General features: G+C 45.4%; 4 protein-coding genes across 4 annotated transcripts; 3 read left to right on the top strand and 1 right to left on the bottom strand.

Moving 5' to 3' along the window:
• The first annotated feature begins 35,960 nt into the window (after positions 1-35,960).
• On the top strand, positions 35,961-38,572 carry LOC123104921 (DEAD-box ATP-dependent RNA helicase 28). Its single transcript, XM_044526860.1, has one exon. It carries the CDS (start codon positions 36,049-36,051, stop codon positions 38,383-38,385), a length of 2,337 nt encoding a protein of 778 aa, XP_044382795.1. The 5' UTR covers positions 35,961-36,048; the 3' UTR covers positions 38,386-38,572.
• A 1,723-nt stretch (positions 38,573-40,295) lies between these two features.
• LOC123104922 (RNA polymerase-associated protein LEO1-like) lies at positions 40,296-43,022 on the top strand. Its single transcript, XM_044526861.1, has 2 exons — positions 40,296-40,430; positions 41,146-43,022. Exon 2 carries the CDS (start codon positions 41,598-41,600, stop codon positions 41,985-41,987), a length of 390 nt encoding a protein of 129 aa, XP_044382796.1. The 5' UTR covers positions 40,296-40,430; positions 41,146-41,597; the 3' UTR covers positions 41,988-43,022.
• A 97-nt stretch (positions 43,023-43,119) lies between these two features.
• On the top strand, positions 43,120-44,659 carry LOC123104920 (uncharacterized). Its single transcript, XM_044526859.1, has 3 exons — positions 43,120-43,801; positions 43,887-43,970; positions 44,055-44,659. The coding sequence occupies exons 1-3, from the start codon at positions 43,673-43,675 to the stop codon at positions 44,526-44,528; spliced, it is 687 nt and encodes a 228-aa protein (XP_044382794.1). The 5' UTR covers positions 43,120-43,672; the 3' UTR covers positions 44,529-44,659.
• Positions 44,660-61,135: 16,476 nt separating this feature from the next.
• LOC123104919 (homeobox-leucine zipper protein HOX32) lies at positions 61,136-66,730 on the bottom strand. The gene is made up of 18 exons (XM_044526858.1): positions 66,177-66,730; positions 65,221-65,380; positions 64,992-65,110; positions 64,818-64,908; positions 64,626-64,721; positions 64,432-64,545; positions 64,242-64,325; positions 63,863-64,018; positions 63,711-63,785; positions 63,494-63,600; positions 63,193-63,385; positions 62,901-63,089; positions 62,729-62,809; positions 62,507-62,641; positions 62,099-62,421; positions 61,862-61,967; positions 61,610-61,759; positions 61,136-61,505 (listed from the first exon to the last, which is right to left on the bottom strand). Exons 1-18 carry the CDS (start codon positions 66,437-66,439, stop codon positions 61,359-61,361), a joined length of 2,589 nt encoding a protein of 862 aa, XP_044382793.1. The 5' UTR covers positions 66,440-66,730; the 3' UTR covers positions 61,136-61,358.
• Between the last annotated feature and the right edge of the window lie 5,359 nt (positions 66,731-72,089).

Raw genomic sequence — 72,089 nt, 5'->3', positions numbered from 1 at the left:
ACCTTTAGTACCGGTTGGAGCCACCAACCGATACTAAAGGCCTGTTTTGGCCAGGCCAAGCGGCGGGAACCGCACCCCTTTAGTACCGGTTGGTGCTACCACCCGGCACTAAAAAGGGTGCGCTGGCACAGGTGCGGTGCGAAATGTTTAGTCCCACCTCGCTAGCCGAGGGGCGTCCGCACTGGTTTATAAGCCCCAGTGCGGTAGCTCCCTCGAGCTCCTCTCCAAAGCAGGACTACTGGGCCTAAATGTTCTGTGCTTCTCTGTGGGCCTACTGGGCCTTTGCGGGCCTGCATCCTGACCCAACAACAGGTTGGGTTTCTAGTTGTATGCAGGCCGCTGTGGCGCAGTAGGTGGGCTTTTTTCTTATTTTTTTGCTTTATTTATTATTGTTTGAGTTGTTTTTTTGCTGTATTTAGAGTTTCTTTGTGAATATATTTGCTTTAGGTACAAAAAATTACAAACTTTCTGTTAGTACCGGTAGTTTACAAATTTGAATAGTTTAAATTTTGATTTATTTGAAATTTGTGTGAATCACTAGTTTGTGAATAACTTAACTTTGAGAATAGATTTTTCAGTGATTCTTTTTTCTTATGTTTAATATTAGTGTGTTTTATCATTATATTCAATTTGGTAATGCTTAGGTTATTTAAAAAAATGAAATGCCTTTTGTAATGGATGAGTTTTCGTCCGAAACCCTGATACTTCGAAAGAGATTGTCCATTTAGTACACGAAGTGCATCCAGTTTTTGCGGTAACCCTCTCTACTTTTTTGCACATGCTATGTGGGTGAAATTATGATACCATGCCAACTTTCAACCTTTTCTGAGTTTATTTGAAATGCTTTTCAATTTCAGGGTCATTTAGCTTAAAAAAATCAGTAAAGGCATGAAAGAATTTGTTTGCACATAAAATTTCTTCGCGTTTCAAATGCCAAAACACATAACTACCCTAACTATTACAGAGATTCCCTCCTGGGTGTGAAACACAGAAGAAAGTGATGATAGTGAAGCCGATCACATCCCAGATCTTTGGGTGTGAAACTTTTTCTTCGCGTGTGTCCCTTTGCGCCGTAACCATGGAAAATCTTCATCATTTAACGGGATGCTCGGGTCAATATTCACTGTGAATGGAGCAATTTCATCAAACTTTTCATAATCTTCTGACATGTCTGTCTTGTCATCCACTCCCACGATGTTTCTCTTCCCAGAAAGAACTATGTGCCGCTTTGGCTCATCGTACGATGCATTCGCTTCCTTATCTTTTCTTTTTCTTGGCTTGGTAGACATGTCCTTCACATAGAAAACATGTGCCACATCATTGGCTAGGACGAATGGTTCGTCTGCATACGCAAGATTGTTGAGATCCACTGTTGTCATTCCGTATTGCGGGTCTTCCGTTACCCCGCCTCGTGTCATATTGACCCATTTGCACCGAAACAAAGGGACCTTCAAACCACGTCGATAGTCAAGTTCCCATATCTCTTGTATATAACCATAATATGTTTCCTTTCCTGTCTTGGTTTCTGCATCAAAGCGGACACCACTGTTTTGGTTGGTGCTCTTCTTATCTTGGGCGATCGTGTAAAATGTATTACCATTTATCTCGTACCCTTTGAAAGTCATTATATTCGAAGATGGTAACTGGAACAACAAGTACAAGTCATCTTCAATAGAGGTGTCATGCATGGTACGTGTCTGCAACCAGCTGGCGAAACTCCTGGGTTGTTCACGTGTAATCCAGTCATCAGACCGCTTCGGGTGTTTGGAGCGTAGCAAATTCTTGTGTTCATCCATATACGGAGCCACCAAGGCGGAATTCTGTAGAACTGTGTAGTGTGCTTCAGTGAGAGAATGTCTGTCCATACATATTATTTGTTCCCCTCCTAGCGTGCCTTTTCCATCTAGTCTGCCCTTATGCCGCGATTCAGGAACACCAATCAGCTTAAGGTCAGGAATAAAGTCAATACAAAACTCAGTGACCTCCTCATTTTCATGGCCCTTGGAGATGCTTCCTTCTGGCCTAGCACGGTTATGAACATATTTCTTTAAGACTCCCATGAACCTCTCAAAGGGCAACATATTGTGTAGAAATATAGGACCCAAAATGTTAATCTCTTCGCATAGGTAAACTAGGACGTGCGTCATGATGTTGAATAAGGATGGTGGAAACACCAACTCAAAACTGATAAGACATTGCACCAAATCATTCTCTAACCTTGGTATGATTTCTGGATCGATTACCTTCTGAGAGATTGCATTGAGAAATGCACATAGCTTCACAATGGCTAATCGAACGTTTTCCGGTAGAAGCCCCCTCAATGCAACCGGAAGCAGTTGCGTCATAATCACGTGGCAGTCATGAGACTTTAGGTTCTGGAACTTTTTCTCTGCCATGTTTATTATTCCCTTTATATTCGACGAGAAGCCAGACGGTACCTTAATACTAAGCAGGCATTCAAAGAAGATTTCCTTCTCTTCTTTGGTAAGAGCGTAGCTTGCATGACCCTGATGTATGTCGTCTTTTCCGTGCATACATTGCTGGTCCTCCCGTGCCTCAGGTGTATCTTTTGTCTTCCCATACACGCCCAAGAAGCCAAGCAGGGTCACACAAAGATTCTTCGTCACGTGCATCACGTCGATTGCGGAGCGGACCTCTAGGTCTTCCCAATAGGGCAGGTCCCAAAATATAGATTTCTTCTTCCACATGGGTGCGCGTCCGTCAGCATCATTCGGAACAGGTTGTCCACTAGGACCCTTTCCAAAGCCACCTTCAAATCCTTGACCATATCATGTACATCAGCACCAGTACGGTGGCGAGGCTTCGTTCGGTGATCCGCCTCACCGGAGCATTGCTTGCCTTTCTTTCTTACGGGATGCCTGCTCGGAAGAAATCGATGATGTCCCAGGTACACATTCTTCTTACAATTAGCCAAATATATACTGTCTGTATCGTCCAAACAGTGCGTGCATGCGCGGTATCCCTTGTTTGTCTGTCCTGAAAGGTTACTAAGAGCAGGCCAATCATTGATGGTCACGAACAGCAACGCCTTTAGGTCAAATTCTTCCCCCATGTGCTCATCCCACGTACGTACACCTATTCCATTCCACAGTTGTAAGAGTTCTTCAACTAATGGCCTTAGGTACACATCAATGTCGTTGCCGGGTTGCTTAGAGCCTTGGATGAGCACTGGCATCATAATGAACTTCCGCTTCATGCACAACCAAGGAGGAAGGTGTAACACCCTCGATGCGACTATATCTCCCACGTGTCGAGGCACGACTTAGAGGCGTAATCGCATTGAAGGCATATGTCGCAAGTTAGGCAATCTTCACAACAACCCATGTAATGTAAATCATAAAGGGGAGATAACATAGTTGGCTTACACTCGCCACGTCAATCAAGTACATAAATAACATTACATCATCCAAACACTCATGGCCCGACTACAACGCCAAAATAAAAGATAACCCAACATGCGACAACGGTCCCGTTCACCCCCAACTGGGCACCACTACTGATCATTGGGAAAGGAAACATAGTAACGTTGAGAGTCTTCATCGAACTCCCACTTGAGCTCAAGCGCGTCTCCTGGAGCGGAATCATCAGGCCCTGCATCTGGTGTAATAGTAATATGTGAGCCACAGGGACTCAGCAATCTCGCACCTTCGCGATCAAGACTATTTAAGCTTATAGGTAAGGCAAGGTAAATATATGTGGAGCTGTAGCAAGCGACTAGCATATATGGTGGCTAACTTATTCGCAAAAGAGAGTGAGAAGAGGAGGCAAAGCGCGAGCGAGAAAACTAGAGAGCAACCTGCGCAAACATAACTCCAACACCGTGTCCACTTCCCGGACTCCGTCGAGAAGAGGCCATCACGGTAACACACTCAGTTGATTCATTTTAATTAATTAAGGTTCAAGTTATCTACAACCGGACATTAACAAATTCCCATCTGCCCATAACCGCGGGCACGGCTTTCGAAAGTTCAATCCCTGCAGGGGAGTCCCAACTTAGCCCATGACAAGCTCTCACGGTCAATGACGGAATAGACCTCCTCCCAAGACGTTCCGATCAGACTCGGTATCTCGGTAATTCAAGACACTTCGACAGGTTAAAACAAGACCAGCAACACCGCCCGAATGTGCCGACAAATCCCGATAGGATCTGCACATATCTCTTTCTCAGGGCACACTCAGATTGTCCAAACTTCCGGTAGGCCAGCCCAGAGTTGCCCCTGGTAGCCACTGGCGGCTGACAGTTTGGACCAACACCCAGAGGAGCACTGGACCGGGGGGGGGGGGTTAAAATAAAGATGACCCTTGAATCTGCAGAACCCAAGGGAAAGAAAAGGCTAGGTGGCAAATGGTAAAACCAATATTGGGCATTGCAGGAAAAGCTTTAATCAAGGCTAACTATCAAGGGGTTCCCATTATAACCCAACCGCGTAAGGAACGCAAAATCCGGGAACATAACACCGATATGACGAAAACTAGGGCGGCAAGAGTGGAACAAAACACTAGGCGAAAGGCCGAGCCTTCCACCCTTTACCAAGTATATAGATGCATTAAGATAACATAGCAATATAATGATATCCCAACAAGTCAATAAATGTTCCAACAAGGAACGGCCTTCAATCTTCACCTGCAACTAGCAACGCTATAAGAGGGGCTAAGCAAAGCGGTAACATAGCCAATCAACGGTTTGCTAGGACATGGTGGGTTAGAGGTTTGACATGGCAATTTGGGAGGCTTGAAAGCAAGTGGTAGGCATTGTAGCAATGGCATAGCAAAAGAGCGAGCAAACTAGCATAGCAAAGATAGTAGTGATTTCGAGGGTATGATCATCTTGCCTGCACAGTTGTCAGAGTTGACTGGATCCTCAAAAGAAAACTCAACGGGCTCCTCGTTAGCGAACTCGTCTCCCGGCTCTACCCAAACAAGACAAACAAGCAACAAGGATACAATCAACCACGTGCAAACTCAAACAACACAATGCAAATATGATATGCTATGCGGGATGCGATACGGGATGCAAAATGCAAGATATGACAAGAAATGCATGAACCTGGCCTCAACTTGGAAAACCAAGTGTGCCACTGGAAAGATGAGATGAAATCGCTTGAAAACAATATAAAGAACGCCGGAATCGGAGTTACGGTTTGGAAATGGCAAGCGAAACAAAAATGACACCGGTCTGCGTTTTACATCAAGTAGGCATCTAAATGCAACGAAATGAACATGCTACAGCACCCAAACATGACAACAAAATACATGGCAGGGACACAAGATGCTTAACAAAAGTATAGCACTGAGCTATGGACAATTCATCTATTAACATGTTCAAACAAGCATGGCAAAAATGCATATGACAAACAGATCTCAGACTTAGTAAAATCAACACTTGTCTGGAATTTCAGATCAGGTAGCCCTCTTCGGAGCAACAAAACTACATGCTACAGGACCTGAACATGTCAAAGTAAAACATGGTATGGAGCTACTCAAAGAGCTTAACAAAAGTTCCTTAGTGACCTTGAGCCAAAAGGGACCAGAAAATACAATTGCAAGCATGTGAACATGGCAAAAACATAATCAGTTTTCATACTTGGAGAAAACTGGCACATGCTGAAATATAACTCAAGTAGGCATGTTTACGAGCTCGATGCACTCACTATGATGCAAGTCATGGCAAGACAAGCATACACCCATCAAGAAGGCACAAAATGCAAGCTAGACACGGCAAGAACAATAACAGAGCATGCACGGATCAACTACAACATCATCGGCAAAATTGCAAACAAGTTGACAACCTGCCCAGATTCACGAAGTAGCAAAAGTAGAGCTCGATTGACTCAAGCTAGGGTGCTCCATAATTGCAAACAAAGACATGAATGGATAGAGCACTACAATATTAACAAAACATCATTACTGATCATCCCAAAAAGAGGCACGGATCACTAGGAAACAACATGAACATATGGCATCATGAGATAAACAGCTCCAGGACTTAGTGAAATTGCTAAGTCCCTGAAAACAGAATTAGCAAGTGCACCACTTTGCAAGCTTGCACAAGTCACCACACACATCACAAAAATACATGGGTTGCACCTCTGGAAAGATGACAAAACCCTTAACAAAACATATGTAGAGCATCAGGGCATATCGTGCACACATTAATCATGGCAAAAATGACAAAACGCTAAACGGAGTAGCAGATCTGACAATTATCTCAAGTAGCCCTCTTCTTACAGCATTTCGGGCATCAAGATGAACTCAAATGAAAATGATGCAATGGAATGAAATGATGTACTCTCTGAGATGCTATATGCATGAATCGGAGCTACGGATGCAAAGTTACGATGCGATGAACAGAGGCACATGGATCTGGGAATTCCGAGGACTTAGACGAATTTATACCTCCGGGAAAGTCAACGGGCGGATGAGGATATCCGGGACGACGAGATCCGGGCGGCACGGGGCTGTGTTTGGATGGAGGGAGTGGTGGATCTCATCCCACTCTCTCCGGATCCGGCCGGAGTAACTCCGGCGAGCTCAAGGACGAACTTCGGCGAGGTGGTTCGGGCTCCGGCGAGCGTGTGGGGGCGGCACCGGCGGACGACGCTGGTGAGGCGGCGGAGCTCCGACGCGGCATGGCGGCAACCGGCGAAGGGCGGCGATCGGCGGGCGGTGGCGCGGGGAATCGGCCGGGCGGCGAGCGGGCACCGGCGAGCGTGTGCGTCGGCGGCAGTTCCGAGGCGGCGGGGCGCTCCTGGCGGCGGCAGAGCACGGGATCCGGCGCGGGCGGCTGGCCGGAGTGGAGCTGCCTTCGCCGGCGACGAGGAACTGCGGGGCAGCACCGGCAGACTTGGGCGGCGGGGAAGGACGGCGCTGCGGGCGGCGCGCGAGTGCGGCCGCGGCGGATCCGGGCCCGGGCGGGCCTGCCTCGGGCCCCGCAGGCTGCGGCGGCGCGCTGAGGAGAGAGAGGGAGGCGGGGCTGAGGTGGCGCGAGGGGAGTGGTCGAGCGGTGCGGTGGAGCTGAGGTGGCGGGCTCCTATTGGTGGGAGTGAGGTGGCCGGCGAGATGGACACGTCCGGCGCGGCGTGGACGCGTCCGGCGGCGCGAGAGTAGGAGTTTTTAGGGTTCATCCGCGAAAATTTCGGGGATGGCCACATATATATAGGTAGAGGGAGTTAGGAGAGTCCAAATGAGGTGCGGTTTTCGGCCACACGATCGTGATCGAACGCTCTAGATGATGGAGAAGACTTAGGTGGGTTTTGGGCCAAAATGGAGGGGTGTTGGGCTGCAACACACACGAGGCCTTTTCGGTCCCTCGGTTAACCGTTGGAGTATCAAACGAAGTCCAAATGATACGCAACTTGACAGGCGGTCTACCGGTAGTAAACCAAGGCTGCTTGGCAAGTCTCGGTCCAATCCGGAAATGTTTAATCCCCACACACGAAAGAAAGCTAGAAATGACCACCGGAGGAGAACGAAGCGCCGGAATGCAAAACGGACAACGGGGAAAATGCTCGGATGCATGAGATGAACATGTATGCAAATGAAATGCACATGATGACATGATATGCAATGCATGACACGCAAGCAATGACAACGCAACAACAGCGAATAACTGGATGACACTTGGCACATCGGTCTCAGGGCGTTACAACACTCCACCACTACGAGAGGATCTCGTCCCGAGATCTAGAATGGCGGCGGAGGAACAACGGAAGAGAAAGAGAAGAGGTAAGACTAAGTTGCTTCTTTGACAAACGAGTGAAACCAAAGAACCTTGAAAAGGTTACACAAATTCAAGAAAAGAATACAACGAAGGTGAACAAGGTCGAAAACACTCTGTTAGAAAAGAGGGACAAAGAACATTGCGAAAACCTTGAGGTTGAAGGGAAGATATATATTGAAAACACGCCGGTTAAGGAAGGGGATCGTGGAAGACCAAATTCGAACAGCACTTCGGTTGAGAAAAGATGCAAGACTTGATAAGGCGAAAAGAACTTGAGGAAAAAGGACACAACACTCCGGTTAAATGGATAAACCAAGAAAAGTACACGATCCTGACAAAACAGAAAGTTGGTTTGAAGAGAGCAACATCACAAAGCCTCCGAAACAAAAGTAAGAATGGAATGGGATGAACGAAGGGAAACAAGATCTCGAGGGAGCACGCTTACAACAAATGCTAGAACGGAGTTGTTGGAAAACCAACAACGAAAAGAATAATCTTGATATGGTCTTATGGAATACATCTCAAAAATTATGAGGTGACAACCTGCCACTCACGGGAAGAAGAATTGGATTGGCATGAACAAAGGGGATAAGAAGCTTATTTCACCGGGAGGGTAGATGAAGAACTTGGATCATATATGAGCACCATTATAGCAACAATCCTTAGGGAAGGCTTTAGGTGAAATATAACCCAAGATAACTCCAATGACTAGATTGATGGATTTAAAATATCTCATTCTTGACAACATGTGAATCATGAAAACATGAACTCAATTATCAAGAATGACATAATACCATATCCAATAATACGGTAGATAGAAATGCACTCCGGATAGCAAGATGAATAAAACTTGAGCTTCTTAGAAAAGAATCTTGATGAACACTTCGAGAAGGAATTAAATCCTTTATGAACCATCATGTAGAACCTCCATGAAGAACTCCGGTAAATGAAAGAATGAACAAACGGAAGGAAAGAGAAGTTGAAAACACAAGGTGAATCCTTGTACCGATTTAAATGAATCTCCGTGGTAAAGTAATTGAAAAAGTTGGAACTCCGGGAAAAGTAGAAGATGAAACAAAGAAACTGAGAATTTATTAATGAACCTTCGGAATAAGGAATTAATCATTTGGATGAACAAGAATAAGAATTATGTTATGCTTATCCTTCACCAATTTAAATTGATGACAATCCACGGATTTGGCATACTACTTATTCTCGTAGCAAGGATGAAGATAGATATAGCTCAACTTGAGAAGGTCTTCAACGATCCACCAGTAGAATTTGGAAAGCACGAATGCATTGATATGATAAACGAAGGAAGAAGAATCTTGGAAGAACCACCGTAAGAATTAAAAAAAGAATGAAGTAAAGATAAAGAAACCCCGGGAAGAATTATGAAATGAACGAAGGTACTTGTGAGGATTTAGATCCATGCAAACGACGAGATCACGAGCCGAATAAAGATCACTTGAAGGAAGCACCGGTATGATTGGAGAATGATAACTGAAAGCTGAGAATTAATAAATCTTCTGAAATGATGGGCTCCGGATGAACAAACTGAAAAGGCTCCTGAATTACTCCGGATGGTTGAAAAGAATTCTCACGATCAAAACAAATATGAGAGGATGGCAACAAGCTAGAATCACGAAACTTGAAGAGAATGGAGCAAGATTAAGAGAAAAACTTCTTTGGTCTTCAAAAGATGAGAATGACAACGAGAAACACCACCAAGAATTATTGAGGCACCGGAATGACGATTTTTAAAGGTTGAACCAACGATGAAAATAAATGAAAGATCTTGGAGAAAGACATTTGACTGATGACAATGCATTCTTACGTCAAATTTCGAAAAGAATTTGATGGTAGCTCTGGGAAAATAGAAGAGTCAGGTAAGATCCTAGAAAAAGACCTGTGGGTTAGGGCCAACTAAAAAGATACACCATAGAACGATTCAAAAGAGAGAGCACCAGTTGAATTAAATGGCTAGAATGAGATAACATCCTCGAAAGAGCTGGAACGAAAGCAGAGTGGAAACACGAATCTCCGAGATATCTTGAGCACTCCAGAACAATTGAATAGCGAGAAATGAATGGTTATGAGGTGCACCGGCACGAGAAAAGCATTGAAATGAGGAAAAGGGTAAGATCAACAAAGCTTGACTTGAAACCACCGGAAAAGGAAAGAATGGAGAATGATGAACTTGAATCTCCGTTAGAATCTTCATGAGAATAGCCGGATAAGAACATTGACGGAAAAGGAATGGAGAGGCTTCACAACAATAAAATGATACTCGAATAAGAAATCTGGTTCCTTGAAGAAAACAAGTGTGGGAGGGCAGGAAAAACAAAGGCAACTTGGATCGTATGAAACGAACACCGTTGAGAAAGCTGAGATTGAATCTTGCAGATGTTGAAATGATCGGATCCACTTGAGGAGAGACACATTGGTGAAAAGAAATTGAAATGACAAACTTGATGATCAAGAAGGATTAGTATTCACATAGGAATATGAGAACACCACTTGGAAAAAGGTATGGAATCAACATTTGACTTCGAAGCAACTCGAATACCACAACTCAAAACAAAACAAGGATTGGCTTGCGGAATAAGCCAGAACAAACATATGATAGAGATTTCGTCCGAAGTTTTCGTGGTGGGGCCTACACGGGCTCGATCGTACAGCACCATCATGTACAAGGCAGTGCACATGACATACGAAGCATCCCCGAGTCGGCATAGCCAAGGACTCTTTAAGACACAACGAGACCACTGTAAAACCGACCGTGAATAGGCGGACCACTAGACGTTGAACCCCAATTTCATATCATACATCTATTGGAAAGATATCCTAAGAGCTACTAGAATTCCCACTTATAAACTTCCGAAACTTTTCCGGTTATGCAATCAGGTGTTGGGGATACAGGGGAAGCATAATATCTCACCCAAACTAACAAATCCTACATCCAGCTATATCCATCCTTCAACACATAACCAAGAAACCTTCAGAAATCATCTACCTCAACCTTCGAAAAGCATCCGTTATACAAGTTATGGCGATACTCCCGAACTCCCGCCCCAGTACTGGGTGGCGTCGAGGTTATCTCACCAACGAACTGCATAAAAGAGATTTTCGATGTCGGCGTACTAAACTCAGGTGTTCCAGAACTGCAACGATAAAATTATGATGATAACACCTCAGAGCTCAACTCCCCGGGACACTTCCACTAAACCCCTGACAGGAGGCACCAAGACAATGTTCTCATCATAAAACCATCGAAACGATTCCAAGATACCCGCGTGATCCTAAATTTTTTTTAGTGAAATTTGAGAAGAGAAGAGTCAAAACTCTACGTTAGGATGCCTTACCAGAGCGATGAGGAGACTGGGAAGTAAAAAGAATTCCTAAACTCTCCTATATATAATTCCTAAATGACTCAAAACATTTTTCTAGACACAACTCGGCCGCTAAAAACGATCAAGCAATGGGGCTCCTAAGGTCGGGGAAGGCTCTGATTACCAACTTGTAACACCCTCGATGCGACTGTATCTCCCACGTGTCGAGGCATGACTTAGAGGCGTAATCGCATTGAAGGCATATGTCGCAAGTTAGGCAATCTTCACAACATCCCATGTAATGTAAATCATAAAGGGGAGATAACATAGTTGGCTTACACTCGCCACGTCAATCAAGTACATAAATAACATTACATCATCCAAACACTCATGGCCCGACTACGGCGCCAAAATAAAAGATAACAACATGCGACAACGGTCCCATTCACCCCCAACTGGGCACCACTACTGATCATCGGGAAAGGAAACATAGTAACGTTGAGAGTCTTCGTCGAACTCCCACTTGAGCTCAAGCGCGTCTCCTGGAGCGGAATCATCAGGCCCTGCATCTGGTGTAATAGTAATATGTGAGCCACAGGGACTCAGCAATCTCGCACCCTCGCGATCAAGACTATTTAAGCTTATAGGTAAGGCAAGGTAAATATATGTGGAGCTGCAGCAAGCGACTAGCATATATGGTGGCTAACTTATTCGCAAAAGAGAGCAAGAAGAGGAGGCAAAGCGCGAGCGAGAAAACTAGAGAGCAACCTGCGCAAACATAACTCCAACACCGTGTCCACTTCCCGGACTCCGCCGAGAAGAGGCCATCATGGTAACACACTCAGTTGATTCATTTTAATTAATTAAGGTTCAAGTTATCTACAACCGGACATTAACAAATTCCCATCTGCCCATAACCGCGGGCACGGCTTTCAAAAGTTCAATCCCTGCAGGGGAGTCCCAACTTAGCCCATGACAAGCTCTCACGGTCAACGAAGGAATAGACCTCCTCCCAAGACGTTCCGATCAGACTCGGTATCTCGGTAATTCAAGACACTTCGACAGGTTAAAACAAGACCAGCAACACCGCCCGAATGTGCCGACAAATCCCGATAGGAGCTGCACATATCTCTTTCTCAGGGCACACTCAGATTGTCCAAACTTCCGGTAGGCCAGCCCAGAGTTGCCCCTGGTAGCCACCGGTGGCTGACAGTTTGGACCAACACTCAAAGGAGCACTGGCCCGGGGGGGTTAAAATAAAGATGACCCTTGAGTCTGCAGAACCCAAGGGAAAGAAAAGGCTAACCAATGTTGGGCATTGCAGGAAAAGCTTTAATCAAGGCGAACTATCAAGGGGTTCCCATTATAACCCAACCGCATAAGGAACGCAAAATCCGGGAACATAACACCGATATGACGGAAACTAGGGCAGCAAGAGTGGAACAAAACACTAGGCGAGAGGTCGAGCCTTCCACCCTTTACCAAGTATATAGATGCATTAAGATAACATAGCAATATAATGATATCCCAACAAGTAAATAAATGTTCCAACAAGGAACGGCCTTCAATCTTCACCTACAACTAGCAACGCTATAAGAGGGGCTGAGCAAAGCGGTAACATAGCCAATCAACGGTTTGCTAGGACATGGTGGGTTAGAGGTTTGACATGGCAATTTGGGAGGCTTGAAAGCAAGTGGTAGGCATTGTAGCAATGGCATAGCAAAAGAGCGAGCAAACTAGCATAGCAAAGATAGTAGTGATTTCGAGGGTATGATCATCTTGCCTGCACAGTTGTCAGAGTTGACTGGATCCTCAAAAGAAAACTCAACGAGCTCCTCGTTAGCGAACTCGTCTCCCGGCTCTACCCAAACAAGACAAACAAGCAACAAGGATACAATCAACCACGTGCAAACTCAAACAACAAAATGCAAATATGATATGCTATGCGGGATGCGATACGGGATGCAAAATGCAAGATATGACAGGAAATGCATGAACCTGGCCTCAACTTGGAAAACCAAGTGTGCCACTGGAAAAATGAGATGAAATCGCTTGAAAATAATATAAAGAACGCCGGAATCGGAGTTACGGTTTGGAAATGGCAAGCGAAACAAAAATGACACCGGTCTGCGATTTACAGCAAGTAGGCATCTAAATGCAACGAAATGAACATGCTACAGCACCCAAACATGACAACAAAATACATGGCAGGGATGCACACAAGATGCTTAACAAAAGTATAGCACTGAGCTACGGACAATTCATCTATTAACATGTTCAAACAAGCATGGCAAAAATGCATATGACAAACACATCTCAGACTTAGTGAAATCAACACTTGTCTGGAATTTCAGATCAGGTAGCCCTCTTCGGAGCAACAAAACTACATGCTACAGGACCTGAACATGTCAAAGTAAAACATGGTATGGAGCTACTCAAAGAGCTTAACAAAAGTTCCTTAGTGACCTTGAGCCAAAAGGGATCAGAAAATACAATTGCAAGCATGTGAACATGGCAAAAACATAATCAGTTTTCATACTTAGAGAAAATTGGCACATGCTGAAATATAACTCAAGCAGGCATGTTTACGAGCTCAATGCACTCACTACGGTGCAAGTCATGGCAAGACAAGCATACACCCATCAAGAAGGCACAAAATGCAAGCTAGACATGGCAAGAACAATAACATAGCATGCACGGATCAACTACAACATCATCGGCAAAATTGCAAACAAGTTGACAACCTGCCCAGATTCACGAAGTAGCAAAAGTAGAGCTTGATTAACTCAAGCTAGGGTTCTCCATAATTGCAAACAAAGACATGGATGGATAGAGCACTACAATATTAACAAAACATCATTACTGATCATCCCCAAAAGAGGCACGGATCACTAGGAAACAACATGAACATATGGCATCATGAGATAAACAGCTCCAGGACTTAGTGAAATTGCTGTCCCTGAAAACAGAATTGGCAAGTGCACCACTTTGCAAGCTTGCACAAGTCACCACACACATCACAAAAATACATGGGTTGCACCTCTGGAAAGATGACAAAACCCTTAACAAAACATATGTAGAGCATCAGGGCATATCGTGCACACATTAATCATGGCAAAAATGACAAAATGCTAAACGGAGTAGCAGATCTGACAATTATCTCAAGTAGCCCTCTTCTAACAGCATTTCGGGCATCAAGATGAACTCAAATGAAAATGATGCAATGGAATGAAATGATGTACTCTCTGAGATGCTATATGCATGAATCGGAGCTACGGATGCAAAGTTACGATGCGATGAACAGAGGCACATGGATCTGGGAATTCCGAGGACTTAGACGAATTTATACCTCCGGGAAAGTCAACGGGCGGATGAGGATATCCGGGACGACGAGATCCGGGCGGCGCGGGGCTGTGTTTGGATGGAGGGAGTGGTGGATCTCATCCCACTCTCTCTGTATCCGGCCGGAGTAACTCCGGTGAGCTCAAGGACGAACTCCGGCGAGGTGGTTCGGGCTCTGACGAGCGTGTGGGGGCGGCACCGGCGGACGACGCTGGCGAGGCGGCGGAGCTCCGGTGCGGCATGGCGGCAACCGGCGAAGGGCGGCGACCGGCGGGCGATGGCGCGGGGAATCGGCCGGGCGGCAAGCGGGCGCCGGCGAGCGTGTGCGGCGGCGGCAGTTTCGAGGCGGCGGGGCGCTCCTGGCGGCGGCGGGGCACGGGATCCGGCGCGGGCGGCTGGCCGGAGTGGAGCTGCCTTCGCCAGCGACGAGGAACTGCGGGGCGGCGCCGGCGGACTTGGGCGGCGGGGAAGGACGGCACTGCGGGCGGCGCGCGAGTGCGGCGGCGGCGGATCCGGGCCCGGGCGGGCCTGCCTCGGGCCCCGCGGGCCGCGGTGGCGCGCTGAGGAGAGAGAGGGAGGAGGGGCTGAGGTGGCGCGAGGGGAGTGGTCGAGCGGTGCGGTGGAGCTGAGGTGGCGGGCTCCTATTGGTGGGAGTGAGGTGGCCGGCGAGATGGACACATCCGGCGCGGCGTGGACGCGTCCGGCGGCGCGAGAGGAGGAGTTTTAGGGTTCATCCGCGAAAATTTCGGGGATGGCCACATATATATATGTAGAGGGAGCTAGGAGAGTCCAAATGAGGTGCGGTTTTCGGCCACGGGATCGCGATCGAACGCTCTAGATGATGGAGAAGACTTAGGTGAGTTTTGGGCCAAAATGGAGGGGTGTTGGGCTGCAACACACACGAGGCCTTTTCGGTCCCTCGGTTAACCGTTGGAGTATCAAACGAAGTCCAAATGATACGCAACTTGATAGGCGGTCTACCGGTAGTAAACCAAGGCCGCTTGGCAAGTCTCGGTCCAATCCGGAAATGTTTAATCCCCACACACGAAAGAAAGCTAGAAATGACCACCGGAGGAGAACGAAGCGCCGGAATGCAAAACGGACAACGGGGAAAATGCTCGGATGCATGAGACGAACATGTATGCAAATGAAATGCACATGATGACATGATATGCAATGCATGACATGCAAGCAATGACAACGCAACAACAGCGAATAACTGGACGACACCTGGCACATCGGTCTCGGGGCGTTACAGAAGGTTATACAAACATAGAGTCATAGGCCAGGTGCTATGGTTGCTGCTCTGCTCCCCAAAAGGATTAATGCCATCTGCGCTTAGACCAAACCATACGTTCCTTGCGTCATCTGCAAACTCCTTCCCGTACTTTCTTTCAATTTTTCTCCACTGTGACCCGTCAGCGGGTACTCTCAACTTTCCTTCTTTCTTACGGTCTTCTCTATGCCATCGCATCACCTTGGCATGCTCTTTGTTTTGGAACAAACGTTTCAATCGTGGTATTATAGGAGCATACCACATCACCTTGGCAGGAATCTTCTTCCTGGGGCGCTCGCCCTCGACATCACCAGGGTCATCGCGGCTGATCTTATAGCGCAATGCACCACATACCGGGCAAGCGTTCAAATCCTCGTACTCACGGCGGTAGAGGATGCAATCATTAGAGCATGCATGTATCTTCTGCACCTCTAACCCTAGAGGGTAGACAGCCTTCTTTGCTTGGTACGTACTCTCGGGCAATTCGTTGTCCTTTGGAAGCATATCCTTTATCATTACCAGCAACTTTCCAAATCCCTTGTCAGATACACCATTCTCTGCCTTCCATTGCAGCAATTCCAGTGTGGTGCCCAGCTTTTTCTTGTCACCTTCGCAATTCGGGTACAACAATTTTTTGTGATCCTCTAACATGCGCTGCAACTTCTTCTTCTCCAAATCACTTGCGCAGTTTCTCTTTGCATCGGCAATGGCCCGACCTAGATCATCAACGGGCTCATCCGATGCCTCTTCTTCAGCTTCTTCCCGCATTGCCGGCTCAGCTTCTTCCCGCATTACCGGCTCAGCTTCTTCCCTCATTGTTGTATCATCGTATTCAGGGAACCCATGGCCAGGATAGTTGTCGTCGTCCTCTTCTTCTTCATTTTCTTCCATCATAACCCCTCTTTCTCCATGCTTGGTCCAAACATTATAGTGGGGCATGAAAACGGACTCAAACAGGTGGACGTGAATGGTTCTTGATGTAGAGTAATTGCGACCATTCTTACAGCCAGCACATGGACAATGCATAAAACCATCCGCTCGCTTGTTTGCCTCAGTCGCAAGCAGAAAAGTACGCATGCCATTAATGAACTCAGGAGACCATCAGTCATCGTACATCCATTGCCGGCTCATCTTCAATACACAGCACCGAAAACATCAAATTAATACAATACATAAAGTTCATACATAAAGTTCATACATAAAGTTCATACATAAAGAGCATACAACACTTCAATGCAACAAACAAATAACTCTCTAGCTAAAGAATTTAAATGCAACAACAAATGCGATCAAGATCGCAACTAAGGTAACAATTGATCCAACAGCATAATGATACCAAGCCTCACTATGAAAGGCATATTTTCTAATCTTTCTAATCTTCAAGCGCATTTTCTCCATCTTAATCTTGTGATCATCGACGACATCGACAACATGCAACTCCAATTCCATCTTCTCCCCCTCAATTCTTTTCAATTTTTCCTTCAAATCCTCATTTTCTCTTTCAACTAAATTTAACCTCTCGACAATAGGGTCGGTTGGAATTTCGGGTTCAACTACCTCCTACATACAAATATCTATGTCAACTTGATGGGCATAATTTGTCATAAACACGAAATGCAATGAATAGTTTTTAAAGAGAATATACCACATCCGAATCATAACCCGGACGAGGGCTGACGGGGACGGATATCAAAACCATGGCACTATGCATAACAAACAACGTATGGGTAAGATAATTATACGAGTAACTATATATCCAAATCACACAAACATCATTTTTTTATATAAAACTTCATGAACAAGAGGCTCACCACAAGGTGGTGCCGGCGACGGGACGTTGCGAGCGATCGACGGTGGTTACGACGGAGATTTAGAAGGTACTAATTAAACCACACCTACATATGCAAAACTAAGTGTTATTTTTGACCTCAAATTGCATATAAATCAAATACTAGCACATATATATAATTCCTCCCAAATTACTAAACTCAAAAATCAATCACTATATAAAGCATTGCACGAGCTAATCTAGCAATGAGAGATGAAAGGAAAGAGTTGCTAACCTTTGTGATCATTTGAATGGATGGGGGCCTTCAAATCTTGGGCAAAATGTGTGATGAGCTTGAGAGGAAGAGGGGAAAGAACAGAGAGGAGAGGGGAAAGGGGAAGAACAGAGCGAGCTCGGGTGGATGAAGGGTCTATGTAGGACGACCTTTAGTACCATTCGTGATACGACCCGGTACTAAAGGTGCTGGAGGGGCCTCGGACTGACAACATCCTGCCACCACTCACTTTAGTACCGGTTCGTGGCATGAACCGGTGCTAAAGGTTCGCCACGAACCGGTACTAATGAGAGCGGCCCGGCTAGCCGTTGGAACCGGCACTAATGTACACATTAGTGCCGGCTCAAATTCAAACCGGCACTAATGTGCTTCACGTTTGACCCTTTTTCTACTAGTGTCTCCTCCTTTCCCTTGGGTTCATAGTCCTCTTCTTCTTCTTCCGTAGTCCAACCGCAATGCTCCACATCCCCATAGACCTTAGGATCTGCAAGGTAATCAGCCACATAGATTTCTCCTTCCGAATCCGGGGACGACATGTTGCTCTATCTGCAGCAGGACATCTCAAAACAAATACAAGAGATTTTTGCATGATACGGGAGTCAAAACCCCCGGGAGATTATATAATGAATTTTTACCGACCAAAATACGTGTCGTGTACGAAAACGGAGTCCGGAGAGAACACGAGGTAGGGGGCGCGCCCAGTAGGGTAGGGCACGCCCTCCACTCTCGTGGAGGCCTCGTGTCCTTCCCAGACTGCTTCTTATTTTCCTATTTTTCTAAATATCCCAAAACAGAGAAATATTGCCTTAAAAACTGTTTTGGAGTCGGCTTACTTACTGTATCACATACCTATTCCTTTTCGGAGTCTGAAATGCTCCGGAAAGTGTCCCTTATGTATTCCTCCGGGGTTACGGTTTCAATAACATTGGTTTCAACATTTATGGGATTACCTGAGATATAGTGTTTGATTCTTTGACCGTTCACCACCTTCGGATTTGTGCCTTCGAAGTTGTTGATTTTTATGGCACCGGAACGGTAGACCTCTTCGATAACATAAGGGCCTTCCCATTTATAGAGAAGTTTTCCTGCAAAAAATCTTAAGCGAGAGTTGTATAGCAATACATAATCACCTACTTAAACTCACGCTTTTGTATCCTTTTGTCATGCCATCTTTTAACTTTTTCTTTAAACAACTTGGCATTTTCGTAGGCTTGGGTTCTCCATTCATCAAGTGAGCTAATATCAAATAACCTCTTCTCACCGGCAAGTTTAAAATCATAATTAAGTTCTTTAATAGCCCAATAAGCCTTGTGTTCTAGTTCGAGAGGTAAGTGACATGCTTTTCCATAGACCATTTTATACGGAGACATACCCATAGGATTTTTATATGCAGTTCTATAGGCCCATAATGCATCATCAAGTTTCTTGGACCAATTCTTTCTAGACCTATTAACAGTCTTTTGCAAAATTAATTTGAGTTCCCTATTACTCAATTCTACTTGACCACTAGACCGAGGATGATAAGGAGATGCAATTCTATGATTAACATCATATTTAGCAAGCATTTTACGGAAGGCACCATGAATAAAATGTGAACCACCATCAGTCATTAAATATCTAGGGACTCCAAATCTTGGGAAAATAACTTCTTTAAGCATTTTAATAGAAGTGTTATGATCAGCACTACTAGTTGGAATAGCTTCTACCCACTTAGTAACGTAATCAACAGCAACTAAAATATGTGTATATCCATTAGAGGAAGGAAAAGGTCCCATATAGTCAAAGCCCCAAACATCAAATGGTTCAATAACAAGTGAATAGTTCGTAGGCATTTCTTGACGTCTACTAATATTACCAATTCTTTGACACTCATCACAAGATAAGACAAACTTACGAGCATCCTTGAAGAGAGTAGGCCAATAAAAACCAGATTGAAGTACCTTATGTGCAGTTCTATCTCCAGCATGGTGTCCTCCATAAGCTTCGGAGTGACACTTGCGTAGGATCTGTTCCTGTTCATGCTCAGGTACACAACGTCTAATAACACCATCCACTCCTTCTTTATAAAGATGTGGGCCATCCCAAAAGTAATGCCTCAAATCATAGAAGAACTTTTTCTTTTGTTGGTATGTGAAACTAGGTGGTATGAACTTAGCAACAATGTAATTAGCATAATCAGCATACCATGGAGCAGTATGAGAAGCATTTATGACATTTAATTGCTCATCAGGAAAGCTATCATCAATAGGTAGTGGGTCATCAAGCACATTTTCTAACCTAGACAAGTTGTCTGCAACGGGGTTCTCAGCTCCTTTTCTATCAACAATATGCAAATCAAATTCTTGTAGCAAGAGAACCCATCTAATAAGTCTAGGTTTAGCATCTTTCTTTTCCATAAGATACTTAATAGCAGCATGATCAGTGTGAATAGTTACTTTAGAATCAACAATATAAGGTCTAAACTTATCACAAGCAAATACAACTGCTAAGAATTCTTTTTCAGTAGTAGCATAATTTCTTTGAGCATTGTCTAAAGTTTTACTAGCATATCGAATAACATTTAGTTTCTTATCAACTCTTTGTCCTAAAACGACACCTACAGCATAATCACTAGCATCACACATAATTTCAAAGGGTAAATTCCAATCAGGTGGCTGGACAATAGGTGCAGGGATCAATGCTTTCTTAAGTATTTCAAATGCTTCTACACAATCATCATAAAAAACAAATGGTATATCTTTTTGTAATAAATTAGTCAGAGGCCGGGAGATTTTTGAGAAGTCCTTAATGAACCTCCAATAAAAACCGGCATGACCAAGGAAACTTCTTATACCTTTGATGTCCTTGGGACATGGCATCTTTTCAATAGCATCAATCTTGGCTTTATCAACTTCAATACCTCTTTCAGAAACTTTATGCCCCAAGACAATACCTTCATTAACCATAAAGTGGCACTTTTCCTAATTCAAGACAATATTAGTTTCTTCACATCTCTGCAAAACTCGATCAAGGTTATTCAAGCAATCATCAAAAGAAGATCCACAGACGGAAAAGTCGCCCATGAAAACCTCACAAATCTTTTCACAAAAGTCAGAGAATATAGCCATCATGCATCTTTGAAAGGTAGCAGGTGCATTACATAAACCAAAAGGCATACGTCTATAAGCAAAGGTACCAAAAGGGCATGTAAAAGTAGTCTTTGATTGATCTTTGGCTGACACAGGTATTTGAGAGAAACCAGAATAACCATCCAGAAAGCAAAAATGTGTGTGTTTAAATAATCTTTCTAGCATTTGATCGATAAAAGGTAAGGGGTAATAATCTTTTTTAGTTGCCTTATTTAATTTGCGGAAATCAATTACCATCCTATAACCTATAATAATTCTTTGAGGAATCAATTCATCTTTATCATTAGGAACAATAGTAATACCTCCCTTCTTAGGGACACAATGGACATGACTTACCCACTGACTATCAGCAACATGATAAATTATACCTGCCCCAAGGAGTTTTAGTATCTCCTTTCTTACCACTTCTTTCATTTTAGGATTCAGCCGGCGTTGATGATCACAAACTGGTTTAGCATCTTCTTCCAAATTAATTTTATGTTGACATAGAGTGGGACTAATGCCCTTAAGATCATCAAGAGTATACCCAATAGCAGCACGGTGCTTCTTCAAAGTTTTCAATAATCTCTCTTCTTCATGTTCTGAAAGGTTAGCACTAATAATAACAGGATATATCTTTTTCTCATCAAGATAAGCATATTTAAGAGTATCAGGTAACTGTTTAAGCTCAAACACGGGATCACCCTTGGGTGGAGGAGGATCCCCTAGGATTTCAACAGGCAAATTGTGTTTCAGAATAGGTTCCTGTTTAAAGAATACTTCATCTATTTCCCTTCTTTCATTCATAAACATATCATTTTCATGGTCTAGCAAATAATGTTCTAAAGGATCACTAGGAGGTACGGCAATAGAAGCAAGACCAATAATTTCATCCTTACTAGGTAATTCTTCTTCACGGTGTTGTCTACTGAATTTAAAAAAATTAAATTCATGAGTAACAACATCTCTTTTGCAATCTATGGTAGCATTAACAGTGTTTAAGAAGGGTCTACCAAATATAATGGGACAAAAGCTATCTTGTGGGGAACCAAGAACAAGAAAATCAGCAGGATATTTAGTTTTCCCACACAAGACTTCAACATCTCTAACAATTCCCATTGGTGAAATAGTATCTCTATTGGCAAGTTTAATTGTGACATCAATATCTTCTATTTCAGCAGGTGAAATATCATGCATAACTTCTTGGTATAAGGAATAAGGTATTGCACTAACACTAGCACCCATATCACATAAGCCATGATAACAATGATCTCCTATTTTAACAGAAATAACAGGCATGCCTACCACAGGTCTAGGTTTATCTTTATCATGGGGTTTAGCAATTCTAGCAGTTTCATTACAGAAATAGATAACATGCCCATCAATATTATCAGACAAGAGATCTTTAACAATAGCAATATTATGTTCAACTTTAACTTGCTCAGGAGGTGTATATGTTTTGATATTGCTTTTACGAACCACAGTTGAAGCTTTAGCATGATCCTTTATCCTAACAGGGAAAGGGGGTTTCTCAACATAAGAAGTAGGAACAATAGGATCATTATAAGTAATAGTCTTTTCTTCAACTTTAATAGGTGCAACTACTTTTACTTCTATGGGAGGATGATATTTATACCACTTCTCCTTGGGGAGATCAATATAAGTAGCAAAAGATTCACAGAAAGAAGCTACTATCTCAGAGTCAAGTCCATATCTAGTGCTAAATTTACGAAAAATATCGGTATCCATAAAAGATTTAACACAATCAAAACTAGGTGTCATACCTGACTCCTTACCATTGTCGAGGTCCCAATCTTCAGAGTTGCGTTTAATTCTTTCCAATAAATTCCATTTGAATTCAATAGTCTTCATCATAAAAGAGCCAACACAAGAAGTATCAAGCATGGTGCGATTGTTACTAGAAAGCCGAGCATAAATTTTTTGAATAATCATTTCTCTTGAGAGCTCAAGATTGGGGCATGAATATAACATTGATTTAAGCCTCCCCCAAGCTTGAGCAATGCTTTCTCCTTCGCGAGGCCAAAAATTATATATATATATAATTGCGATCACGATGAACAAGATGCATAGGATAAAACTTCTGATGAAATTCCAATTTCAATCATTTATAATTCAAGACCTCATATCATCACATAGCCTATACCATGTCAATGCATCTCCCCTCAAAGATAAAGGGGAGACCTTCTTCTTAACAACATCTCCGGGTACACCTGCAAGCTTAAATAATCCACAAACTTGATCCACATATATCAAATGTTCATCAGGATGTTTTATTCCATCTCCTAGAAAAGGATTAGCTAGCAGTTTTTCTATCATACCCGAAGGAACTTCAAAGCAAGCATTTTCATTTTCATATTCATTTTCAGTAGGTTCAGTAGGTTGAGGAGCATCTCTTTGCTCTACTGGTCGGGGTGAAGATACCCCAAACAAGCCCCTCACAGGATTACCTTCCATGGTAATAAGTGACAGTAAATTTCAGCACACTATATAAATTTTTCCTTACCAAATTCCACCTACCAAAGGCGCTACACTCCCCGGCAATGGCACCAGAAAAGAGTCTCGATAACCCACAAGTATAGGGGATCTATCGTAGTCCTTTCGATAAGTAAGAGTGTCGAACCCAACGAGGAGCAGAAGGAAATGATAAGCGGTTTCCAGCAAGGTATTCTCTGCAAGTACTGACATAAGTGGTAACAGATAGTTTTATGATAGGATAATTTGTAAGGAGCAACAAGTAACAAAAGTAAATAAAGTGCAGCAAAGTGGCCCAATCCTTTTGTAGCAAAGGACAAGCCTGTACAAACTCTTATATGATGTAAAATGCTCCCGAGGACACATGGGAATATCGTCAAGCTAGTTTTCATCACGTTCATATGATTCGCATTCGGTACTTTGATAATTTGGTATGTGGGTGGACCGGTGCTTGGGTGCTGCCCTTACTTGGACAAGCATCCCACTTATGATTAACCTATATTGCAAGCATCCGCAAATACAACAAAAGTATTAAGGTAAACCTAACCATAGCATGAAACATATGGATCCAAATCAGCCCCTTACGAAGCAACGCATAAACTAGGGTTTAAGCTTCTGTCACTCTAGCAACCCATCATCTACTTATTACTCCCCAATGCCTTCCTCTAGGCCCAAATAATGGTGAAGTGTCATGTAGTCGACGTTCACATAACACCACTAGAGGAGAGACAACATACATCTCATCAAAATATCGGACGAATACCAAATTCACATGACTACTAATAGCAAGACTTCTCCCATGTCCTCAGGAAAAAAAGTAACTACTCACAAAGCATAAACATGTTCATAATAAGAGGGGTATTAATATGCATATAGGATCTGAACATATGATCTTCCACCAATTAAGCCAACTAGCATCAACTACAAGGAGTAATTAACACTACTAGCAACCTACTAGCACCAATCCTGGACTTGGAGACAAGAATTGATACAAGAGATGAACTAGGGTTTTGAGATGAGATGGTTCTGATGAAGATGTTGATGGAGATTGCCCTCTCTCGATGAGAGGAGCGTTGGTGATGACGATGGCGATGATTTCCCCCTCCGGGAGGGAAGCTTCCCCGGCAGAACAGCTCCGCCAGAGCCCTAGATTGGTTCCGCCAAGGTTCCGCCTCGTGGCGGCGGAGTTTCATCCGAGAAGATGGCTTCTTCATTTTTTTCCATCGAAAGACTCCATATAGCAGAAGATGGCCACCGGAGGGCCACCAGGGGGCCCACGAGGTAGGGGGCGTGCCCAGGAGGATAGGGCGCGCCCCCACCCTCGTGTGAAGGATGTGGCCCCCCTGGTGAGGTTCTTGTGCTTAGTATTTTTTATATATTTGGAAAATATCATCCGTGAAGTTTCAGGACTTTTGGAGCTGTGCAGAATAGGTCTCTAATATTTGCTCCTTTTCCAGCCCAGAATCCTAGCTGCCGATATTCTCCCTCTTTATGTAAACCTTGTAAAATAAGAGAGAATAGGCATAAGTATTGTGACATAATGTGTAATAACAGCCCATAATGCAATAAATATTGATATAAAAGCATGATGCAAAATGGACGTATCACTCATATGCACGAGTAGAACACAAGTGAGTTGTGGGCGATATAAGCCATACTACTTACCAGCATGTCATACTTTGGTTCCGCGATATTGTTGGATGAAGCGGCCCGGACCGACATTACGCGTACGCTTACGCGAGACTGGTTCTACCGACGTGCTTTGCACACAGGTGGCTGGCGGGTGTCAGTTTCTCCAACTTTAGTTTAACCGAGTGTGGCTACGCCCGATCCTTGCGAACATTAAAACAACACCAACTTGACGAACTACCATTGTGGTTTTGATGCATAGGTAAGAACGGTTCTTGCTAAGCCCAGTAGTAGCCACGTAAAACTTGCAACAACAAAGTAGAGGACGTCTAACTTGTTTTTGCAGGGCATGTTGTGATGTGATATGGTCAAGACATGATGCTAAATTTTATTGTATGAGATGATCATGTTTTGTAACCAAGTTATCGGCAACTGGAGGAGCCATATGGTTGTCGCTTTATTGTATGCAATGCAATCGCCCTGTAATGCTTTACTTTATCACTAAGCGGTAGCGATAGTCGTAGAAGCATAAGATTGGCGAGACGACAACGATGCTACGATGGAGATCAAGGTGTCGCGCCGGTGACGATGGTGATCATGACGGTGCTTCGGAGATGGAGATCACAAGCACAAGATGATGATGACCATATCATATCACTTATATTGATTGCATGTGATGTTTATCTTTTATGCATCTTATCTTGCTTTGATTGACGGTAGCATTATAAGATGATCTCTCACTAAATTTCAAGATAAAAGTGTTCTCCCTGAGTATGCACTGTTGCCAAAGTTCGTCGTGCCCAGACACCACGTGATGATCGGGTGTGATAAGCTCTACGTCCATCTACAACGGGTGTAAGCCAGTTTTGCACACGCAGAATACTCAGATTAAACTTGACGAGCCTAGCATATGCAGATATGGCCTCGGAACACTGAGATCGAAAGGTCGAGCGTGAATCATATAGTAGATATGATCAACATTGTGATGTTCACCATTGAAAGCTACTCCATTTCACGTGATGATCGGTTATGGTTTAGTTAATATGGATCACGTGATCACTTAGAGGATTAGAGGGATGTCTATCTAAGTGGGAGTTCTTAAGTAATATGATTAATTGAACTTAAATTTATCATGAACTTAGTACCTGATAGTATCTTGCTTGTCTATGTTAATTGTAGATAGATGGCCTGTGTTGTTGTTCCGTTGAATTTTAATGCGTTCTTTGAGAAAGCAAAGTTGAAAGATGATGGTAGCAATTACACGGACTAGGTCTGTAACTTGAGGATTATCCTCATTGCTGCACAGAAGAATTACGTCCTGGAAGCACCGTGGGTGCCAGGCCTGCTACAGATGCTGCTAACAACGTTAAGAATGTTTGGCAGAGTAAAGCTGATGACTACTCGATAGTTCAGTGTGCCATGCTTTACAGCTTAGAACCGAGACTTCAACGATGTTTTGAACATCATGGAGCATATGAGATGTTCCAGGAGTTGAAGTTAATATTTCAAGCAAATGCCCGGATTGAGAGATAGGAAGTCTCCAATAAGTTCTATAGCTGCAAGATGGAGGAGAATAGTTCTGTCAGTGAATATATACTCAAAATGTCTGGGTATCATAATCACTTGACTCAACTAGGAGTTAATCTTCCTGTTGATAGTGTCATTGACAAAGTTCTTCAATCAATGCCACCAAGCTACAAGAGCTTCGTGATGAACTATATCATGCAAGGGATGGATAAGACGATTCCCGAGCTCTTCGCAATGCTAAAGGCTGCGAAGGTAGAAATCAAGAAGGAGCATCAAGTGTTGATGGTCAATAAGACCACCAGTTTCAAAAAAAGGGTAAAGGGAAGAAAAAGGGGAACTTCAAGAAGAACAGCAAACAAGTTGTTGCTCAAGAGAAGAAACCCAAGTCTGGACCTAAGCCTGAGACTGAGTGCTTCTACTGCAAGCAGACTGGTCACTGGAAGCGGAACTGCCCCAAGTATTTGGCGGATAAGAAGGATGGCAAGGTGAACAAAGGTATATGTGATATACATGTTATTGATGTGTACCTTACCAGAGCTCGCAGTAGCACCTGGGTATTTGATACTGGTTCTGTTGCTAATATTTGCAACTCAAAACAGGGACTACGGATTAAGCGAACACTGGCCAAGGACGAGGTGACGATGCACGTGGGAAACGGTTCCAAAGTCGATGTGATCGCCGTCGGCACGCTACCTCTACATCTACCTTCGGGATTAGTATTAGACCTAAATAATTGTTATTTGGTGCCAACGTTGAGCATGAACATTATATCTGGATCTTGTTTGATGCGAGACGGTTATTCATTTAAATCAGAGAATAATGGTTGTTCTATTTATATGAGTAATATCTTTTATGGTCATGCACCCTTGAAGAGTGGTCTATTTTTGATGAATCTCGATAGTAGTGATACACATGTTCATAATGTTGAAGCCAAAAGATGCAGAGTTGATAATGATAGTGCAACTTATTTGTGGCACTGCCGTTTAGGTTATATCGGTGTAAAGCACATGAAGAAACTACATACTGATGGACTTTTGGAACCACTTGATTATGAATCACTTGGTACTTGCGAACCGTGCCTCATGGGCAAGATGACTAAAATGTCGTTCTCCGGAACTATGGAGAGAGAAACAAATTTGTTGGAAATCATACATACAGATGTATGTGGTCCAATGAATATTGAAGCTCGTGGTGGATATCGTTATTTTCTCACCTTCACAGATGATTTGAGTAGATATGGGTATATCTACTTAATGAAACATAAGTCTGAAACATTTGAAAAGTTCAAAGAATTTCAGAGTGAAGTTGAAAATCATCATAACAAGAAAATAAAGTTTCTACAATCAGATCGTGGAGGAGAATATTTAAGTTACGAGTTTGGTCTACATTTGAAACAATGCGGAATAGTTTCGCAACTCACGCCACCCGGAACACCACAGCGTAATGGTGTGTCCGAATGTTGTAATCGTACTTTACTAGATATCTATGATGTCTCTTACTGATTTACCGCTATTGTTTTGGGGTTTATGCCTTAGAGACGACTGCATTCACGTTAAATAGGCCACCATCGAAATCCATTGAGACGATGCCTTATGAACTGTGGTTTGGCAAGAAACCAAAGTTGTCGTTTCTTAAAGTTTGGGGCTGCGATGCTTATGTGAAAAAGCTTCAACCTGATAAGCTCGAACCCAAATCGGAGAAATGTGTCTTCATAGGATACCCAAAGGAGACTGTTGGGTACACCTTCTATCACAGATCCGAAGGCAAGACATTCGTTGCTAAGAATGGATCCTTTCTAGAGAAGGAGTTTCTCTCGAAAGAAGTGAGTGGGAGGAAAGTAGAACTTGATGAGGTAACTGTACCTGCTCCCTTAATGGAAAGTAGTTCATCACAGAAACTGGTTCCTGTGACGCCTACACCAATTAGTGAGGAAGTTAATGATGATGATCATGAAACTTCAGATCAAGTTATTACTAAACCTCGTAGATCAACCAGAGTAAGGTCCGCATCAGAGTGGTACGGTAATCCTGTTCTGGAAGTCATGTTACTAGACCATGATGAACCTACGAACTATGAAGAAGCGATGGTGAGCCCAGATTCCGCAAAATGGCTTGAAGCCATGAAATCTGAGATGGGATCCATGTATGAGAACAAAGTGTGGACTTTGGTTGACTTGCCCGTTGATCAGCAAGCCATTGAGAATAAATGGATCTTCAAGAAGAAGACTGACGCTGACGGTAATGTTACTGTCTATAAAGCTCGACTTGTTGCGAAAGGTTTTCGACAAGTTCAAGGGATTGACTACGATGAGACCTTCTCACCCGTAGCGATGCTTAAGTCTGTCCGAATCATGTTAACAATTGCCGCATTTTATGATTATGAAATTTGGCAAATGGATGTAAAAACTGCATTCCTAAATGGATTTCTGGAAGAAGAGTTGTATATGATGCAACCAGAAGGTTTTGTCGATCCAAAGGGAGCTAACAAAGTATGCAAGCTCCAGCGATCCATTTATGGATTGGTGCAAGCCTCTCGAAATTGGAATAAACGCTTTGATAGTGTGATCAAAGCATTTGGTTTTATACAGACTTTTGGAGAAGAATGTATTTACAAGAAAGTGAGTGGGAGCTCTGTAGCATTTCTGATATTATATGTGGATGACATATTGTTGATTGGAAATGATATAGAATTTCTGGATAGCATAAAGGGACACTTGAATAAGAGTTTTTCAATGAAAGACCTCTGTGAAGCTGCTTATATATTGGGCATCAAGATCTATAGAGATAGATCAAGACACTTAATTGGACTTTCACAAAGCACATACCTTGACAAAGTTTTGAAGAAGTTCAAAATGGATCAAGCAAAGAAAGGGTTCTTGCCTGTGTTACAAGGTGTGAAGTTGAGTAAGACTCAATGCCCGACCAATGCAGAAGATAGAGAGAAGATGAAAGATGTTCCCTATGCTTCAGCCATAGGCTCTATCACGTATGCAATGTTGTGTACCAGACCAGATGTGTGCCTTGCTATAAGTTTAGCAGGGAGGTACCAAAGTAATCCAGGAGTGGATCACTGGACAGCGATCAAGAACATCCTAAAATACCTGAAAAGGACTAAGGATATGTTTCTCGTTTATGGAGGTGACAAAGAGCTCATCGTAAATGGTTACGTTGATGCAAGCTTTGACACTGATCCGGACGATTCTAAATCGCAAACCGGATACGTGTTTATATTGAACGGTGGAGCTGTCAGTTGGTGCAGTTCTAAACAATGCGTCGTGGCGGGATCTACGTGTGAAGCAGAGTACATAACTGCTTCGGAAGCAGCAAATGAAGGAGTTTGGATGAAGGAGTTCATATCCGATCTAGGTGTCATACCTAGTGCATCGGGTCCAATGAAAATCTTTTGTGACAATACTGGTGCAATTGCCTTGGCGAAGGAATCCAGATTTCACAAAAGAACCAAGCACATCAAGAGACGCTTCAATTCCATCCGGGATCTAGTCCAGGTGGGAGACATGGAAATTTGCAAGATACATACGGATCTGAATGTTGCAGACCCGTTGACTAAGCCTCTTCCATGAGCAAAACATGATCAGCACCAAGGCTCCATGGGTGTTAGAATCATTACTGTGTAATCTAGATTATTAACTCTAGTGCAAGTGGGAGACTGAAGGAAATATGCCCTAGAGGCAATAATAAAGTTATTATTTATTTCCTTATATCATGATAAATGTTTATTATTCATGCTAGAATTGTATTAACCGGAAACATAATACTTGTGTGAATACATAGACAAACAGAGTGTCACTAGTATGCCTCTACTTGACTAGCTCATTGATCAAATATGGTTAAGTTTCCTAACCATAGACATGAGTTGTCATTTGATTAACGGGATCACATCATTAGGAGAATGTTGTGATTGACTTGACCCATTCCGTTAGCTTATCATTTGATCGTTTAGTTTGTTGCTATTGCTTTCTTCATGACTTATACATGTTCCTATGACTATGAGATTATGCAACTCCCGTTTACCGGAGGAACACTTTGTGTGCCACCAAACGTCACAACGTAACTGGGTGATTATAAAGGTGCTCTACGGGTGTCTCTGAAGGTACTTGTTGGGTTGGCGTATTTCGATATTAGGATTTGTCACTTCGATTGTCGGAGAGGTATCTCTGGGCCCACTCGGTAATGCACATCAGTATAAGCCTTGCAAGCATTGCAACTAATGAGTTAGTTGCGGGATGATGTATTACAGAACGAGTAAAGAGACTTGCCGGTAACGAGATTGAACTAGGTATTGAGATACCGACGATTGAATCTTGGGCAAGTAACTTACCGATGACAAAGGGAACAACGTATGTTGTTATGCGGTCTGACCGATAAAGATCTTCATAGAATATGTATGAGCCAATATGGGCACCCAGGTCCCGCTATTGGTTATTGACCAGAGAGGTGTCTCGGTCATGTCTACATAGTTCTCGAACCCGTAGGGTCCATGAAAGATCGTGGATGTCGCCTAGAGGGGGGGGTGAATAGGCGTTTTAAAATAATTACGGTTTAGGCTTGAACAAATGCGGAATAAACCTAGCGGTTAATTTGTCAAGCACAAAACCTAAAACAACTAGGCTCACCTATGTGCACCAACAACTTATGCTAAGCAAGATAAGCAACTATGTGATAGCAAGATATATGACAAGAAACAATATGGCTATCACAAAGTAAAGTGCATAAGTAAAGGGCTCGGGTAAGAGATAACCGAGGCACGCGGAGACGATGATGTATCCCGAAGTTCACACCCTTGTGGATGCTAATCTCCGTTTGGAGCGGTGTGGAGGCACAATGCCCCCCAAGGAGCCACTAGGGCCACCGTAATCTCCTCACGCCCTCGCACAATGCAAGATGTCGTGATTCCACTAAGGGACCCCTGAGGGCGGTCACCGAACCCGTACAAATGACAACCCTTGGGGGCGGTCACCGAACCCGTAAACTTTGGCAACCCTTGGGGGCGGTCACCGGTACCCGTCAAATTTCTCGGGGCGATCTCCACAACCTAATTGGAGACCCCGACGCTTGCCCGGAGCTTTACACCACAATGATTGAGCTCCGAACACCACCAACCGTCTAGGGCGCCCAAGCACCCAAGAGGAACAAGCTCAAGGGTACCAAGCACCCAAGAGTAATAAGCTTCTCAACTTGTAACTTCCACGTATCACCGTGAAGAACTCAAACCGATGCACCAAATGCAATGGCAAGGGCACACGGAGTGCCCAAGTCCTTCTCTCTCAAACCCCACCGAAGCAACTAATGCTAGGGAGGAAAATGAGAGGAAGAACAAGAAAGAGAACACAAAGAACTCCAAGATCTAGATCTAAGGGGTTCCCCTCACATAGAGGAGAAAGTGATTGGTGGAAATGTGGATCTAGATCTCCTCTCTCTTTTCCCTCAAAAACTAGCAAGAATCCATGGAGGGATTGAGAGTTAGCAAGCTCGAAGAAGGCCAACAATGGGGGAAGAACACGAGCTCAAAGGATAAGGTTGAATGGGAAGAAGACCCCCTTTTATAGGAGCTCCCGAATCCAACCGTTATGTGCTCGGTCCGCGCACGAGCGGTACTACCGCTCAGGGGAGCGGTACTACCGCTCAGGGGAGCGGTACTACTGCCTGGGAGGTAGAACACGGAGAGCAGAGTGAAACAGAGTGCGTGGCGGAGTCGTATGAGCGACACTATCGCTGGAGCCAGCGGTACTACCGATGGCCGCAGCGGTACTGCCGCTTGGGACAACGGTACTACCGCTTGTGGCGATAAGCGGTACTGCCGCTCCGGCCCGGCGGTACTACCGCTGGGACCGCGCACAACGCCTACCACGAGCACAGGGAGAAGGAACAGAGAGGAGGGCCATTGAGCGGCACTAGGAGTGGCGGTAGCCGCGGTACTACCGCACATGAGCGGTACTACCGCTCCTACTGCCGCTGAACCCGACACGAGAAAACCACGTCTCGAGTCGAGGCGGTACTAGCGCGGAACCAGAGCCGTACTACCGCTTATGGCCATGGGCGGTACTACCGATATGGGACAGCGGTACTACCGCTTGTGGCGATAAGCGGTACTGCCGCTCCGGCCCAGCGGTACTACCGCTGGTGCCATCCTTATGCCACTTCCACGAAAGCAAGTAAACTCCACGAAAAACCAGAACTGCCATAACTTCTGCATATGAGCTCCAAATTGAGCAAACTCAAGCTTGTTGGAAACAAGACGACGAGTAGCATCAAAACAGCGAAACCTCCAACATCGAAAACATCATAGAAGATGCATGCGAACTCCGTTTTCGATGAACTCAAACTTGTCATCAAGATGACCATAAGCTCTAAGAATCACAAAGAGAACCAAACAAGAACCAAGAAATATGATGCAAGGATGCAATGGTTTGAGCTCTCAACGAACGATACGATCAAACTACTCATCGAGAGCCCTCCTTGATAGTACGGCAATCGATCCTATAACCCGGTGTCCCAACTACCAACATGAGACTGGTAAAATAGAAAACCTATCAAGGGCAAACCTTTGCCTTGCACATGGTCCACTTGAGCTAGATGATGATGATCTTGACTTCCTCAAGTTGGACCACCTTTCTTGATTGTGTTGGCTCGATGAAGACTAGTTGATTGCTCCCCCATACTCCACTATGGGTGAGCCACTCTTCCGCACATCTTCACATGTCCATTGTCACCACAATGGACGGCAAGCTTCAAGCATTTGATCTATTCATGATGCTCCACTTGAACTTGCACACCGCAACCTAACCCCACAAAGAACTCTCACGAAGACCATGGGTTAGTACACAAAGCGAAATTGACAATGCTTACCATACCATGGGATCACTTGATCCCTCTCGGTACATCTTCTGCGCTTTGTGAGTTTATCAACTTGATTCATTCTTTACTTAATCTTGATCAACCTTGAATCTTTCCAATTCTCTTCATTTGGATGATGTCTCGAAGGTAGACATGAATGATCACACAATCTTCTTCTTCAAGACATGCTTGCAATAAGCTCGACACTCACATGACCAATCTTTGGATAATTCCTTGAATGGCACCTTCGTCGACACAAACTCTCCTTGAAACCAACACATGTACTCCAAGAAAAGCCTATGGACAAAACCTTTAAATATAACTCAAGGCAACCATTAGTCCATAGAGATTGTCATCAATTGCCAAAACCAAACATGGGGGCACCGCATGTTCTTTCAGTCCGCACGCTTAACGTTCGTTGACGATATAGTACTATGAGTTATGTATGTTGGTGACCGAATATTGTTCGGGGTTCCAGATAAGATCAGGGACATGACAAGGAACTCCAGAATGGTCCGGAGATAAAGATTGTATTATGGGATAATAGTGTTTGGACTCCGGAAGGGTTCCGGAATTCACCGGAAGGGGTTCCGGATGTTTCCCGAAATGTTTGGGTACGAGAACACTTTATTTGGGCCAAAGGGAAAAGCCCACAAGGTTTTTGGAAAGCGCAAAAGGAAGTTTTGCGGAGTCCAGGGGCCACACGCGGGGAACCCTGGCGTCTGGCCCTAGAGTCCGAGAAGGACTCTTGCCTTTCGGGTGAAACCGACTTTGTGGAGGCTTTTACTCCAAGTTTCGACCCCAAGGCTCAACATATAAATAGAGGGGTAGGACTAGCATCCAAGAAACATCAAGAAACACCAAGCCGTGTGCCGACAACCCCGTCCCCTCTAGTTTATCCTCCGTCATAGTTTTTGTAGTGCTTAGGCGAAGCCCTACGGAGATTGTTCTTCACCAACACCGTCACCACGCCGTCGTGCTGCTGGAACTCATCTACTACTTCGCCCCTCTCGCTGGATCGAGAAGGCGAGGACGTCACCGAGCCGAACGTGTGCAAAACTCGGAGGTGCCGTGCTTTCGGTACTTGGATCGGTCGGATCGTGAAGACGCACGACTACATCAACCACGTTGATATAACGCTTCCGCGAACGGTCTACAAGGGTATGTAGACAACACTCTCCCCTCTCGTTGCTATGCATCACCATGATCTTGCGTGTGCGTAGGATTTTTTTTGAAATTACTATGTTCCCCAACACGAATATAGTCGTCCAATATATTGATCTTTACATCTCGACCATTTCGAGACTCCTCGTCATGTCCCCGATCTCATCCGGGACTCCGAACTACCTTCGGTACATCAAATCACATAAACTCATAATACCGATCGTCACCGAACTTTAAGCGTGTGGATCCTACGGGTTCAAGAACTATGTAGACATGACCGAGACACGTCTCCAGTCAATAACCAATAGCGGAACATGGATGTTCATATTGGCTCCTACATATTCTACGAAGATCTTTATCGGTCAAACCACATAACAACATACGTTGTTCCCTTTGTCATCGGTATGTTATTTGCCCGAGATTCGATCGTCGGTATCTCAATACCTAGTTCAATCTCGTGACCGGCAAGTCTCTTTACTCGTTCAGTAATACATCTACCGCAACTAACTCATTAGTTACAATGCTTGCAAGGCTTATATTGATGTGCATTACCGAGAGGGCCCAGAGATACATCTCCGACAATCGAAGTGACAAATCATAATCTCGATCTATGCCAACTCAACAAATACCATCGGAGACACCTGTAGAGCACCTTTATAATCACCTAGTTACGTTATGACGTTTGGTAGCACACAAAGTGTTCCTCCGGTATTCGGGAGTTGCATAATCTCATAGTCATAGAAACATGTATAAGTCATGAAAAAAGCAATAAAAATATATTAAACGATCAAATGCTAAGCTAACGAAATAGGTCAAGCCAATCACATCATTCTCTAATGATGTGATCCTGTTAATCAAATGACAGCGCATGTCTATGGATAGAAAACTTAACCATCTTTAATTCAACGAGCTAGTCAACTAGAGGCATACTAGTGACACTCTGTTTGTCTATGTATTCACACATATACTAAGTTTCCGGTTAATATAATTATAGCATGAATAATAAACATTTATCATGATATAAAAAAATAAATAATAAATTTATTATTGCCTCTAGGGCATATTTTCTTCAAGAGCGACACTAAGCGTCGTCGTGCCGAATCCACAACGAACAAAGGTTTCAACCGGAAGCCATACACGGAGAGGAGCATCACGACGACATCGCTCATCTCCCTCGTGTCGTGAGCTACAACAGATTTATGAAGGGGTGTCACGTCTGGTGGTGGCAAGGTCACGTGGCTGTAGGATCGGCTTTGACATTGGCGGAGACGGAGACGGGACGATACGCCATCGACGTCGAACTGGGCCGGGTAAACAGGCCTTCAAATTGATAGATCGCGTGGGCTCGTATCTTAGCGATTGGGCCGGCCCAATTGGGGCGTTCTCGGTCCGTTCGTCCGCTTGCCAGAGCGCTCCTGCTGGACTAAAACCCTCGCCCCCTCCCTCAAACCCCAACCCCCCGCCGCCGGAAAACCTAGCACAGCCGCCCGCCTCCCTCCGTCTCCCGTGTCCCTCCCAACATGGACCCCGACTTCCGGTTCGACCCGGACGGCTCCGACGACGAGGCGCCGGCGGGGGCCGCCGTGCGGCGCAAGCCCGCGCAGTCGCCGTGGGAGTTCTCCACGTACGCCGAGTCCGTGGCGGCGGAGCACGCGGCGCGCCGCACCACCTCCATCGACGAGAAGATCTCCCAGGCTCTCCGGGGCCGGCGCAACCCCTCCATGCCCGATGGCTCCGAGGACGAGGAGGAGGAGGATGCTGATGACGACAGCGACGAGGAGGCGGCGGTGAAGGGGGAGAGCGGGGACGATGAGGACGAGATCGAGGAGAGCGGCGACGACGACGAAGAGATCGAGTCGAGCGGCGGGGAGGAGGACGGTGAAGTGGAAGCTGGCGAGCAAGGCGAAGGGGAAGAGGCGGGGGGAGAAGAAGAAGAAGAAGAGGCTGTGCAAGAGGAAGACGATGCGCCCGAGCAGCCGGATCCGTCTCAATTCTTTGCGTCATCGGAAGGAGCTTCTTTTAGTGCAAGGTCGTTTCTTGAGCTCAACTTATCGCGTCCACTCATTCGAGCCTGTGAAGCACTGGGCTACCAGAAGCCAACACCAATTCAGGCCGCATGCATCCCTCTGGCATTAACAGGGAGGGATATATGCGGCAGTGCCATCACAGGATCAGGGAAGACGGCTGCTTTCTCTCTGCCTGTGCTGGAGCGTCTGCTTTTCCGGCCGAAGCGCGTGCCTGCAATCAGGGTGCTTATTCTCACCCCAACCAGAGAGCTTGCTGCGCAGGTCCATAGCATGATTGAGAAATTGGCCCAGTTTACTGATATCAGGTGCTGTCTCATAGTTGGTGGGCTTCCAACCAAGGCACAGGAGGTGGCTTTAAGGTCGAATCCTGACATTGTTGTTGCCACTCCTGGGCGTATAGTGGATCATCTGCGCAACTCCCTTTCTGTCGGGCTTGAAGATCTTGCAGTTCTGATCCTTGATGAAGCTGACCGTTTGCTAGAATTGGGTTTCAGTGTTGAAATTGGTGAGCTCATTCGCATGTGTCCTAAAAGGAGGCAGACCATGCTCTTTTCTGCCACAATGACAGAGCAAATCGACGAGCTTGTGAAACTTTCTCTGAACAAGCCAGTCCGTCTTGAAGCTGATCCTTCGCTGAAACGCCCTGCAACATTGACTGAAGAGGTGGTTAGAATACGGCGATCACGTGAAGCAACTCAAGAAGCTGTTCTGCTTGCTCTCTGTTTGAAGACCTTCAAGGAAAGAGTGATCATTTTTAGTGGGACAAAGCATTCTGCTCACAGATTGAAGATACTGTTTGGTCTGTCTGGGATAAAAGCTGCTGAGCTTCATGGCAACCTTACACAGGCACAGCGGCTTGAGGCTTTAGAACAATTCAAAAAGCAAGAAGCGGACATCCTGATTGCAACTGATATTGCAGCTCGTGGTATTGACATTGTTGGTGTTAGAACTGTCATAAATTTTGCCTGCCCACGTGATGTCAAAACTTACCTTCATCGTGTTGGCCGTACTGCAAGGGCTGGCAGGGAAGGATATGCCGTGACATTTGTTACTGATGATGATAGATCCCTGTTGAAAGCTATTGCAAAGAAGGCTGGTTCTCAGCTGAAAAGCCGCATTGTTGCCGAGAAACCTGTGTCTGACTGTGCAAAATTAATTGAGCAACTGGAGCATCAAATCTCTAACATAATTCTGGAAGAAAGGGAGGAAATGGCATTGAGAAAGGCTGAAATGGAAGCTACAAAGGCAGAAAATATGATAGCTCACAGGGATGAGATATACTCACGCCCCAAGAGAACCTGGTTTGCTACTGAGAAGGAAAAGAAACTGTTGGCAAAGGCTGCTAAAGAATCCTTGGATCAAGTTAAAGGTGGCTCTGTAGTTGTTAGTGCTCAGCAAGCTGAAGATCTTCGTCTGAAGGAGAAAAGAAGAAGAGAGCGTGAGAAAAATCTACCTAGGAAGAAGCGCAGAAAGTTGGAGGCACAGCGGGAAATGCTAGAGGAGGAGAAGGAAGAGGAGGAAGCTCAGGAAAGCAAAGGAGGGAAGAAAGCAAAGAGTAGCCAATCTGTAGTTGATGTCGCTTATCGCAGGGCAAAATCAATGAAGGCGACGGGCAAAATCGGCGTTCGTGCTAGCAAAGGAAAGAATGAGAAAGGGTCAAAACAGCCTGCTGAAAAGGGCCAGACTAGGCAAGAGGAAATGCATGAACTGTTCCAGAATGATATGAGTGAATGGAAGCAGGGCCGTTCCCTGAAGAAAAAGGACAGCTCGTTTGCAAAGAAATCTAAGAATGCCTTCAAGAGCAAATCAAGGTACAAGCGACGTAAGTAGAAGGCCTGTCAACATGTGACGGCTTATCACAACTGGGCGGGCAGTGCATTCCGTTGTGACATTTTTGATAAGTTTGCCCTAAAGAATTGCCAGGGTCCTCATGTTGTTCCCTGTTTAGTGGTTCTAAGAATTTTACCCATACTATGTAATGGCATTGTTCTGAAATTATCTTGTTGTTTCTGGTTCAGTGGTTTATTTTAGTTTCTTTCAGTTTGTTTATTATTATTATTATTATTTTCATTTTTCGCTTTTCCTTCTGATTTTTTTTCTGTCGTTTATTTCAGGTTTTTAAAGTTTCCTTTCAGATTTTTTCTTGTACTCCCTCCTTCCATCTATATAGGGCCTAATGCGTTTTTCAAGGCTAACTTTGACCAAATATTAGAGCTATAATATATGACATGCAACTTACACAAAGCACACCGTTAAATTCGTGTGTGAAAGGAGCTTTCAATGATATAATTTTCACATTGTACATGTCATGTACTATTAATCATGTCAATAGTCAAAGGCGGTCTTAAAAAATGCATTAGGCCCTATATAGATGGAAGGAAGGAGTATCTTTCTTTCATTGTTTCTTTTCTCCTGTTAATTTCATAACACTTCGTTTGGATGTTGCATTCGGGCCTGGTATTGGGTATATTCATCTAGGCTGAATATCCTGAATACCACCGTTTGGTTGATCTTGGCATTCGTCTGTGGCATTTGGGCATGATATCGAGACCCGCCCTGAAGTCAAAAAACTGACTGCCCAATTTGGAGCGTCTGTGCTTGACATCGAGCTTTGTCCCTCCCATCCCCGCTTGATACAGGAGGCCTCGCCTTCGCGTGCCCTAAGGAACGGCGCAGGTAGCCCATCCGGCCTTCCTCCTGTCCAGCGGCCATCTCCTCTTTGCTTGATCTCTCATCTTTCTCCACTGTGCAGAACACGCGGCCGAGATTAAGAAGACCAATTGCGACCTCTACCTCGGGATATTTTTTGCTTGCTGTCGTGATTACTGCAAATGTTGTGGCTGCTGTCAAGTGTGTATTGTGTTCTATCCTGCTAGTGGCAGAGCAATTTTATGCTGATACAACTATATTTCCAAGCTAGGGATCTGTTCTTTGGATTGTTTTCGGCCAACCTGCAGGTTTCGCATTTTTCTTGTGTTCCTAACTCGTGTTTTCTAGTGGCTCAGATGTAAGCTTAGTGTCTTAAGCTGCCCAGCTGTAGAGCTGATGCCTTCTTTTCATTGGTTATTATTACCTGTCAATAGGTACACCTGTTTAAGTGGAACCTGAAACTTTTCTACTTACAGCACCTTATCTGCTGATGGGACTTGCTGGCAATGTTTCGTCACAGTCTTAAATGCAGTATTTGTTAATTGTGTTGTTCTTTGTGCGCTTGTGTGTTAGTGTATACTCCCGCCGTCCGGTGAAGAGTGTGCATATAAAAAATTTAGGACAAATTATGGAGTGGAGTAAAAAATACTGCAAGCCACCCTCTCCTCTTTTTAATTACCCAACCCCCAATGAGCTAAGTACATGTAGAAATTAAGGAGATTATGTGTAGATTGTTATTGGTCTTGATTACCGTGTGATAAGAGAGGAACATTGTTTTCTACTTTAAAGTGCATTGAGAAGATAGAAGTACACTTTTTTATGGACAAATTTTAAAGAGTGAAATGCATGGTTGGTCCATAAACTCAAACTAAAAGCACACTTTAGACCACAAACTCAAAATCTGCACAGATTAGGCCACAAACTAGATTATGAGCACACTTTAGGCCAAAAAAACGTTTCGGAGGTCTGATCCTGCACACGTGGCTGCCACCTCGGCTAAGACTGGACCGCTCTGCGAGTGTTATCTTTCCCAGGGTGTTAATTGTAAAATGGACGAAACTGAAATCCCGCGCCAATCACGGCTGGACCAAGCCCTTCCTTTCTCGTACTCTTCTCTGGACGGTTTCCGTGGAGCAGGACGATCGACGGCGACCTAAGGCGGCTCAACGCCGGCAAGCCGTGGATGGCCCGGCTGCGTGAGAAAACCGATCCTCCACCCTTATATGGTATGATCTTCCTCCTCTCCTCTTCTCTTTGCTTCTGTGTCCTCTTCCATGGAATAGGGCATATGTGATCATCGACAATTGGATCTTTTCTTTGTTGTTAATCATTTTCGATGGATTGATGCCAAATTTCTGTACTGAGGTCTAGTTTGTAAGCATGGCTGCCGTTTTGTTCCTATGTGTGGTGATATAAGGGGGAAAACCTGAACCTTTACACTCAGTTTAAACTGAATATATATGTGCAAAAAAACTGAACCCTTACACTTGTTCCTATGTGTGAAAATCTGCTCCGGACAGGTGGAAGAACAAATCGTATTCAGTGCAAAAACTGAAGCTTTACACTTTGTTGTAACTGAATATATATGTGGGAAAGAACTAAACCTTTACAAATTATTCCTATGTGTGAAATCTACACTGTCTAGATGAAAGAACAGATCATTTTCGGTGCTAAAACTGAACCTTTATACTCTGTTTTAACTGAAAAAATGAACATCTACTCATGTTCAGCGCAAAAACTGAACATATTCTCATATTTAGTGGAGAAACTGAATATATATGTGCCATATTCATTGCATGAACTGAATATAGGTGGTGATCTAAGGGGAAAAAACAAAACCTTGCACTCTGTTTGAACTGAATATATGTGCACAAAAGTAATGTATGTTTTTTGTTGAAGTGCAAAGACTGAACCTTTACTTTCTGTTATTGTGCATTGTAGGTCTCAATGATCCAGTGTTCACTATTGAGGTTCATCATGGTTGATTTTTCTGTGGTTTGGGAAGCAACAAAACATATATTGATGATAAAATTGACTTCTTTGACTTTTGTGTTGTTGAGGAATGGTCAGTACTTTATATTGTGGATTTGTTGGAGAAATTGGGATACCCCGACAGTACCAAGTACAAGGTGTACTGGTTGCTGCCTGGCCACACAATTGCTGATGGTCTTTTCTTTGTGTGCAATGATGATAACCTTCAGAAGCTCATTTCTTCAGTGCCCAGGGACAACAATATAGTTCTTTATTTGGATCAGATGTATTTGATTGACAATAGCATATGGGATGATGTGTTGATAGAAGCAAATGCTTCAGAACAGCCTAGTATCATTGTGAATCAATGCAAGCCTACATAGCAGTTTTCAGGGCAGCCAGAGGGAGATATCACTCGCCAGATGGATGAGAAGCTGGAGAGATTGCAGAAATTTAAGAGCTTGAAGGAAGATGGTAGTGACAGTGACAGGCTTGATTCAGATGCAGACTTTTTTGACAGTGACAATGATCCATTTGATGGAGATGATGATTTGTTTGCCGCCTTTGTGGATCAAGATGTGAAAGATTCAATGATCCCTGACAAAGGTAGACAGCAAGTTCAAGACAATGAGGTGAAGGACAAGGATAAGAAGGATAAAAGGAAGAGGGAAGATTCTGATGGTGAGCTTGAATTACCAGATTCTGAAGATGAGAACTTCAAGTTCAAGTTCAAGTCATTCACATCAGTGGACATGAAGGAACCCGAGTTTAAAGTTGGAATGTTCTTTTCAACTGTTGAGCAGTTGCGATAAGCAATAGATGAATATAGCATAAAAAACAGAGTGCCTGTGAAGAAGATCAGAAATACTAGAACCAGGGTTGAGGTGATATGTGTTGAAGATTGTCCCTGGTGCTTGTATGTAAGTCATGACACCAGGTCCAAGAGTTTGCTTGTCAAAAGATATATCAATGAGCACACCTGCAGCAAAGAGTGGGCTATCAAGGCAATGACGGCTCCATATATTGCCAAAAAATATCTTGAAGATATCAGAGATAATGAGACGATTGATGCACAATCATTGGGGAAAAAAGTGCAGAAGGACTTCAACTTGGCTGCTGGAAGAATGAAACTACAAAGGGGAAAAAAGAAAGCAATGACTGTTATTAGAGGTGATGAGGAGAAGCAATACAATTTGCTTTGGGATTATGCTCAGGAGATAAGGAGATCAAACCCAGGGAGCAGTGTCTTCCTAAACTTGGATGTTCATGGTTTGTTCCAGACTATGTACTTCTCCCTTGATGCTTGTAAGAGGGGGTTCTTAGAGGGCTGTAGGCCTCTACTTTTCTTTGATGGTTGCCACTTGAAAACTAGGCATGGTGGTGTGATGTTGACAGCAATAGGGATTGACCCTAATGATTGTGTTTTTCCAATTGCAATGGCTGTGGTGGATGGGGAGAACAAGAATAGCTGGAAGTGGTTCATGAACACTTTGAAGCGAGACTTGAACATCAGCAACACTGCGGCATATACCATCATGTCAGATAAGCAGAAAGGTTTGATACTTGCAGTAGAACAAGAATTTTCAGATTGTCCACATAGGTTTTGTGTAAGACATCTGTACCAAAACTTCAACACGATTCACAAGGGGGAAGTTCTCAAGGATCAACTTTGGGCTTGCGCTAGATCTAGCAACACAGAACAGTTGGAAAGAAACATGGAGAAACTCAAGTTGTTGAGTCCAGAAGCACATGCATGGCTTGATGGGCACCCATCAGACCAATGGTGTAGAGCCTTCTTTGATTGTTTCTGCAAGAGTGACACACTAATGAATAATCATTGTGAAGTGTTCAACAAGTAAGCTACTAAACATATATGTGTTCATGTTCTTTGTGCCGTTCATGTTCTTTATAGTGATCTTGTTCTTCATTACATGTGCACACAGATACATACTTGATGCTAGAGAGCTTCCTATCCTTAGTATGTGAGAAGATAAGGATGCAGCTTATGCACAGAATGGTTGAGTATGCAAGGATTTGTGAGAACAAATGGACTGGCAACATATGCCCCAAAATCATGGACAAACTGCAGAAGAATGTGAAATATGCAAACAATTGTTTTCCTCACAGATCTGGGCATGGAGTATACGAAGTCAAGAGCAAATCCTTCAGCTATGAGGTCAACATGCTGCAAAACAGTTGTGACTGCCGGAGATGGCAACTAACAGGCATTCCATGTTCTCATGCAGCTGCTTGCATGAGAGAGGAGAGAATAAAGCCCGAAACACGGATAGCAGCTTGTTATACAAGGGACAAGTATATGAAAACTTATGGACACACTATCTGGCCAGTTAGGGACAAAAGTTTTTAGGAAAAGACAAATGGAAGGGAAGTGGGAGCACCATTGTATAAGAAGAAAGCTGGAAGGAAAGCAAATAAAAGGAGAGAGCACCCATCAGAGAAAGAACAAGGTACAAGGCTCAGCAAGCATGGTGTGAAGATGCACTGTAGCCATTGCAGAGACCCTAACCACAAGAGGCCAGGTTGCCCTATCCTACATCCAGAACTGAAACTTCAACCACAAAGAAGAAACAATGAAGAAGATATTGATGATCCTTCTATTTTAGAGGTTAAAAAGAGCAATCGTTTTTATTCCTTAGAGCTAAATGAATTGTTATATTTAATGCAGCTAATCTTTGCTTCATTATTTTCAGCATATTGTTCCTGAAGAGGGCATTCCTGAGTTAATTCCAACACAATGCAGTGAAACTCTAGTTGACGAACTGCTAGTAGAAGAAGTACATATAATCATTTGAACAAATTGTTTAATACTCTGTTTCAGTTACTACTTCCCACTAATCCTTGCTTTATTATTTTTGCAGATCACTGAGTTGGAGAATTTTCACAGTCGAAGGAAAGGTCCACTGCCTAGCAATGCTTTCGTTGAAGAGCACATAAATAATATTCCTGCTCCAAGGGCAACAACAGCAACAAGGGGAGGGATGGCCATAGCAAGGGGAAGAGGAAAGGGGAGAGGAAGGGGAAGAGGAAGAGCAACTAGCTCTGCTACAAGTACTTCTATACTTGATGATGTTGTGCCAACTACCAGAGGGAGAGCAAGAGCGAGAGGCACTACAAGGAGAGCAAGTACAAGCAGGGTCACAGGAAGTATTTCTGTAGTTAATGATGCTATAGGAGCAAGTGGTGCTGCTTCAAACATGGTAGATGATGTCCCAAGAGCAAGCACAAGAAGACCAAGAAGTGGAGGAAGAGGAGATGGTGCAGCCAGAGAGAGAGAGAGAGAAGTATCAAACACGGAAGATTGTACCACTTGCTCTTTGGGTCTCATTAGTTAATTTCCTGGTTTCTGTCATGCTTATGAAAATTGGAGATTTGGTTGTGATACTTTCTGGAACTATGAAGTTGTGATGCGAACTTGGAACCTTTCACTTTTTTAGGGAATGGAATCTTTACTTTTGGAACTACGTAGCAGTGTCATATTTATTTCATCAAGCAAGCTTATGAGCATAATTATGTGCACGGTGATGTTATATTTCACATGAATCTGCATGTTATGTGCACTGCCATGTTTATTTCCTGAAGAATGAGGACTTTTTGAAGATTAGTTGTGATTTTCATCTCCTGAATATTGTATGACAGTGATTTTCATACCCCTAAAGATTGTACAACTGTTATTATCATTTCCTGAAACTAATGTAGTCAAAGTGTACACCAATGCAGAATATAATTCAAATGAAATAGTCACTATTGTCCAACTTTATCCTTCATTAATGTACCAGTTTACAGATACATCACACGGAGGTGCATAGAAATTCGGCAGCTTGTGCGCTCATGGCACCCTTGCGGGCCAGCGACCGGCTCTGCGGAAAGGCAACGGCGAGGGCGCGAGGCTTCCTCTGTCTGAGCAGGCTGCCCACGCGCCCAATCCGTCCATCGCCATGGCTTCCGGAGCCGCGGCCGCCGCCCGCCACGTTCAGCATATGGGCCGCCGGTCCTGCCGCCATCAGCACATGGGACGCCGGTCCCGCCGACTAAAGCACATGCGCCAGTGCCGCCACCCTAATAGCCACTTCTCTTCCTTCTCCGGGGCCGACGCGCTCGACGCGGTGACGGCTGCAGCGTGAAGAATATGTCGGGGAATTGGGGAAAATGAGTTCGTGAGAGATTTTGCAGCTGCGTCCATTTTGCGGAAAGCCCCCTTGGAAATCTGAATCTCGCAGGTGCGTTACAGACTGAGCCGAGGTGGCGGCCACGTGTGCATGACTGGGCCTTGCGAAGCGTTTTTGGCCTAAAGTGTGCTCATAATCCAGTTTATGGCCTAATCTGTGCAAATTGTGAGTTGATGGCCTAAAGTCTGCTTTTAATTTGAGTTTATGGACCAACCATGCATTTCACTCGGCCAGATGTATACTCTTCACCCGAAGGATGGAGTACATGAAAATACACCTGGCCTGAATCTTCTGCTGGTTTTCACCATCATCTTTGTTGCATTATTTTTATCTGATATATTTACATTCAGATGCTAAACTTAAAATCAAAGTCTCGTACAACTCAATTCCTCACTTTATCAATATCAAGTCTGTATTCCAAATACCTAAACATCCAACCAGAAATATTGGCATTCAATCTCAATACCAATATCATGTGATATTGGTATTCGACCCAATGCAATGGCAAGGCTCCCAATGCAAAAAGTCCAAACAGAGAGTAAGTATAATTATGTTAAATATATTTATGTTGAGTGTACACAAAAAAATCATTACACTGTGGACATGTTTTAAACAAATGATACAAATTCTTTTACAATGTTTATCAATTAGAAATTTTTCCATGATTTTTTTTGAAGTCATGTTATTCTCAAAACTCTTCACGCTTTTGAAAAACATCCATGCATTTTTAGAAATGTTCACCCTTTATAAAAAATGTTCATGTCATTCTTTGTTTTTCAGTTTTAAAGTAAATATTATTGTTTTATGATACAAAAAAACACATGAAAACCAGCACAGACCGAAGATAAAAATCACACAAAAACCGGATGAGTGCTTAAGGCGCCGAACTGGACCAGCCCACATAGACGCATAGTGGTTGTGCGTTTTGTCGCGTCAAATAGGACGCAAATGTTATTTCTTTCTTCTTCTTCCGAGTATAGCAGGCGCACCTCATGGCCGATCGGGTTTTTACGTAGGTCTAGTTTTTCTTTGGGGTTTTCCTGGTTTTTACAGTAGGTTTTGTTTTTTATGTTCTTAGGCTACAGGTCTGAGCAATTTTCTCCTTATTTTCTGTTTTAAATATCTCTTTCTTCCTTTTTTTTTCACCTTTTTGTCAAACACATGAACATTTTTTAATACGCAATGGCAATTTTTAATACCATAAACATTTATTTAATACACGGCTAACAATTTTAAATACACAATGGACATTTTTAAAAATACATGATGAACATTTTTCTAATACTTGGAGATTGTTTTTTTGCAAATTTACAAGTATACAATAAACATTTCACTATATATTACAAATTTTCTTGAACAAATATACAAGGAAAAACATTAATGAAATACTATATGCATAATGAGAAATCATAGAAGGAAAGAAAAGGAAATCTTAGAAAACGTACGTACGTAGCCTCTACAAACTAACCCATCGATCGCTACACATATTCGCTGACTAAGGGCTTGCACTTTTTTTTTGAGAAATATCCAAATTAATTAGGCAAGTTCATTAGAAGTACATGATGGAAATATGTCCTAGAAACAATAATAAAATGGTCATTATTATATTTCCTAAATCATGATAAATGTTTATTATTCATGCTAGAATACAGATGAGACCTTCACTGTATGCCAAAAAAGGCTATTTGACTAGTCAACCAGGTCCATGCAGATAGAATATAGAGCTCTACGATGAACCAGTGACCGTATAATCATCACAACTCGTATTTTATGATCTTATTGAGCGTATTCTAAAGTTCAGTGACCGTATCATGCTTCGGCCTCAACTTCAGTGATCACTAGGGTATTTATCTCATTCCTATTTGGCGCCCTCAGCTCCGGTCACAATGTAACCCACAAACCGGCGAACAACCCCCCTCCGCCCTGGGCTCGGCCCGTTTACTTTTTCTTTCTTTCTTTCTTAATAACCTTCCAAAAATTGTTACGTCAGTGGGATTTGAACTATCGTCCTCTCGGTTTACTTCCGCAGACTGTAACCACAGCAAAAGCTCAGTTGTTGAGCCTACCTGTTCTTGTTGCCTTCTTTGTCTGTTTTCTTGTTTAGCATTTTTCTTTAGTATTCTTTTTCATTTTCTTTTCCATTGGATTAAATTCGTGAAATTTCCTAAAACCGTGAACATTTGTTAAATTCATAAATTTGATAAAATTTGTGAACTCTCTTCAAATTCGTGAATTTTTTTTTGCATATCCATGAACCGTTTTTCCAAAACTGGTGAACATTTTGCAGATTCATGAATATTTCTAAAACTGATGAACCTTTTTATGTCTCCATAATTCAAATCTGTGAACCTTGTTTCAAACTCTATGACCATTTTTCTAACTGTTGAACATATTTCTCAAAATTGATGAACCTTTTTGTTAAATCGTTGATTTTTTTTTCAAATTTGTGAACTTTATAAAAAATTTAGAGGTTTCCAAAATTCGCGAGCCTTCTTTCAAAATCAATAGACTATTTTAAAAATTCATGAACTATTTTTCAAAATCAATGAACTTTCAATTTAGAATTATTGAAGTTTTTTCAAATTGATGAAGTTTTTATCAAATCCGCAAACACTTTTCTCTGATTATTGAACTTTTTCAAATTCAGGAACTTTTCTCAAAGTCACAAGATTTTTTTTAAATGAGCATTTGAAAAAAAATCATGCATTTAAAAATATTCATGAAATTAAGAAAATGTTTGTGAATTTGAATTTTTTTTAACGGAATTCGAAAAAGGTCCATCATTCTAAAAAGAAACATCATTTATGTAAAACAAATCATGAATTTGGAAAAATTTCATCAATTTTGAAAAAAAAACACTAAAAATGAAAAAAAGCATCAATTTTGAAAAAGACTTCTTCGACTCCGAGAAAATTCATGGAATTTGATATTTTGTTTTTTTAAGTTCATCAATTTTGAAAACAAATTGGTGCATTCTGAAAAGGAAAACAAAAGGGAAAATCGTACCTAAAGAACAGGAAAATAATATAGAATAAACAAAAAAGGAAAAAAGAAATAGAAACCAACTTGGAAGCTTCCCAAAGCCAGGACTAGCTACTTCCTACAACCCTTAGATGGGCTGGCCCGTCCCAAACGCCAAGTGTTTCGTTCTTTTTCCTTTTCCTTTTGATTTTGCGGCTATCTTTTTTTTTTCTTTATCTTACTTTTCTGTTTGTTATATCCTTTCAAATACATATTATTTTTCTTCAAATAATGATAAAAATGTCAAAAATATTACGTGAACATTTTTTTAAATATCATGAACATATTTTAAACATATATTGAATGTTGTTTATGCACACGGTAAACAAGTTGTAATTACATGACGATTTTTTTAAAGACACGATAAATATTTCTCAAACATATGATGAACATTTCTGGAATACATGATAAACAATTTTTCAAATGAATGTCAAACGTTTTTCTTATAAATTAAGAAAATATAATATGTTTAAAACATTTTCTAGACCATTCCTAAACTTAGAGGAAAAATAAAAACGCAGAAAAAAATCAAAATATAGAGAAAAGAAGCGTGTACATGCTAACCTCCTGTATTACCCCTTTAAAATAAATGACCTCGTGTATTACTCGCAACAACCAAGGAATAGACCCACTCAAAGAGTTGTTAGTATGTTTACCTTGTGTAGTATTTAGTTATTTACCATCCTAGTTCGAACGTATCTTAAGAACAGGTAGCATGTAAAGTATGTTTGGTTGCCATCCACACTTTATGGAAATTTGCCCCAACCGTGACCCCCAGTAACCAATTCCACCATCACAAAAACTGTGGCATGTCACACTCGTGGCACAAAAAGTGTGGTTAAACGTGGATGCCAACCAATCATGCCCGTACTATTGTCTTGATGGTATATCAACACTAGAGAACAAGCCTTCAATCAACATCTAAATTTTAATGTAGGATCTGGACCGAGACAACGAGAGCAAGTAGGGTGGGCCAGCAATGATAAACAATTTGTTAAATGAATGTCAAACGTTTTTCTTATATTAAGAAAATTTATTATGGTTAAAACATTTTGTAGGCCATTCCTAAAATTAGAGGAAAAAACAAAAACGCGAAAAAATCAAGAGAGACAAATGAAGCGTGCATACACTACGGACGTGTTTGGTTGCCCGCATGAGGCACAGCCTGGCCCGGACGGGAAGAATTTGGCCCGTTTGGTTTCCTGCATTCACTGTGCGGCCCGCATCGCACGAAACTTAAAGCACGTCCAGGCCTGGCCCAGGGGCAACACATGAATCAGCAGTAGCTCGCGAGCCTGGCCAGGGCGAGGCAGGGGAGGGCGACGCGCTTCTCCCCTCGTGCGAGCAGGGGAGATGGCGGGAGCTCGCCCGCGTCGCCGAAAAATCGGCGGGAGGATTTCGGCTCACCTCCCGCCGCTCCACCCCATATTTAGCCCCTCCCTCACCGCCCCAACTCCCGCCACCATTCTTCCTCCGTTCGCGATTTCCCACCGACGCGCATCGGCACCGACGAGCAGGTAAGCGGCGCATCTTCATCGGCCGGCTGTCCACGGCGTCGGAGCTCCTTCACGGGCCGGCGTTCATCTTCCACCACCGTCCCCCCTCGTCCTCAAGCTGCAGCCATGGCCTCTGTGAGTTCAATCCCCCTTTCTCTCTGTTCCTTCTAGCTAGATCTGAGCTGTAGCTAGGGTTTGATCCAGATGCATGGTTGATTAGTGGTCTGATCTGTGAGCTGATATGGTTGGTTGCTATGCCGCGGTTACAATTTGTGGTAGGACTAGATGTTCAAGCATGTGGTAGGCTAGATTAGTAGTAGAGTTTGAAGTTGAACCTTGTGCTTGTGTTGAATCATGCTCAGATATGTGATTTGTAGCTATTGGTGGTCATGTGCTTGCTATGATAGTGATGAACCATGTACATGTATGCTTAGTATGATAGTGATGAAGCATGTGCTTGCTATGATAGTGATGAACCATGTACATGTATGCTCCTGCTTTCATGGATTGTCCGGTATGTTGTGTGCTCTGCTCACTGTCAATGCGTGCTACGATTGTAGGACATGACCACGCAGACGCAAGATCTTAGTCAGGCCCTTGTCGTGTCCGACAGCTAGTTTGCTCCATCGTTTGTCGAGGACTCGCAGACTATGGCCCAGATGGCACCTGATTCAGAGGTGTTCGAGTATGATTCCCTCTATGTGCCAGTAGTGCTCGTTGAGCCAACTACTGTTGCTGCTGCTGCTGCCGCCGCTGCACTCAAGCTAGCAGCAGCAAAGCCGAAGAAGGATAGTAGGTCGAACAACATGAAGTGGCAGCCGTTCATGTCCACGTTCGTGCTGAACAAGATGTGTGAGCTCATCTCTAGTGGAGTTAGGACTGACAAGGGCTTTAAGGAGGTGCACTTGAATACCGTTGCGAAGCAGGTGTTTGAGTTCTGTGGGCAAGAGGTGTCTGCCACCCAGGTGTACAACCACCTGAGGAAGTGGAGAAGTCGATGGATCCAAGTGTCCAAGCTGAGAGACCTTAGCGGCGCCTCATGGGATGAGAACACTTGCTCCATAGTTTTGGAGGCAGAGCACTACGCCGGCCATGTCGCGGTTAGCTCACAACCCTCTTCCTTTTCATACTGTCCACCATTGCCTACTCCTAATCGCAACTAAACAACACTTGTGTTTCATTTTTAGGCCCACCCAAGGGACGCTGAGTTCCTCAACACACCCATCCAGAACTACAAGCAGATGCAGCACATCTTCTCCTTCGGGCTGGCAACTAGGAAGCATGCCATGGGCTCAGCCTCTTGGTTCTCCCATGCCTGACTTCCCTGGGACCCCGGACGTCGAGATCCTTGATGGCCCTAACAAGCCCGCTGTGAAGCCCTTTGACAAGCCATTTGACCCCGTTGATAGGAAGAGGAAGAGAGGAGGCCTGATGGAGGAGGAGATTAATGTCTTCTGCAGCATGACTGAGGCAGTGAAGGAGGTGTCAACATCCATCAGGGAGTGCAAGCCCATCGACGTCCACCCTGACCTGTATGGCGCTGTCATGACCCAGGGTGGCTTCAGCGACGAGGCTCTCATGGCAGCTCTCAGCCACCTGCTTGACAACAAGGCCCAGGGTGTTGGGTTCGTTGCCATGGCCGACGCTCACAGGGTGCTGTGGCTCAGGAGCTGGTTGGGCAAGCACTACTACTAGAGTAGTGCTGCCTGTGAGCATGCATGATCCCCGACGGTGATGGTGGTGGCGACAACGACGACGATGACGATGACGACGTACATTTTGTGTAGCTAGGGCTCAAAAACTATTTGATGGTCTGTATATTTTGGCGAGGTGGTATATACTAACCCCTCACGGTGATGGTGAACTTGCGGTGGTAGGACGACACCCTCTTTTGGATGTGGTGGTAGGTTAACACCAAGGTAGTGCTAGGAAGAACTTGCTATGCCGTATGATCATGCATGCTTTACTTCTCTTCTGCTCCATTGTTGTTTGTGTGCTACTTTGCTTGCTACTTGTGTGCTCCATTGATTTGCTGCTTCAACTCTTGCTCTTGTCCATTGCTAGGGCAAGTGGTATGCCGTGTTCATTGGTGAGGTTCCAGGGGTTTATAGTTCATGGGAAGAAGCCAATGCACAAGTGGCATCATATAGCAACAACAACTATAGAGGGTTCAAGACTAAGCAGGCAACAGAACAAGCTTACTCCGCCTGAGTGCGAAAGCACGAAGGCAGCAGTGTCGACAGTGTCAAGGGTGGAGCTGTCAAAGTGGAAGCTGCTAAGGTGGATCGTCAGTTTGGCCTGAAGCTGAAGAACTTCATCATCTTCGCCCAGTTTGTCATCATTGCTGTGTTGTGGCATTGGTGTGCTAGGTGTGATCATTGTGGGTAAGCTCACCAACTAGGATACAAGGTAAGCATAACATGTACGCCGTATACAACCAAACGCCGTGTTCATGTGCCGCTAGGGCCAATGCAGCCAACCAAACAAAGTGCACTTGCGTATTACCTAATGCAGGGACTAGGGATGTAGGCAACCAACCAAGTTGCATATGGCGTATTAGGGCCTGTTTTTGCTCAACCGGGATGGGTTGAGAAGTGCATGCGATGCAGGAACTGTTGACAAGGGCAACCAAACACGCCCTACGTGATACACGTGACCTCCTGCATTACGAAGGATAGACCCACCTGAAAAGTTGTCGGTATGTTTACCTTGTACGTATGCTAGGAACGTATGTTAAGGACAACTTAGCATGTAGAGTATGTTTGTTTGCCATTCACACTTTGCGGCTTTTTTGCCATAAGCATGGCCTCCAATAAACCAATTTGACCATCACAAAAACCGTGGCATTGGCACAAAAGTGTAGCTGAAGGTGGAGGGTAACAAATCATGTCGGTACAATCGTCTTCTTGATGGTAAATCGTCCATGGTGTCTTGTTTCCGGGTGTGCCAAATTTGCATCCACTTCCACCCACGTGCGAATGAAATCTTGTATTATCACATGGGATAATGGCCAATTGGGCAGCGATAACGTCAAAGCTAGGCTGGACAGAGCTTTTGGAAGTCCAGATCTAATGCACCGATTCGGATACTCGAGAGTGAAGCACATCAGCACCACCGAATCTGACCATTGTTTCGTTCTGACCGAACTGAGGACACATGACAATGAGCATTACGCACGAGGAGTCAAACAGTTCCGGTACGAAGAGGTTTGGCAAACCCATGCAGATTATGACCAACTGGTACTGAAAAGCTGGCAAAAAGGGTCGGGGTAGCATGGCTTGGAGGGTGTGTTACAAGCGCTCAATACCATGCAAACCTCGCTCTCAGCATGGGGAGCAAAGGAGTTTGGCAGTCTAACAACCACTATAAGAAAGCTCCGTGCCAAGTTGGATAAATTAAGGAGCAGGGCTACTGGCAGGGGTCCAACTGACGAAGAGAAGGCCACCGTCAAGAAACTAAAAGAGGTACTTCGCCGGGAGCAAATTTGGATGCGCCAGCGGTCTCGGGTACCATGGTTGCGTCACGGTGACCGCAACACCAAATTTTTCCACGCACAAGCTGCAATGCGGAAGCGTATCAATAAGATAGAGAAGCTTATGCGTGCGGATGGCTCTGTGTGTCAGACTTTGGACGAGGACAGAAACGAAGTCCAACAGTTCTTCCAAAACTTATATACGTCTCAGGGTTTAAACTCTCTTGATGAACTGATCGATCTAGTACCGCCCCGCGTGAACGAGCAAATGAATGCACATCTTGACATGCCGTACACATCCCAGGAGGTGAAAAGTGCTTTATTCCAAATGGCGCCGTCGAAAGCTCCGGGAGTGGATGGTTTTACTGCGGGATTCTTTCAGAGACACTGGTCTCTTCTCAAAGATGATATTATCCCGGCGGTGTTGGGTTTCCTGAATGGGAGCGAGCTACCGGAGGGCATGAATGACACGTCCATCACTCTCATCCCAAAGGTACGACACCCACAACGCATCAACCAGTACATGCCTATTTCCCTTTGCTCTGTCTTGTACAAAATTGCTGCCAAGTGCATTGTCAACAGAACAAGGGGCTTTCTGGATGATATCGTGAGCGAGGAGCAGAGCGCTTTTGTGCCGGGGCGACTCATCACTGATAATGTACTCATTGCGTACGAGAGCGTACACACAATGAAGAAGAGGAAAGGGGGGAAGAATTCCGTGTGTGCAGTCAAACTTGACATGATGAAGGCTTATGACCGTGTAGAATGGCACTACCTAGAAAGGATCATGTCCAAGTTGGGTTTTAGTGGCACATTTATCCGGCTGATCATGAAATGTGTAACATCAGTCCGGTTTTTTGTCTGTGTGAACGGAGAGCTTCTGCCATACTTCACTCCATCCAGGGGTTTGCGGCAAGGCTGCCCCGCTTCATCTTATCTATTCCCGCTATGCGCAGAAGGTTTCACAACCCTACTTAACAGGTTTGGAGGAGCCTATGTGGACAAAGGGATTCGTGTAAGTGTTCATTCTCCATGGATCAATCACCTGCTTTTTGCGGATGATAGCCTCATTTTCATGCAATCAAAGGTGGAGAGTGCCATCAGACTTAACAATATTCTAAAGGTTTATGGCGAGTGCTTGGGACAATGTGTGAACAAGGGAAAGAGCTCCATATCTTTTAGTCCGAACACACCAGAACCCGTCAGAGAAGCATTGAAAGGAACCCTAGGTATCTCAGTTGAGGCCTTTAATGAAAGGTACCTGGGTCTTCCTACTGCGGCAGGTCACATCACCTCCAGCACCTTCAATTATATTGGTGAACGAGTCAGGTCCAAGATGAATGGGGGGATCGAAAGGTTGGTTTCCTGCGCAGCAAGAGAGGTGTTGGTAAAGTCGGTGGCCCAATCAATACCGGCGTTTACAATGAGCTGCTTCAAGCTGGCTAAGAAGAATTACAAAAGTATATCCTCGTCGATGGCCAAGTACTGGTGGAGTAGCTCTGTCGATAGACGTTCCATGCACTGGGTAGACTGGAAATCTCTTTCAGTCCCAAAGTGTAAAGGCGGGATGGGTTTCCGTGACCTGGAAACCTTCAACATCGCACTTCTGGGAAAGCATGGTTGGCGGCTCATCACAGACCCGGACTCTTTATGCTCTAGAGTTCTCAAGGGCCGTTACTTCCCAAATGTCGATTTCATGCATGCTACTGTGCCGAACAACTCCTCAGCAACCTGGCGGGGCATCATGGCAGGGGGGAAGGCACTGGAAGTTGGACTAATGAAGAGGATTTACGATGGCACCTCTGTTAACGTTTGGACTGACCGCTGGCTACCCGGGAAGCTATCCATGCGTCCGTCAGTTCAGATTGGAGATGCAAACATCCACACTGTTTCCGACCTAATCGACCATGAAAATTGGAGTTGGATAACGAAGTTAGTAAGATCAAACTTCACGCCACCAGATGCAGATGCAATATTGAACATACCACTCAGGCACGGTGGAGGTGATGATTTTTGGGCGTGGGCTCACGAGAGATCCGGGACATATTCTGTAAAATCCGCGTATCGTGCTCTAGTGACTCGTAATGAACAGCAAGCTCTAGAGGAAGGGGCGATCACTGAATCTTCAGAGACTGATAAACAGATGTGGGCACGGCTATGGAAGCTCAAAGTCCTACCCAAAGTTAGGGTTTTTTGGTGGCGCGTACTCCGAGGTATTCTTCCGGTGGAAGCCACGCTGAAACACCGACACATTGCAACCGAGGCTCGATGCAAAGTATGCAAAGGTGTAGATGAGGACATGATCCACGCACTCATCAAGTGCTCCCATGCCCGCAGCTTCTGGAAGGAAGCTCGACCGTGGCTGGATATCAAGTTGCCAGAACTCCACCCCCTCACTTGGTGCAGGGACATTCTGTGTGAATCTCAATTTACGGAAGAGGACCGGGCTAAGATAATCACTGTTTTGTGGGCTATATGAACATCCCGCAACAACATCACACATGACAGGATTAGTCTGGAGCCGGTCCAATCCTTAAAGCGCATTAGGGAAACCCTAATGTTGTTAGAGCTACCGATGGAATATACCAGAACTCTACCTGGCTATGGGTGGAGATCATTGGGCCCAGACTACATCAAGATCAACACGGATGGTAGCGTCTCTCCGACTGAAAACACGGATCCATTAATCCTACCCAAAGAGGTGGTGTTGCACGTACCGCCTCCGACTTCATTGCTGCCTGGAGCAAGCCACATGAGAATATCACGGATCCATTAATCGCAGAAGCGCTGGCCCTGCGAGATGGTGTCATCTTCGGCAAGCTTCGGGGTTTTTCGCGGGTGATTTTCGAGGCCGACTGCTTGGAGCTGGTTCAGCTCTGGAACTCGCGACAGTTCTCGCGCTCTCTTATAGCGCCTATTCTTTTCGAAATTGGAGGGCTAGCCTCTTCGTTTGTTTACTTTGACATTCTTCATGTAATGAGACAATCCAACACTTCAGCTCACCTATGTGCGAAACATGCAAGCACTCTAGGTGTGTCTGACTGCTGGATGAACTCCCCCCCGGGTTTCCTTGCGCTGGAGCTGTTAGTGAATGAATAAAGCTCAATGATTCCCGCAAAAAAAAATGAAATCTTGTATTACCATAAATCCGCACTAGAGAACAAAGCTTCAATCGACGTCTAAATCTTAAATGTAGGATCTGGAGGGACCGAGACAAGGAGAGAAATCAGGGAGGTCCAGCAATGCCAACGACCACGTACCCCGGCGTTTAATTCCTCATGGATGATTGGTCGCCGACCTATACACATACAGCTGCGCGAGGTAGGGGGTCTGGCTACTCCTCCCAGCACGCAGCACGCCGGCCGGCTGCGTCGCCGCGCTCGCCGGCACGCACGCGCGCGGGCATAGTGACGGGTCAACACCGGTCCGTTCGCGCAGCTCGCGGCGGCATTGAAAACTCGCCCTCTGTCTGACCACATCAGAGTTCAAACTTTAAAGCCTGGAACGAGCGCGGCCGCGACGCTGCATGATGCGCCAATGCGCCAGCCATCATGCCCTGCGCCGCGCCGCGTACTAGTAGTACGTAGCACTGTGCCGTGCCTCAGCCTGCGCCGCGCCCACGGCGGCGACAGGTGGCTCGGGCGTCGTCATCGGTTCCCGTCCGTCAGCGGGGGAGCTGGCAATGGCATGGCAGGCCGTCGCCCGCGTCGCGACCGCAGCGCACGCACCGCGCGCGGAGCCCCAGGGAGGAAAGGTGGCGAGGACGACGACGACGGACGCGGGCCACGATCGGCACCACCACGGCTTGCTTGCGCCCACCGGCCCCGTCGCGCGCGGCGAGGCCACCTCGGCATGTCCCCCACCCCACCAGCATGGCAGCGCGGCAGGCGAGGCGAGGCGATTATTCCCGACCGGCGGATCCCGGCGGCCGTCTGATCCCTTCGGATTATTCCTCCTGCCCCGCTCCTCGGCCGCCGTGAGGCGACGCTCGTCCCCTCCCCACCCCGTGACTGTTGCCCGGTCGTATCGTCGCTCTCCACGCAGACAGACACCGCCATTGAATGCGCCTGACCGTGGCAGGCAGGGAGCAGAAGCAACAAAACCGCAGCCGTTTACGCTCGTCGTCGCGTCAGACGACGGCGACGGATGAGAGAATCCTGCGAGACGTACAAATGCGCTGCAGGCAAAACGGGGTGAGGGCAAGAATGGCATTGGCAGGACACGGGCTGTCTGCTCTGGCGTGGCCCGCTAGCTACCGCTGCCGCTGCCGCACACGAACCAACCGGAGCAGCTGCACGCCTGCGGCGCCGTAGCTGGCTGCTACCTGCATCGGCGCATGCATGCTACCCTACGCTCGCTGCCTCGATTGGGTACCTCCGCTGCTATTATAAGTGATACAGTATGCCACAAAAATTATACGGAAATGTTAACGCCCACACGTGTGGGCGTTGACCATCTCGACCACACGCATCCATCACCGTCCAGTACTATATGCACGAATCTTGACACAATCTGGCTGATTTTCTGTGCCACGTAGGACAAGGCGTGTGTGTGGTGTGTGACATAGTTCGCCCACACATCCATTTTACCACACGGAGGGGCCGGTGTGTGGGCGTTTAGCAGTTCACCCACACACCAGTTTTCAGTCACGCACAAGGGCTGGTGTGTGGGCATTTGTCATCTCGCCCACACGCCCGTCTCCTCTCCCACACGTAAGCTGCTAGTTGCCATGTGTTTTTGCAGCGCACATGGCAACTGCCTCTAGTGTGCTTTATAAGCAGGTGGCAACTTTTTTTTTACCCGAGTTGCCATGTGTTTTTGCAGGGTACACGGCAACTGCCTAGTATGCACGTAAGCAGATGGCAACTGTCTTTTACCGAGTTGCCATGTGTTTTTGCATTGTACATGGCAACTGCCCCAACGTGCACGTACATGGCAACTGCCCTAACGTGCACGTAAGCAGATGGCAACTCTTCCATTTTACATGGCAACTGCCCTAGCATGCTTGTGAGAACATGGCAACTCTCTCAACTGCCTAGTGTTAGTATGTGGCAACTCCTAAAGTTATGAAATCATGGCAACTACATTAGATCAGACCATACATGACAACTGCAGTTGAGCAACCATGGCAACTGCAGTTGTCCGACATGGCAACTGTAGTTCAGCGACACGGCAACTGCAGATAAACGAACATGGACGAGGGTCTGGACCATGGCAACTGCGGGCGCGCGGTGAGCGTCACGCGTCGCGTGCGGGACCAGAAGGGTACGGGGCCTGACATACGGGCGTGTGGGCGTTATCAATTTCGCCCACACGCACGCGTGTGAGAGGGTTCAGGAGGGAAAAAAGACGTGTGTGGGCATTAGTTGTTTTGCCCACACGTAGGTGTGTGGGCTGGTTGCTGTCCATGCCACACGAGGCGTGTGGCACAACTATCCGATACACCACACGTGTGGCAGTTATCGGGACCCAACTTATATTGCTGAATTCGTATTTGAAATTCCCTAAAAAAGGATTCATATTTGAAATTACTCCCTCCGTTCCGAATTATTTGTCGCAGGTATGGATGTATCTAGATGTACTTTAGTTCTAAATACATCCATTTGTGCGACGAGTAATTTGAAACGGAGGGAGTACTAGTTTTCAACAACACTATTTTTGCTACATACAATTTGTATTTTATTAGTAAAATTCATGATCAAAATTTAACAGGAAGTGTAAAAGGGATCAATAAACCCGGGCAGAGGAAGTACCCATTGTAAAAGCCTCTAGCCTAATTGATGTGGTCACGCAAACCAGCCTTGCCTGACATGAAGCACACGGTAGATTACCGGCCGTCCACACGAGCACCACCATGGCCGCACCACGAGAGCTTGATGCGGGTCTGACTTTGCCGCCATTCTTCCCTAGCCCAACTTGATGAGGACATCGGCCTCATACTCGTTTCCAAGACAACTATACCTTGGCAAAAATAATGACTTGACTTGGCTTGGCCATGGTCAGCAGGTGCAAAAACCTACCCACGTTTCCGCGTTTTTTTACGAAAAAACTTCTAATCTATTCAACTTCAATCCTAACAATGTTTACTTATGTTTCTCCTTCATGAAACGTCGTGGGCCGTCTAACCTATGATATAATTTTTTTGAACTTTATTAGCTAAACTGTCAACCTTGTAGAAACCTAGGCTAGGCTGTATTTAGACTTTTCTAGAGGTTTACCGGAAGACTGAAAGACCTAGGCACCCCTTGACCAGCTATGCAAAGATCTCACTGAGCATGAGTGGCAGCTACATGGGCGATAGTGTGTCTAAATTTGCTTAATCGTAATTGTTTGGGTTTTTTGAGCAGTTTTTTTCACTGTATTTTTCGTCGCATTCAGATAATTTATTAATTTGGATTATTGGGTGTATTCGGACCCCATTCTTTGTTAGAATTTTATCCATGATTTGAACTTACGGATATGAAAATATTGTTGAATTGTTTGACGCTGATACGTGAAAAATTGAATTATTGATGAGTAGACCAAAGGTTTTTCCCGCAAAATAATACTAATAATACGGTGAATCCAGTTGCTCTTAACGCAATTTGATTTCAGATTGAAAAGAGTAGGACGCCGATAACTGTCACACGTGTGAGCGTTAAGGAATATGTCCACACGTTCTGTGTGGTGCCTAAAAGGACCAGCCCACATGTCTGTGTATGGGCAAAACAATTAGCGCCCACACGCCTCTTTTTTCTCTCCCGGTCCCTCTTACACGCGTGCGTGTGGGCGAAATAGATAATTCCCACATGCGCGGTACGACAAGCCTCGTACCTCGTGGTCCCGCACGCCCCACGTGACACGCGCGCCCCGCAGTTGTCATGGGCCGGACCCTCGTCCATGTTCGTTTAAGTGCAGTTGCCATGTCGCTGAACTATGCCATGTCAGACAACTACAGTTGCCATGTTTGCTCAACTGCAGTTGCCATCTCAGGTCAAAGTTTCAGATTGCCATTTTTTAAACAACTACAGCTGTTGCCATGTGTGGTCTGGTCTGCTGCAGTTGACATGATTTCAAAACTTTAGAAGTTGCCACCTACTAACACTCGACAGTTGCCATGTAGCGCTACAAAAAAGGCATGACAAAAAACATGTTCAGGTAAAAGAGAGAGTTGCCATGTGCTCATAAGCACGCTAGGGCAGTTGCCATCTGCTTACGTGCACGCTAGGGCAGTTTGCCATGTATCATGCAAAACATATGAGTTGTCCTACGTAGCATACAAAATCAGCTAATTCATGTCAAGATTCGTGCAGAAGTTACTGAACAGTGATGAAGGCGTGTGGACGAGTTGGTTAGTATCCTCGGAGTCCATTAAACGAGGAAAGCGAAACCCTAGTACGTACACCTCAGGCCATCACCGAGACCCGCGCGGCGCACGCGTCTGGACAGCGAGGCTCTCCGCTCCTAAAGCAAAAAAAGAAGCGGTCAAAACACGGCGAGTTGGCGCGCCGTCGCCGTCCTCAGGTGCCCTCCCACCGCAGCTTTCCCGCCTTACTTTCAGTCTTTCACGACCACCCCACGGCCCCAAGGCCAGCCACGGAGCCAACCCCGAATTCTCACCGGCCGAGACGCGACCACCACCGCCACCCTTGGCCGGAGGTCGGCACACGGCCGCATCACGCCTCACACCAGGCACGCGGGGCAAGCAACCACGCCGTCACCGGCCGGGGACCCCGGCCCCAAGAAGGAACCTACCACCACCGATCGAATCACCATCAGTCCATCGGTCGGTCACACGATTCACATGACACGCAATCCATTCATACAGCGGGCAGCAACAGCAACAGCAACAACAACAACAACAACAACAACAACAACAACAAAGCAGGAAGGTGTCTTCCACAGGGTGATGGACGATGATGATGATAAAACTGAACGAAAGAGGAGGAGGGTCTTGACTCTTGACACAAGACAAAAGCGACCGAGCGCCGGCACACAAAGAACAGTTTGTGAACTAACTACAAACTACTAGACGAAGGACCAGTTGACGAACATGAAGGCGAGGCAGTGCGGCGCGTCGTCGTCGCCCAGCACCTTCCACGCCACCGCCTGCTCGTACGACACCGGCCGCCCCATGCTCGACACGCACACGCCGCCCGGGAGGTACGCGAAACCCTGTTGGACACAGGCACACACACACACAACAAGAAAGTTTGGGTTTCAGTTCATTGCTGTTCATCATACAGAATGGTGACTGGCCGGCTGGCTACATAACGTACCTGCTGCATGATCTTGGGGAACTCGGAGCAGAGCGCCTTGCGGCCGTCGTCGTCAAGGATCTTCTCGAGCGAGATGTCCTGGAGCGCGATCAGCGTCGTCTCCAGCATGTCCAGCCCGGCCTGGTTGGCGAAGGTGAACACAGGAGCAGCCTGAAAATTTGTTGCAAGCCAGTCGAACACTCTTGTTAGGCCCACACAATGCCGGTGTGAATATATGTGGCGTGACAACATGATCAAAAGCACGCAACCGACCTTCAGGGAACAGCACATGATTGAATCCGAGTGCTGCCACAGCGCCTTCAGGGAAGCGTCCGCGCTCTGCGACTCCGTGCAAAGCAGTTCCGCCCCGGTGTGAAACCTGCAAATTTTTCACGCAACCAAATTACTACCCTATTGTGCTAAATAGACAGACAGGTAGTGCAGCTAAGATGAAATGGAGAAATGGCAACCATCTTCAGAATGAGGGAAAAAAAAGAGACAGCCTTATACCTGTAGCTCCTGCCGATCCACCTCGCAAGCGTGTGAGCCTCAGGGGATCCTGGAGGGTTCTTCATTTCAAGCTGTCCACCAGGACGGGAAGGGGCAATTGCCATGGCCACCCTCTGCACCGATGCCACCACGGTCCTCACATACTGCCTCGCCATTGCTGCAACACTCTCTCGAAGGTGGTTCTCATACGAGAACTGGAAAGCAATGGTAAGCACTGATCTTGTGTTGCTGGTGCTGGATGCGTCGCTGGGTGCACGAGTCCCACCAGGTCCAACCTCGAGAGTGGATGCAAGGTCTAGTGTGCGTGTTGCCGACGGTGCATCCTGCAGTGACAAGTGCATAACACCGAGTTAGTTCAGTGTTAAACAATGGGACAAGATCAATGCTACTAGTGCAAACCATACTAACCGTCTTGGCATCAAGTGGTATCACACGGAAGCCCGACGGTAGCAGTGGAGCATCATCAGCGAACGATTCATCAATCGGCGCAAAGACAAGCTGCGCACATGCACCGGCAGCATTCTCATCAACACCGCTGCATAACTGCCATAGAAGATACCGATTTGTAAGGCCGGTGCAACAGATAAAATGAAAATGATGCAAACTAGCTAGTGCCAGCTGAAAGCATACCTGCAGAAGATACATGTCTCTTGATAGAACAACTTCATCATGACAGAGACTGTGTCCCTCAAGTCTAATAACCTCCAAGAACTGCAATTTAAAAGGTTAGTTTGATGGGCAAAGACCCTTCAATAATTAGTATATAAGACAATTTATAAGAACTTAAGCTAAGTTCAAATACCTCTTCATGCTCTAAGGTATGTGCAAGTGGCAGTATAACCTGACTGCCCATAAACCCACTCGCTCGTAGACCAGGAACTGCATAAGGACTAGCTCGCAAAGCAGCGGCAGAATAAGCATCAACACCAGGATCAGCCCATTCAGAGCGGTGCTCCCTCAGAAATCGTACAAGTAGAGCGGGCGGTACATTCTACATGATGAAACCAAGTTCACCCGGCTCAGTTATGGTCAGGTCACACAAACATCAACAGATCCCCTACTAAATAAAACTAGATGGTTTTATGAGTAAAAACCTGCAGCAACATTGAAGCCTTGGCACATAAGACGCCACCCCCGATTGCAGTAAACATCTGGGAGGGGTTGACATGAGATCCAGCAAGTTTGTTTGGAGATGAGTTGATAGCAATTGTAACATCCTCAGCACCATCACTGCTCATCAGTGACCAGCCATCATCCAGAAATCCATTAACAGCATCGTTGAAACCTCTGCAAAACATGTTGAGCACCTTAGTCAGGGGGCATGTATGGGATGTCTTTTGGTAAGCTACAGCAGTGTGAATAGCATGTGCGGAATTTAGGAGCATTGCAACAAACCTGCTCAATCTCTGACTAAATGTTCTTAGAACTGCTGGCTGGCGCCCCCCACCATAGGGCATCTCTCCACTTGATTCATGCGCAATCTGCCTAATGTGACGCAGAGCCTGTAGCAAATGGACAAGCAATTGTCACTTAATCATACATTAGTGCCGCAAGAGCAAATGAATGCTTAGTGCAGACAAAATCTTAAGTAAAATGAAATTGTAGAACATACCGCAATTGTCATCTTCTGCGCAAGAATCTTTGGAGACTCATAAAGTGGTCTAAGGACCTCAGGCACACTCCAAGCCTACAAAGAGATAGGATTGTAAGATGCATGTACATACTATGAAAGTTGCAAATTTGATCAAGTATAATTTTGCTTACATCCAAATCAACATGATCTACAATGTGGATCATGGAGCCACCCCCTTCGCAAGGGCGGATTAAATAGCCACTAGGTAGCACCTCGGCTCGGACAAAATTTGGAGTGTTAGGTCCTGATGGACCGCCAGTGGCTTGAGTCAAGGATCTCTCACAGATCTGCAGAAGAAGGCAGTGAGTAACAGTTACCAGATCTCAGCACAAACAATATTCAGAAGAGTCAACCTACTAGCATTAGCATGGCATCGCAAACATAACAGCCTAAAGTGTAATCAAAAGTTGTTTGATCCAAACAGATCAAGCCCAACAGAGAAGTTGACAAACAGATCAACAAACCAACATAAATGTCATAATCATAACAAGCAATGAGACATATCAATACCACAAGACTGCCATCTTCAAGACCGCTAGTGTAGCGGAGAATCCAAAAGTCACGCGGTGCCGCCAAAGTTGTCGGTGCATAAGTCTACATAATTGAGAGAACAATATGTTACAGTCAACGCAAGACCATATCCAAATAAACCCAGACAAGGGAACCCAAGTCAACTATAACTTGCAAGAGGATGCAATACCTGCATGTAGATAAGCTCAATAGTTCCACCATTACCCGTAGGGATAATCTGGAGCACATCCACACACCGACAGTCACGATACCAAGAGGGGCGATCCTTGAGGATCTCAGCAACCTGTGTGGTAGTAGTCTATTAGCAGGTGTCTGCTGAATGGAAACAAAAAGGCTCTGTGATGATGAACAACAACAACATACCTTTGTGGGCTCAAGGCTCACAAGACCGCAAGCTCGGGCTGCTACGCCACTACAATTGTGCGAAACAGCAACGATTCCAATGGAATCCGGACCAGGCTGTAAAGAAACTCGGATTTTAAATTCATCGCGTATAAAGAAACTGAAATAATCAAACGCATGCCAGAGTTCCACCAGTTGGAATTATGACATTACCTTCATCCCAACCATTTGCACCCAATCGACAGCAGTCCCCGTCGCCTTGGACAGGAACTCTGCCAATGTCTCCTCAGCGATAGCGAGTAGACTGTATGTAACAAACATAATGAATTCTATCAAAGTTAAGCAAAAGAACATGCAAGCATCATACAAAAGTGAAACTGTAATTACCCTGCTGGGTTGTTCGCGTCCCTTTGCGGACGCGGAACTACTGCGTTCTGCTGCTGCTGCTGGTGCTGACCACTAGTAACAACAGACTCACAGCTTGTGTCTGTAGTCGCTACAGAAGGCTGCAATCATCGTTCAACGAAACTTTAGACGCAGGAGCCAACAATTTGAACAGCAGATAATGCATGAATCCAACACGATTTGAGTAATAAGTGATGGGGGCAAATCTCACATTATTGAGGTGCGTCCGCATGTAGCCGTTCTCGTAGACGAGACGGGACACCTGCTTCTGCAGCCTGTCGTTCTCCTCCATCAGCAGCTTGTTCATCGCAGACAGCTTCCGGTTCACAGTCTGCAGGCGAGAGGCCTCCTTCCGTTGCTTCTCGCGGCACCTACAATCAGAACATCAATCAATCTCGCCAGCCACACCAAAACCATAAAATTTCACTTGCTCATGAAGAAAACCAAGACAGCGATCTTGGACGCACGCACGAGGTTCCCGCGTCATTACTAACGTTTTTGACATGTCACATCTCAGGTGAGCACCAAGTGTGTTAGGTGTGGAGGCATTGCAGCTACACAATGCTCTGGCACGAAAGCAACTAATATGGTCCAAAATCTGAACAAGAACTCAAAGCTCTGCTCTAGAAGATTCAATCACACTTGTTCAGCGAAGATTCAGCAAAAGAGCAACTCTTTTACTAGAAACAAGAAACACGCACCAAAAAAAGGCACGCCACAAATGGCAAAAACATGGTGAAAGGAATTTAGGGCAGGACACAAGGACTGGATTCCTTGGTATTGACGAGGAACCATCATGAAATCTTAGCAACTTTTAGAGCAGTGAAGCCAAAACCAGACTCTAATTCGGGCGCGGCGTATGCTACTAGTAGGTGCGTGGGTGCCTGCTTCCACACCCCAAATATATCCCAGAACCACTAAGCAGAAACGGGCGAAACGGAAAGCCGCCGCCTGGAAAGGAGACGTGGATTCTTCCTGGAGCCACTAACTAAGCTCGGTGGAAGGATCAGCACCGGAATCAAAAAGTCGAGGACCAAGCCCAGATTTTTAGCCACGGGGGCCGGGCAACCACAAACCCAAGAAAAGACGGCCAATTTTGAGCAGCACCAAGAAGGAGCGGACGCGAGCGGTGAGCTAGATCGGGAGGCGCGGGCGAGGAGGACGCACCTGCGGTTCTGGAACCAGACCTTGATCTGCTTGGGCTCGATGTTGCTGAGGATGGGGCACTCGCGTATGAGCTGCTGCCGGCGCAGCGAGCTGGGCTTGGGGCACTCGCTGTAGACGCGCTCCAGCGCGTCCACCTGCTCCGGGGTGTAGCGCACGTACTTGCCCGTGTCCACCTGCGGCGCCCCGCTGCCGCCGGGCGACGACCTGTCCCGGTCCCGGTCCCGGCCCCCGCCGTGCCCGTGCACCACCATCGCCCCCGCCATCTCGAGCCGGCTACCGGGACGACCGCCGCCAACCGAGTGAGTGGTAGTAGTAGCTGTTGTAAAGAGAGGATGAGCCAGGGCCAGGGGCGCCGCCGCGTCATGCCCTCCGCGCGCCGCCTCCCGTGGACGCCATGGGCGTGGTGGCGGCGGTGGTGGTGTGGGGGGTTGTTGCGCCGGTGGGGCGAGGCGGAGGAGCGGGGAGAGAGCGCGGAGGGGAAGGGAAGGGAAAGGCAGCGGGGGAGGAGGTGGGGTTTGGTTTAATAGTGGAGCGGAGCGCAGAGGAGGAGGAAGAGGAACAAAGGGAAAAGCAGAGCCCCGAGCTCTTGTTTATACTGCTGGCCTTCTCCTCGTCTCCCTGTGGACTGTGGTCTCCCCAGGGGCGTTTCCGTAATTTCAGCGCCTTTTTCCTTGAAATGTATTTTCCGTCCATTCGTCTTATTTTCTGAAAATAAAAAATCTATATCCGTCGAAGAATTCAAATGATTCTCAAAACATGGTAGTAATAAAAGAAATTAACGACTGGAAACATGGCATATTGTCTTCACCAGTGTCAAAAACGCTCTTAAGTTATGGAACGGAGAGAGTACAGTGGTACAAAATAAAAACACTCCAACGTTGGAGTGTTTTAAGTTGTCTCACTGCGCCACAAAAATGCTTTTGGATTTTTCTTAGAGCTTGGGCGTGTCGTACAGTGATCCAAGTGACTTGTAGAAACAAAACATTTGATTAATCAAACATGTTCCATAGCAAAAGAATCCAGATTGAAATTGTACGATAGTATTACATTTGAATTGAAGAAGATTATAGAGTAAAATTCACGATACCGTAACACCTGACCTGTTTTTGCAAAACATTAAGACGCAAAATGTAGAGTTCAGCAAATTCTCGAGCTACTCCATTGCACGTTTTGTTCGCTTTTCGGACGCATTAGCAAAAAGAGCCAAAACTCCCTTTCGCCTGGGAGATGATGATTTCGTGGCACCGCGCGGGTCTAATTTTACAGGAGATTTCATAAATTGTCGGTGTCTTTCTGATGAAAATTATGGTAATGTATACAGTACAATCAGTGCCTCACCCACGTTGTTTTTCATCAGGTGCCATGCATGTTTTGGCTAGAACTACGAAGTGTTCACCTACACTTGTATAAATCCTGGTTCCGTAGGATTAAAATGGGCATTGCTCTCTCCTTTGGAGGAGTCGTTTTCATCCGGTTTTCAGGGGTCGAGGGGCGTGTGCGCTGCCTTGGTGGCGCCATGCTTTTCGTGGCAAAGCACAAGGCCACGCCACAAGCATGCACGCTCATTCATAGTCAGTCATAGGGTGGGTAAACGGTGGCGACGGGCCCCGTGCTGCCGGGCTTTTGGAGGCCTCCCCACCCGTCAGTGATTTCCATGCGTCATATATATCGGGTCAGATCGGCATAATAGTCATTGTTAAAATAATTTTAGTCGGAAAGACCACTATAGTAAAGTCGCTATATGTCCTTCGACATTCATAATTTATGGAGAGCGACACAAAATCGAACGCGCGAGCCTTCGTATTTGCAGGTTGAGGGTGTTGATATGGAGCAGCCTCCATCCGCAACCACTCGCGCGGGAGGGAAGTTTCGGTACGACCTCTTACTCTCATGCGCAACCTGGTCAATGATGTCGTCATCTGTACGACTGCCGCTTCCGCCCATGTAAATGCCCAACTTTTTTCCGCTGACAAGGAGTGGCTGCCAACGTGTTCCGCACCCGTTTTTCACCCTGTACGTGGAAATTCACCCCTGTTTCATGCTGGAGCGAGCTCACCCGCGTGTATTTAAACCATCATTGATGTCGTCGCCACTCACCCCCTAAGCCAGTTGTCATCCCTCCCACTCTGTTCCCTCTTCCCCGTCGCCGCAACAATCGCCCCCTATCGACCATGTCAATGCGACTGAGCCCTCCCCGGTGAGATCGAAGAGGACCGCACCGAGAGAAAGTCTTGGGAGAGGGAATGGAACTACTCCGAGTGGGTCCAGGACAATGCACGTTGTGAGGCTAAATAAGCCATCAGCTGCACCTGTCCCCCCCTACCTAGTTAGACCGCATCTCGACGAGCGCCTTCGTAAAAATGGGAATCACACTCACCGTGACCTTAAAAAATGTGGTCGTATCCCGCATCCAAGACGCACATGCATTCATCGATCGCCTAGTCGGGGAAGATACGACAAGCGAAGCCTCCCTCACCCGCAAGGTCACTTCCAGAGGAGGAAGTGGTTCAATTAGTAAAGAATCGTAGTTTTAAGGTTGTTGAAATTGAAATTGTAGTCCTTCTTAAAATCCATTTTGTAAATTCATGTTGAAATCCTAGTTAAAAACTTCCATTGTTTAGGTGGTCAACATTTGTGCCAATGAGCGTCGATGCGAGATCTTGGATGCCGGCGCGGTGGCCCTTGAAGGTGGGATGCGTGTGCGGCTCTCCGGCGAGCCACGCGGCAACAGTGATGGATGTGCCCTTGGCTATGTGGATGGCGTGGGGTGCAACGACAGGTGGTCCTAACAAGGTTGTTGCCAGTGTTGGTGGCTAATCCTTGATACACATATGGAGGCCCAGATCCGCTGTGACATATCTCCTATCAGGGTTGGCTCGATGACTAGGATCCATGGCAAGGTGTGTTAGATTTCCCGAGCGGAAGTGCAACACTTTGGCAATGTCGGCGAATATGTGTGCGAGTGTCCTGCCCTCCTTGGGTGCAAAGTCGTGGGCCTCGAGTTTATGGATCGAGAACTCGAAGGTTCCATCACAGGGATGCGAGTTTGGAGGTGATCTGTGACAGGTTCCAACTTTCTTTTAACTTTCGCTTTTCTGTCAATCATATCGTTTGAACCAAAAGTCTAATTTTTGTTTCGTTCGCATATTCATATACTTTGCGACAGGGGCTTTGAAATAAGACCACTTCTGAATACGTTCTAAGAAGTTTACAAAATTTCACCTAGAAGAACTTAGAAACGAATGATAAAATCACTAGATTCTAGAAACTAAAACTTAAAACCATGCAGGGACTCAAACAACTTTACGGATCGCGAAGCAATCGCGCGGCCAGACATGGCCGGGCAAGTGCGTCCCCCTGCAAATTTCCGTCGCGAGTTTGTCGGTTGTCGGTTCTTATGTTTCTTTTAGTCGCGTTTCGGCCACCACTCATCGTGTGGTTTTTATCTATGAACCGGAACCAAAACCTGTTTTGAGAATTTTCGACCGGAGGAGACCAGCCATGCATGCATGCATGCATAACCCAAGGCAAAGCAATGATGAAAGGAAATGCTTCTGGATTAATTTCGCATTGACTGTAATACTCTGGCCTCTGCTTTTTTTTCAGCGGTAAACCAACACTTTATTCAAGACGGAGTTCGGTTTACAGGGATAACAAAAGGATCATGGGGTAATCCCAGCCATACATGGCGACCGTCTACTAACGACGAAGAAAACTTGACCAAACTATGGGCCTCAAAATTCAAAACACGACTTTCAAAAATAAAGACACAACTCTCAAAATCCTTAGCCGAAGCTTCAATCTCCTTGATGATCACACTATAAGGGCCAGCCGATCCCTTATGAATCTCTTCCACCACTGTTTTGCAGTCACATGCAATAACGATTCTTCTCAGAGATAGATCGTGCGCAAGTGCCATAGCTTCTCTGCATGCAAGCGCTTCTAGAGTCGCCGGGTCATGAATATCACTAAAAACCATCGCAGAAGAACCCAGGTAGGTGCCATCGTGGTCCCGACACAATGCTGCAGATGAACCTCCATTCCCTACCCTCGCTAGGCCCCCATCCACGTGGATTTTTGCCATACCCGGGGGTGGTTCCCTCCATTCATATCTTACTTCTGCACTCCTTGACAGCATGGTCTGTTGACCCGGCTGATGTGTGTTTGCTACATTAATTGCTTCAAGTTCCGCGATGAAGCTGGTAATGAAGGAGTTTGTGGCGTGAGGGCTCTGAAGAATTCCTTCATGTATTGCTTTGCGGCGCGCCGACCAAATCGCCCACAAAGTCACTACAGTTTTGATCAATAGTGTATGCGGCATAGTTTCGATTAGTGAGAAAATCCATCTCTTGGTGTTCCCCTCTGTTGTAGCCTGTAGAAGAGATGATATATCATCTTTTGTGAGAGCCCACATGCAACGGGCCATAGTACAGTCTAGAAGGGAATGGCGCCATGAATCCTGCGCCCCACATATCTGGCATCGATCCTCAGTCGCCATCTTTTTGTGTAGTCTTACATCTTCTGTTGGGATTGAGTGCTTTGCTAGTCTCCATAGAAAATTCCTTATCTTCCCCGGTACTTTCACTGACCACAAAGATTTCCAAGATCCGAGTGGGTCCAGGACAATGCACGTTGTGAGGCTAAATAAGCCATCAGCTGCACCTGTCCCCCCCCCTACCTAGTTAGACCGCATCTCGACGAGCGCCTTCGTAAAAATGGGAATCACACTCACCGTGACCTTAAAAAATGTGGTCGTATCCCGCATCCAAGACGCACATGCATTCATCGATCGCCTAGTCGGGGAAGATACGACAGACGAAGCCTCCCTCACCCGCAAGGTCACTTCCAAAGGAGGAAGTGGTTCAATTAGTAAAGAATCGTAGTTTTAAGGTTGTTGAAATTGAAATTGTAGTCCTTCTTAAAATCCATTTTTGTAAATTCATGTTGAAATCCTAGTTAAAAACTTCCATTGTTTAGGTGGTCAGCATTTGTGCCAATGAGCGTCGATGCGAGATCTTGGATGCCGGCGCGGTGGCCCTTGAAGGTGGGATGCGTGTGCGGCTCTCCGGCGAGCCACGCGGCAACAGTGATGGATGTGCCCTTGGCTATGTGGATGGCGTGGGGTGCAACGACAGGTGGTCCTAGCAAGGTTGTTGCCAGTGTTGGTGGCTAATCCTTGATACACATATGGAGGCCCAGATCCGCTGTGACATATCTCCTATCAGGGTTGGCTCGATGACTAGGATCCATGGCAAGGTGTGTTAGATTTCCCGAGCGGAAGTGCAACACTTTGGCAATGTCGGCGAATATGTGTGCGAGTGTCCTGCCCTCCTTGGGTGCAAAGTTATGGGCCTCGAGTTTATGGATCGAGAACTCGAAGGTTCCATCACAGGGATGCGAGTTTGGAGGTGATCTGTGACAGGTTCCAACTTTCTTTTAACTTTCGCTTTTCTGTCAATCATATCGTTTGAACCAAAAGTCTAATTTTTGTTTCGTTCGCATATTCATATACTTTGCGACAGGGGCTTTGAAATAAGACCACTTCTGAATACGTTCTAAGAAGTTTACCAAATTTCACTAAGTTTCACCTAGAAGAACTTAGAAACGAATGATAAAATCACTAGATTCTAGAAACTAAAACTTAAAACCATGCAGGGACTCAAACAACTTTACGGATCGCGAAGCAATCGCGCGGCCAGACATGGCCGGGCAAGTGCGTCCCCCTGCAAATTTCCGCCGCGAGTTTGTCGGTTGTCGGTTCTTATGTTTCTTTTAGTCGCGTTTCGGCCACCACTCACCGTGTGGTTTTTATCTATGAACCGGAACCAAAACCTGTTTTGAGAATTTTCGACCGGAGGAGACCAGCCATGCATGCATGCATGCATAACCCAAGGCAAAGCAATGATGAAAGGA

Source organism: Triticum aestivum, chromosome 5A (genome assembly GCF_018294505.1).
Source record: "Triticum aestivum cultivar Chinese Spring chromosome 5A, IWGSC CS RefSeq v2.1, whole genome shotgun sequence".
NCBI classification, from domain to species: Eukaryota; Viridiplantae; Streptophyta; class Magnoliopsida; order Poales; family Poaceae; genus Triticum; species Triticum aestivum.
This window is presented reverse-complemented; position numbering and strand designations above follow the sequence as displayed.

Bases quoted from the DNA above. Each gene is read 5' to 3' on its own strand.
- LOC123104922 (XM_044526861.1), top strand. From the start codon at position 41,598: ATGGATGAGAAGCTGGAGAGATTGCAGAAATTTAAGAGCTTGAAGGAA.
- LOC123104919 (XM_044526858.1), bottom strand. From the start codon at position 66,439: ATGGCGGGGGCGATGGTGGTGCACGGGCACGGCGGGGGCCGGGACCGG. The intron at 63,386-63,493 runs GTTTGTTGCAAT...CATGTTTTGCAG, and splicing joins TTTAGTCAGAGATTGAGCAG to AGGTTTCAACGATGCTGTTA. The intron at 63,090-63,192 runs GTTTTTACTCAT...TTCATCATGTAG, and splicing joins AGGCTTCAATGTTGCTGCAG to AATGTACCGCCCGCTCTACT.
- LOC123104920 (XM_044526859.1), top strand. From the start codon at position 43,673: ATGCACTGTAGCCATTGCAGAGACCCTAACCACAAGAGGCCAGGTTGC. The intron at 43,802-43,886 runs GTTAAAAAGAGC...CATTATTTTCAG, and splicing joins ATGATCCTTCTATTTTAGAG to CATATTGTTCCTGAAGAGGG. The intron at 43,971-44,054 runs GTACATATAATC...TTATTTTTGCAG, and splicing joins ACGAACTGCTAGTAGAAGAA to ATCACTGAGTTGGAGAATTT.
- LOC123104921 (XM_044526860.1), top strand. From the start codon at position 36,049: ATGGACCCCGACTTCCGGTTCGACCCGGACGGCTCCGACGACGAGGCG.